We start from the raw sequence: 72089 nt of genomic DNA on the forward strand, positions 1-72089 counted from the left end.
TTAACTATAAGCTGTAGGCCCTATGCTAGGCCTATTACACAACACATAAATTGTCACACTAGTCTATGCTGGCGCACCAAATAAAATCTCCTTGGGGAACCAATGGCTTACAGTATCAAGGGACTTGCTTGCCACCTCTTGGCTAAAAGTTAATAGTTTTGCAAATCAGTAGTAATACATTTCACGCAGCTGTGTGAATCACGGGAAAGTTTACACTTCTAAATGGAACCCAACCCACTGTACAGTAGCTCAAGGTCTATGGCTAAAAGCAGCCATAATGAAAGCGTTATCATTGTTTGATACTTCACAATAACACCGCGCTTTTTTTAATCGATAGACTACTACTACCAAGCTGGAATCAAAGCACATCGACTCCCCTCACACACCATAAACACGCACTTCGAACAAACAAAAAACGTCCTCAGTCTCAGCGGTATAGCCATAGGCAAAACTGTATTGGACCGGGTGTAACGTTGGTACTAAATCATCCATCAGAAGAATGATTTTTTTGTAGCACGTGCAACAAATATATGTAGGTACAGCCCTGCCCTGGATACATCTCTCGCGGCGCCTAAAAACATTTGGTTTAAATGGAGATGTAGATCACGGGTGGTTAATAAATCTATTCATTGGCGAAGTTGACACAAATTATTCACTTTGGCTAATTTATGTATGTAGCCCTGTGCTATATTTTGGGTTCATTTCAATACATGGGATGTTTCAATTCATGTGCAGGTTTAATAATTAAAAAAGGTTAAAATGTTAAAAAATGGTTTTAATGCAATTTACAAGCTCTAGTAAAATTCCTATGACCTAATGCTTTTGTTTCTACAATTTTGTATTTAATTTCTGTTTGTAATATTTGTCGAATTATTTTACTAATTTCTGATTGGTCGAGGATACTGACCCCTGAACTGTTGCGAAATCGGAAGGAGAGCGAGAAAGTGTTCAGTTCGTCGGAGGATGATTAAGAAGACAGTCTACCCGATTGTTTCTCCCTGTTAGCATATGCAAAACCAAAACTTTTTCCAGGCTATGGGAAAGAATCTGCAGCCAAGTGTTAGGCTAGACACTTAATGAAGCAGCGGACTTTAGTGATGTGCTTCGGGACACTTTTCCTTTGTTTTATTTGAGAAGTTTAAAGTTAGACAGTCGTGAATAGGCCTACTGCCGCGACAAGCGCTGAGAGCACCTTCGGTTCCAAGACAGTGAGGAGGGTCGGCTACAGCGTTGGTGGGCTACCTGGTAACTGTGCTTGGGGAACTGTGTTAGAATCATCCCAACCGCCGGAGAAGTTGGGGTTTCGTTTGGACAAGACGGCGAGATCAACGACACGGTGGGGACCGGGAGATTGGTGCAGCAGGAGTCCATGCAGGATGAAAGTGCTGAGGGACGAGCCCGACAGGTCCACGCTTCAGCTCGCGATGATCATGCAGTGAGCCCGTGAACACTCTCCTTCACTTCTCTGCAGCATCAGGTACAGAGTCAGTTTCTTTTTATGTTGCTCTTCGAGTGTGAAGCGGCCAGTGTTTAATTTCCAGGCCCCAACGCACCCAAGCGACGTTCAGGCCTGCAACGGGGTACTTTTTTCTGGGTCATTTAGTTTAGATTTAAAGTCGGTATAGCTTAGGATATTTACTAGTGTCTTCGGTGACTTTGCATTTGAACTGAATGTTTGCTATTGCATGTACAGTGACATGAAGGGACACTGAAGTGGGTTTACATTTTCAACTTTAAAGGGTAATTTTGGAAGTTTAAAGGAGAACTTTGAATTTTAGGTTTTGTGCTAAAAAAAAAGACACATTCATTGTGAGTGTACATTGCTATAAGAGCATTGTGAGTTTAATTTAAGCTTTGTGCCCACTTTTGAGTGTGTATTTTGGTTTATTTAAAACAAAGACAACAAGGATATTTCATTTATTAATACATGTAATTTCATTTAACAATTATTTTCATAGTAAAAGGTAAAGACATTTTCTTGGAAATTCATTCTTTTCATTGTGATATTCTTACTGGGTTAAAAAAGATTAAAATGGTGTATTTACAGTATATTCACAAGGTAACTCATAACCAACCGATCAAAACTACTGCTGTTTTATCACCAAAACTGATAAGAACTCAGGGCGCCCCATATTTGAGTGTTTCACATGTTTCTAGGTGTCTTGCCAGTAATTTAGGCAAGGGGGCGCTACATGTAGTTTCAGTCCTAGTTACTTTACTTTGAGCCATGCTCTTCCTTACTTGAATCACCTTTGAAAATAGAGGATTGTAGTAGCCTATATGGGTGTTTGGGAATGAACGTTGACTCTTGCTTTTTGAGACTTTGAGCTAAATGTCCCAGCCTGGTGTTTAGGATGCATCATCAGGTTATCTTTCAGGTAGCCTATATTTTCCATTAGAAAACCATCACGTAGCGAACGTGTTGTGGCTAATTCACTTAGCTCTTGTTAGTAGCCTAGGTTATGGTTATAAGCAAATGAGATTACAGTCGAAAGATGCAATTAGTGCTGTTATCAATGTTCTTGGTAGCCTATAACCGCATTTATGGTTTTCTACAAATACATCAATAATCAAATTGGACTCTATCACTCAACCAATTATTGTACCTACTCTAGGCTATTGATATAACTTAAGATTAACGTAGCCTACCTGCAGTAAAAACCAAGCATGTCCGATTAACATTCGCAGATTTATTTCGGCTTCAAGAAGAAATGGGAATTACATGTCATGCAGAAATCATCCTACCCTTATTAGACGTTCTAAGCGGTAAACTATAGTCTTGTCGTTGTAGGAAGTGTAGTGTCTTTCCAACCCACTTTAGATTAACTTCCAACAAAATTACGTCTCACTGCAATAATGCGCCATCTGGTGGACAAACGACTACGTGACACCAATACTGGAAATGCAGCCAAATTATTATTATGATGAATATTTGGTTTTCCTTTAATCCTACTGAATTTGTAATTATGTATCGGCCGTTGTAATTGCCGATACTGATGGTATGTGCGTACCTGTGTGTGTGTGCGTGTGTATATGTGTGCACCACCCTACCATCTACAGGCCAATGAGTGTACAGTCGCTAAATGTACACAACTTATTTTTTTTAGACCCCCCCATGGATGAAATTCTACGAAACTTGGCATACCCCCAGAGAATGTCAGGTTAATCATACACATACTGTAAAATTTGGTGCAGTTCTGAATATCTTAACTGAAGAGAGGGGCGATTAAAGCAGAATGATATTGCATTTTCATTTTTTACCGGGGGGGTGCAAATCACAAATGAGTGATTATGGGCTAGGTTGATGTGGGCCCTTGAGACCAACATACCATAAACATTTCTTCATCCTCGGTGCCAGGGTTCAGGTAGTTATTTAGGAAAAACTGCATTTTTTGGGTTTCGGGGGGCCCAGCACGGTGGGGGAGTGGCCCCCGGGGACCAAACGAAATTTTTCCATAAAAGTCTAGTGGGGCTACATACCCACCAAATTTCATGTGCCTCGGTGGTTCGGTGTCCCGGGTATCGTTGACCAAAAATAAAAAATTCAGGAAGTAGATGACGGGAAAAGAAAAGAAAAAAAAAAACTTTGACAATCCCTATATGACCGCTTCGCTAGCGGCGGTCAAAATAAAACTTAAAGGACAAGTTCGGTATTTTACACTTAAAGCCCTGTTTTCAGATAGTTTATGATTAAATAGAACGTTTAAGATTGAACTTTCGGGACCAATCGGGGACGTCGTGAATGACGGCATAAGGTCCGGGGGACGTCCCGTGTTTGTCGGGCCGCTTCACTTTTTGGCCGGTCGAGGGAAAAATATTAACATTTGCCACGTTAATCTATCTTCTCTTAAAGTTGGCTACACACGTTCGCATCCTATGCCTAACACCGCAGCCTCTGCATGGGTTGTTTTCCCCTCCCAAGAAGAGTTAATTGGTTGGGTCCATATAGCCCGTCTTTTCTAGTTTTCTCAGATACCAGCTGGGCCGGCCCTACCGTAGTGATAAGCGTCAGGGAGGATGGATGGTAGAAAGAGGCCATGAGGGACTGGAAAGGCCAGGTAAAAAAGACTAAAAGTATTGGAGGAAAATGCTGCCAAATGTGCCAAGCTTCCAGATTTTTTTTGAAGAGGACAGAATAAGTGGCAACTGGTAAATTAGCCATGATTATAGCGCCGTAGCCTAATTATTGGGCGTTGTCAACCTATTCGCAAGCAACATATTAAATTAATTAAAAAAATTAGCCTTTTTGTATCATCCAATGACGATTGATACTTTGCAAATATTATGCAAATATTGATAACAAAACTCAAGCTTGATCTGTGTATGCAGTAGCCTAGGCCTAAAAACAAAAGTAGCCTCTGAGCAGCAGATCAGCCAGTCCCCCGCTGAAAATGATGAGCCTGAAATTAGCAATGACTACAGGGAGAAGTAGAAAGGATAAGAGTTAACCATATGAATTAAAATTATTTTATGTAAGAAAGAACAGTATATGACAGCAGTAGGCTACACGATCAACCTATATGCCTTGTTTGCTCAGAAGTGGGTGTAGTAAAGGAGCAAATCATCAAACAACAACATGATAGCTGACCCATGCAGAAAAAACATGTAAACAATAGTTCAATATGCCTCTTAGTGGAATTGTGGGATACATTTCAAATGTTTTATTTTTTCCTTCCTGTTTTTGTTAACTTATCAACTTATCCTTGTGGAATAGTAGAATATTGGTAGCCTATAATAAAAACTACAGGATAGTAAGAGCTGAAATGTTGCCTTATTCATCCAAGTTCCACCACCACTAAAAAAGTGGGACGGTCTTGGGCCTGAAACTCCCGGGCTGAAAAGTGGCCCCACTCCGGCCCTGCCAAGCAACATACTACTGAATTGGTTAACACTTCATTTGCATATCAATGTGGTGTGGTGATGGTGTTATTGCATAGACATTTTTCTGTATCCACCTATGGTGTCTCCCCTTAAGTGCAGTAAACTAGCCATGCATACCAGGGTAAATAACAATGAGTGTGAGAGAATGTTAGCTAACTTCGGTTATCACACATTCATCACCACTCACCTCCACACAAGCCAAGAAACACCATCACAACTGTGCTGGGGCGGGGGGGCTGCTAATATGTCTGACGTGACTAGCTGTGACTGTGCTGACCGTTGCACAGGAAACATAAAAGGAGGGAGGTAGAAAGGGCACCGGAACCCAACATCAACAAAGTCTAATCTCCCAACCTCATATTTAATTTTTTTATTCAATCATTTCTGACAGGGAAGCTGTGGGCTAACAGGAATATTCACTTATTATTATTATTTCTTTAAAAAAAGAAAAAACAGTCCAGAAAAAAGGGCACTTTCTCTTTTGGAAGAAAAGACCCTTTGATGTCTATGTGTGCATTGCACGTGCCTGCTGGAATACATATACTGGTTAATTGCATAGGTGTGGAATAAACTGTACACTGTACAGAGACTCATGGCACTTACGCTTCTATCTTTCCTTACACTAGCAATCTTGAGAGCTCCACTCTTCATAATTTGTGTTATACTGGGTTCAAGGCTTTAAAGAAATGTTCATACTGAATGTTGTCTCTCTACCTCCCCTCTTCTCTCTCTCTCTCTCTAGTCTCTCTTTGGAATGATCGCTTTTATCTTAGTGTTTGTTTCCTTTTCTTTCATTCGTCCAAAAGCATAAGTCCACTGCTGTTATTTTTAGTGATTGGACAAACAAAGACGATGAGAGCAGATCGAGGAGTAACACATGAGAATCAACACTCAAGTCAGAGAGGACCAGTCACCAATATGTTACCATTTGGGTACTTGCGGTAACACACACATTTATTGTTCTAAAGATCAGAGAACTCAACATAATGCATATGGATAGGATAAATAAAGGATAAAATAAAATAAAATGTGGATATATATACTATATACCTAATTCATATCCCCTATTGTGCATTTGCTAGCGTGTACAGTATAAGTAAATGCAGCAACCCCCCCCCCCCCCTGCTGGGTCCTGCAATTAAGAGCTGCCATGTTTATGACACAAATATAACTCACTCCAAGAACTTCCATTGCATATTTTTGGTGCATATTTATAAAATATGGACATTACACATGAGAGGTCAGAGCCACTGTCTGACTTACATAATTTTTGACAGGTGTGTTTTGCCTCGGAGGACTCCCAACGAAGGCACTCGTTCATAACTGCAGCTGTTCTCAGGAAAGGACGGCCATGTTGTTGGTGTTGCAGGCAGCACTTTACCTATTGACCGCAGGGGAAATACTGCTCCTCTAATAAACAGGCTAAAAACAGCTTGGTGTAATCATAGTAAATCAGGTGACTAATTACAGTGTAGCTATTAAAGCAATAGAAAGCACACTGGAGCACACTGATTTAACTTTATTTATTTAGTGCAGAAAACGACTAATGTTTCGAAGAGTCGAGTCTGAGGAAGACACAGTGGTGTCAAGATGTCGTCTTTTGCACTAAATAAACACTGCAAGGTAAATCAGTTAGCTCCAGTCTGTCTTCTTTGCTTCAGTAGTCCACCGTCCTACCACTGTGAAGCACCTGATTGTGCAGCTTCAACTGGATGACACATGGATTATTCCACTTTACAGTGTAGCTATGTTTCCAAATTCTCTAAAGAGAACAGTACCTAGCCTGGAAGCCAGAGGCATCGGGGAGCTGATATTTGGGTCTGGTTTCAGCCAGGCTAACTGAAAACAGCCATTGCATTTCACTTTATTAAGTTTAAAGTTTGCACATGATACAGAGTGTATATTATAGGGGTGCCCATGGAAACAACATAACTGTTTTTGAAGATGTTCAACACACACACTCCAATTATTCCAAAATGTGAATTTTCCTACCAAAGTTCTATGTCTCCCAATCAAGGAGGAGGAGGAGGATTATGATGATGCTGATGATGGGGATGTCATAAGAGGACAGCATATTACTTTGTTACAATATTGCTTTGTGCCTTACCAGCATTACCACATTTTTGCATTAGAAACAGCTTCATGTAATTATTTGCAGATTGACTTCCTGAAATAGCATCCATCATCTTAACATCCAGCAGTCAAAGATTTCAGACATAGCATTTACCTCAATGTACACTCGGCGCCATAGTCACATAACCCAATGCACACACGGTGCCATGGACACATACTACCCCAATGCACACAATGTAACATGGACACATACTACGCGAATGCACACAATGTAACATGGACAGACACACACACACACACACACACAAACACACACACAAACATACATCATAAGACATTCAGTACTTTTCCATGTCCAATTTATTTATCAAAATATTAAAGCACTGCTCAGTCATACCACATCTTCTGTTGTATGTTGTTTGTAAAACATGAAAAGCAATTTCATTTGCAGCAATAGGTCATAAAGCCTCCAGAACATTCATAGACATTCCCTGGCGGTCTTGTTGACTTTCTCATTCGTTCCGCTAACCTCTCTTTTAGTCTGGCATATTTTGAGTTCCAGTATTATAAAATAACTTTTTGGGAGACCTTTGGCTTCTCTCTGCTTGAAATACTAATTTGATCTCTATCTACACGATCCATTGTATCATTTTATTTTTACACTTTAGTTTATTTTTTTATCATTTTAGTTTTATCTATTACAGCCATCTTTTAAGGTTAAGGTTTTTTCTGTTATTTTACATGAAGTAACACACTGCCTCTCTGCCCGTTTTTCGTAACAAAGCACTTCTCTGCTCCTTGAGTGCATATTTTTGATGGGCAGTGCGTTGTGGACTGGACTAGAGGACTGTGGGAAACAGAGCTCTGGCCTAAAGTAGGCCAACCCATGCAGAGATGCTGAGTAAGATCTCATGGCGCTAAGCTGTTAGCCTTATACCGCCTCAAAGCCCCAGTTCTCCCATTCTAATTTCTGCTCTCGCTCCTAATATCCAAATGGATCCCATAGCATTACAGGCGGTTAGCTCAGCCGTGGGAGCACTAATCTGGCTGAAGCTGCTCAAATGGACATTTTCATTGCCGGGCTAAGCATATGTCTGCAACCCTCGGCATTGTAATGTTGGGCCAATGTTAGAAGTCTCAATAGTTGGGGCTGAATGGTTTGTCTTGTTCTGCTTTTTGCCACTGCAAAGACCCCTTTTTGCATACAGTTTATGGAGTCTGTTTAATATTCAGTGCTGTTTACTGTGAAATGGTAAAAAGTGAGTTGAAACCACATATTCAATGTTTTACAGAAACTGTATATTGAAGCCTTAGCATACCCTTTGTAGTATACCTTGAATGCAATATTTCTTCATCCCTTTTTCCTTTATGGTCTATTCTGGAAAGCTTTTAAAAAATAATGAAAAAAGTGATTGCTGAATAAAGCTGGAGCTTCCTGACATCTACTTATCTCCACCATGCTCTTGTCAAGAGGAAGTCAGTCTCACACTGCAGGCACTGCCAACATCAAAGCGTTTCATTAACATACCAGTGACAGCTGTTTCTTCTGCATTCAGTTCAATATCAAGGTGTCCAGGATTTGCCTCTCAGCACAAAGGCACACACACACACACACCCACACACACACACACACACACACACACATACAGTAATGTACACGTGGCTGCACACATACACACACAAACTCTCTCTCACTCTCTCTCACACACAACACAGATATTGTATAATGCATAAACTATGCATAACCTGGGGTCACATTAACATTTAAAGAGTAAGCTACTTTCATACAGACTTTAAAGGAGAATTCCGGTGTGATATTGACCTAAAGTGTATTGAAACATGATACCGAGTGTGAACGATGTCTCATAGCCCATCTCGACTTGTCCCCTGCACTCCAAAATCTGGGCTAGTTAGCCGATGCTACCAACAACTTTTTCAGTAGTGGTGCTTCGCATCGGCTAGCCATGCAAATAAATCACTGTTTTACACCCATTTACGAGGCTCAATGTATCTCCACACTTCATTGGTAGACTTCCTAGGGCCCTGACATTTAAAACGAGACATTGAGAACTTTGAAAAAGCACTGGTAGTTTACTTACAAGACGATTTATACAGACAGTATCTTCACGAAGTTTAACGTTTGCAGCCATCTTGAATTTAGTCCGCGATAAATAAGTCGAAAGCAACGAAAGTAAGAATGAACAGGTATGGAAAAGAAAATAATTCAGTGGAAATGCATGGATTCCAGTTTCTTCCAGTAGCAGCAACTGGAATCCATGCATTTCCACTGAATTATTTTTGGAATCTGATCTGTAAAAATCTGGGTGGTTGGTGGGAAACGCTGATTGGTTGGCAGTAAGCAATGTGTTGATTGGCTCTTCAGAAAGGCAGTAAAATTAGGGTCAAAAGTCCGTAAGCATTGCAAAATAGTTTCACAAGCTCGTACTTTCAGTGTTGCGCAGGAAAGCATCACGTAGCGTCGCATAGGAGATTCACACATGTACAAAGTATTTGTGCAGGTACATATTTTTTCCACAAGTGTACAAAATATTTTTACAGATCCACATTTCCCCCCCACATATGTACAAAACATTTCTACAAATACACATTTCTTTCACACAAGTACATACTATTTCTACAGGTACATATTTTTTTCACACATGTACAAAATATTTCTACAGGTACGAAATGTCTTTGCACATTCAGAACTCCTTTTGCACAGCTACAAAACTTTATTACACATGTGAACATCTTTACACAACCTCTCAATATTAATGACCCTATTTTGACTCCATAAGGAACAGGCACTGCACAGGCATCATAGGTCTCATATCTGCCACTACAGCAACAAAATGGAATAGACAAAAAGAGAGAGAGAGAGAGAGAGAGAGAGAGATTGTTTGTATGTTTAAGTCTATAAGTCTACCAATTTAGATTATTTTTCTTTCATTCCTTATCCTTTTTTGGCACTACAAATGCACTATTTGTCATACAAATAAATCACATTGAAGAGAGAGAAAGAGAGATTGAAAGAGAGAGAGAGATCCATATTCGCACATTGTCCTCATACAAACATACCCTGTGAGAAATTTGGAAATTGCATCACTGCATGTGATCATCTGATCCGCTATGTTTGTATGAATCTATGGTTTCATTGAACACTGACTCACTGACTATGCATGCATTTGTATTGTAAAAAAATAAGAGATAAATGCACTTCAAAATAAAGCTATCACATTATGAAAACATACTCCTAACAGAAGCTCTCAGAGTGGTTTTGACCATTTCCAACCATTCCCCGAAGATAGACCATACTGCATTTCTGCAATTAATAATACATGAATTCTCCAATTTGATTCTTTATGGTCGCCAATGGAAGGTTCTAGAATGGGAATGTAACCTATAATGCAGCTCCATAACTATATTTTATATAGTTGATCCATAATTCCTATCATGTGGAAATACTGTTGGAAGAAGCCACCATCCAAAGAAATAAAATGTTTTAAAAAAAATAATAAATAATGTTTCTTTTAAGTTGTTTTCCAGACAATGTGTTTGTGTGTTTGTTGTTTTCCCACCAAAGAACAGCAAGCCATACTTTCAACTTCAGCATGGAGCAGAGACCCATCCACACAGCAGTCTGGACACAGGTCAGCTGGGTGTTGTGTTTCCCTGGGTTGGATGTGTTGCATTAGCGGTGTGTGTAGGGGGCACTTTTCATCTTCTTATCTGCATTGAGGAGCTTCCCCCAGGGCAGGGCTCTCCTCCATGCCTGATCGATAGCAGATGATCCCTCTTTTAGATCAGAAAAATAATACGGATGCCCAGTAAGCCGCTGTGAGCCTGGGACAGGCCTGCACTCGGGAGGGGGATACGGTGCCCGTTTCTGTCTCTGCAAGCCCCAAGTCTCACTCGGCTGGGAACCCGATCTAGTTTACATTTTGTGTTTGTGTCACATTAAGTGTGAGGCTTAATTGTGGTTGTTTGGGCTCCCCGGGAATGTGCCAAAGGCGCGGGCGAAGCTGATCAATTATGCAGCTTCAATTTCAGTTTGCCTGATGACAAATGCGTGTGTGTGCACAGTGCCCGTCACATTCCCATCGTGGTTCAACACAGGGACCAGAAGCAGGGGAAATAAAACAGAGAGACGGATAATATTTCAGCTGAATGAATACAGCTGCTTAGAGAGCCCGAGGTGTGTTCAGAGCCACTTTGGACACACTTTTGAGTGTGAAACGTGAATTACTCTTACTAGTATGTACTTATTTTGGGCTATAATTCTGAAACTAGAGCATGTGTGTGTGTGTGTGTGTGTGTGTGTGTGTGTGTGTGTGTGTGTGTGTGTGTGTGTGTGTGTGTGTGTGTGTGTGTGTGTACGTGTACGTGCGTGTGTGTGTGAATGTTACATGTATGCATGTAATGGAGCTTCATACTTCCAGACGATCTGCAGAGGACACTGACACAGCTCAAGAGAAGTGAAGCTGAAGAGATAAACTGCCCCTCGCACCATGCCCTCGTAACCATTCAGACATCCTAGCAGTCCAGTTATGCCCATGTTATGGCAGTACATGTTTTCCGTGTTGGGTTTGTGCTCCCAGTTATGTTTGTCCCTTTTCCCCTCCGGTTCTCTCTGCCTCTGCCACAGGTGCGTGATGTACACCAAACAGATGTTGGGATTTAATGCAGAATCGCACGGTAGAAGTGGTCGGACGGAAGAGGGAAAAACAGGCGAGGTGCCAGGAAGTGTGTTTACAGGGCATGATCTGTTATTTGCGTGTAAGAGTGAGAAAAGCTGCCATGTTAAAAAGAAAATAACAACGAAAGACAAGTACCCTGAAACAAGGATCGATTTCACATGTTTGAATCCAGGGTCTCAAGAGGCACCACACATCATTGTATAACATCTCACAGCATGTCCTCTCTACATCGTAACATGGGCTATTTTTAGATGCTTACGTCTGCTCCATGTCTGCCTTCAGTCAGGAGGTAGGCTGATTAGAGCACTCCCGTGGGTCTGGTCCAGGAGTGGCTCTACCCGCGGGAATGACCACCTAAAGCCTGGCCCTACGATCCGAGCGTCTCCTGATGTGTAAGAGCCACAGCTCTTCCCTTTGTCAGTGGATGACCCTGGGCCCCTTCAGAGGCTCTGGGTCTCTCCCGGTGACATATCGTGTCTCCTTTATGCTGGCTTCATTTGACGACGGGCCCCCACGGAGGGCCCCCAGTGAGGTGAGCGTCTGTGAGCCGCAAGTGGCCCTCGTCTCAGCCGGACGCCCCCACAGGACACCAGGATGATGGAGAAGGAGAAGGGCAGAGGTCAACAGAGGAGGGAGAGGGGGAAGCAGGCGAGGGGATTGGGCAGAGCAAAAAATGACAGCATGAAGTGGGGCAGAGAAAGGCTAAGAGAGGGAGAGAGAAAGAGAGAGAGAGAGGGAGGGATGAAAGTGAGAGGCAAGGACAGAAAAAGAAAGGTGGCAGGGAGTCATGAGGATGGATGGTTGTCATGTCAACGACAAAGGAAGGCTGGGTTGAGTTGTTAAAAGCATGTACCTCATGTCAGAGAGACACAGAAAGAGAGAGAGTGTGTGAGAGAGAAAGAAAGAGGAGGGAGGGCATGAGAGAGAGAGAGAGTGAAAGAGAGTGAGCATGAGAAAGAGAGACAGACAGAGAGAGAGAATGTGAAAGATACAAAGAGAGAAAGAATGAGCTAGAGAGAGAGAAATGGAGAAAGAGAGAGAGAGAGAGAGCGTGAGAGCATGGCTTCCCTCCCCATCAGGCTGTGCTGGCTCACCTTGTGCACCTGCTCCCTCTGTGTCCATCCATTACCCTGCGGACGGCTAAGGAGCTAGGTCCAGGTGACAAGGACGGGGGGAGACCCCTGCCACGTTTGAGCTCCCGCTGTGCTCCGAGTCCTCTCAAAGAAGCTCATTAGCCCGGCGCTGATGAATGAGCCTGGACAGTCCATCCTCCAAACCCCGAGCAGTACGTGGACTTCCTGTCAGAGAGCTCTGTGGCTATCGAACAGGTCGCATCCTAACCAGCCAAAAGCCACCTAGACAGCTCCTGCACTGGACTGATGCAATGCATTTATGTCATCATAACCATACTCTACTGTAGTAGGAATATGAATAACACATGTCTCACCATATCCATAATCTTCTACAGTAGGAATATGAATAACACATGTCTCACCATATCCATAATCTTCTACAGTAGGAATATGAATAACACATATCTCACCATATCCTCAATCTTCTACAGTAGGAATATGAATGATACATATCTCACCATATCCATAATCTTCTACAGTAGGAATATGAATGATAATATAACAGTTTTGATTTGCAATAGTTTAAAGAAAATACAATTTATGTAGTATGTGTTTCATCTCTCTCTCTCTCTCTCTCTTTCTCTCTTCTCTCTATAAGGACATGATGTAATTATACAGTGCTCTGCTATGGTCATCTCTATCGATTCATTCAGGGAGCGTGCTTCAAATTTAGACCTAATTAGGTTGAAGTGTTCCAACCAACACCTTAATTATCAGGCTTCTCATGTCTGCCGTGGCTGATGAACAAGGACGTGACTTCAAAATCCTGCTTGTGAGGACAACCAAACAATTAAACAAGTATATAATAACAATATAACATGTTGTTGTTCTTCTTCTTCTTCCTTCTTCTTCTTCTTCTTATTATATTATCATTATTATTATCGTTATTCATAATAGCAAAGCCAATTATTAGATAAATTCTTCTAAATAAAAAACACTACACGCTGTACTAACATGATAAAAGGTAATGTGGTACATGATGACACACAATAGATAATGTTGCCTTATCATGCCAAGCAAGTTTATGTGTTTGTATATTCAGCAACTGAATTTTCGCCATGGTGCATTGGAGACCGATCTAGGAGCACCAACACAGCTTGTCTAAAGCCTTTGTTAGCTCAAGATGTTCTGCCCACACAGAGAGGAGTGGAGTCCCAGTGGGTTCAGAGCACTGGTCTCTTCTCAAGTTGCCTCTCAGACACAAATTCCTCACAGAGATCACTTCCATCCTACGGACAGGAGCAGAGCTGGTTCCCTCTAGCCTTGACGAACCCAGACGAACCTTTGGCAAATTTGAATTTGTTCTACTGTTCCATCTGGGAAAGAGGCCATTCACTCCTATTTCCAATGTTCCTAAAATTCGTTGAGGAGGTCTTAACATGATGACATCGAAGCAGTTTTAATGCTCGTTTGATGAGATGTTTTATTCTATTGCTCTGCATATGTCATCTCCTTCATTGCTCTGATTGGTTTTAGGTCTATCCAATTGCGTCCAGAAGCATTTTGATTAGCGTCTATTGGTGACACTGGAGTTGAATGAAACTTGAGATAAGGACTGGTGCTAACCAGGCTAGGTTTCCTCCCAATAGCCATAAATCCTGCTCCCATTGTAAAGCCTTTATCCAGGCACGGCCTAGCCTTTCTTCTTTTGCTCTTTGAATGGCATGTCGCAGATCACTAATGTTTATCGTTGATAGCAGATGTAGTTGAAAATCCAGTCATTATGGTGTCTTTCACTTGACTGATTCCTTTCTTTCTCACATATATTCAGAATTTAGCCTTACTATCTTTGAGCTTAACTATGTGGCACATCTCATGCATCAGGTCACAGCTAGTATAGAAGGCTATTTATTTCAAAAAGATTATGTTTGTAATGGCTCTATGTTGTGAGAGAGCTTGTGAAAGATTGCAGTCAAGACTTGAAAAGTTTCCAACACTACTTTGGCACTCATAGTCACAGCAGTACGTACTGTAGAGAGGCAACCTTCACCTGGCTCTGTTGTTAGTGTGCCAGTGATCTACAGCCTATATAGCAGACCTGCCCCATAGCTCAGCAAAGCTACGGTCCCTAACAAATTGCCTGGCTGGCTTTAAAGACATGTCTATTAGTGCTTTTATGTGCGTGCTGCTATTTATTTGAGAATCCTTCATGAAATGTGTCCATTTCTGGGCACTGCTTTTTTTTTCGTTGAGGAAGGAAATGGCTTTTCTGTGGGTACAGCCTTTTTTTCTTTTTTTTCATTTCTCTCTCTCTCTCTCTATCTCTCTCTATCTCAGGGAGAACTCTCTAAGTGCCCATTCCATCTCTCTCTCTCTCTCTCTCTCTCTCTCTCTCTCTCTCTCTCTCTCTCTCTCTCTCTCTCTCTCTCTCTCTCTCTCTCTCTCTCTCTCTCTCTCACACACACACACACACATACACACACACACAGACTGTATTCTCATTCTGGATGGCACGTTTCATTTCAGGAAATGCTGGCTGCTTTTGGGCGGTGAATAATGGTGGGTCTGTGATGCGGGGAAGGCTGAGGCAGAGCTGGCACACACACACACACACACACACACACACACACACACACACACACACGCACATGTGGAGCCTCTGAAGAGACCTGGGCCGGGCTGGTTCTCTGGGGCCGCTCATGGTGCTATCAGTGGGGTGCGGGGATTACACCGCCTCAACAGCAACAGACCTCACTTCTGCAGAAACATCAGCGTTTTTGCACTGGATTTTTCAATTATCCCACCACTAATTCTTGGCTGTAAATAAGACAGGGAATACAGGTAGCTTGTGGTTAAGGCCATGATGGAGTTGAATTAATGATAGAACAGGGTTCAAATGGAACGTTTTTACATTTTCTGGATTTAGCTTTTATGGCGGATGAGAAACACATCTACGGAGGTAGACATTTGTGCTCTGGGATATTCATTTGGATGAAATATGTTTGAGTTGGCTTTGTGTAATCATCATAGAAAGTATCATTGTCCCGATACTTGACTCACACAGTTAGGCCACACTTTGTACAATTGCTGTGCATTACTGAAAGCATTTCAAGGTTGCCAGAAAGTGTCTATAGTGCAGATTCTCTCCAGAATTGCTCTGCTGTTGTCAGTTATTTGAGGACATTGAGAACTGTCTTGTCCTCCACTTAACCTGTTGGTTCAGGGCTAACAGCTTTGAAAGTCAGATTTCTTGAATGTAATAGCATTAAGCTTGGTTGACTACACAGGTAAAGAGGTGCCCCAAGGTTAGGTTATTAAAACTAAAGGCTGTAGCCTAAAATCAGCTAGTCAACCACAAGTCAAACTGTAGATAAAAAGAACTGATACAAGGAAAGTACAGAAAAACAAAGTATATGTTTGTAAAATTGTATCTTAAAGGTATCAGTCAAAAATAATTCTAACGTTTTTTAGCCTTGCAAGATTGCATAAAGCACCACACATAAATTCAAGACGCATTTTGACAAACTATATATTGTCAACTTTCTCCTCAAATATCTAATTTTGATGAAATGACAAATAACTATTCTGTCCCACTCAACAACTCATAAGACTCAAAACAGAGGACACCCCTACAGTATCTCCAACAGTGAATAGACTTGACTCAGCTCTCCATATTACCACCGTGCTCTCTCTGAGAGGGATTATTTGTGAAACTGTGGAAATCACTGGGGTCAGTTCTAATAGGCTGTTTATTTTCCCCATCTGTTCATCCTTGTTTGTTTAGTATCCCATCCCACACAGTGGCTCAGATCCCGGCTCTGAGATGGGCCTCATCTGGGCCGGATCTCCGCCGGACTCCGCTGTTCCTATGGGTGCATCTCTCCCCATCTCTTCTCTCTTCTCTCTTTTGGCAGGTTGATTTTATTCCGGTCCCCAGTGACGTGATTTGCTACTTTGTTGTTTCGCGAGAGCTCCACTGCTGTGCTGTCTTCGGCAACAGATGTTTCTGGCGTGATCCGACGCCGGGAGGCTTTTAAAGGAATCTGCTCAAAGAAATGAGTCAGTGGAAGTAATTTGACCAGGGGACTAGGGCCTTGAGCTGCACTGCGCTGCGGCTGATGAATGTGGAGGATATGAAATGGATTCGGCTCCATCCCGCTGATTTCCACCGTAATGAAAGAGTACAGACGCCTCTCATACAACTCTACAGACATGACAGACACAGACACATACCCGGTTTTCATTGATAACCATGGCAACCTTTTACTTTTGCGGAGTGTACGTCTATGTGACACCTTCTATGTGACATGTCATGAACTTTACATGACTAGCGGCATTTACAATAGAGTATTAACAGTACATACAAAGAGGCTAGATTGGTGTCAACGGTTAAAAAAACAACAAATAAACAATTCAACTCTAATGTCAAGTAGCAGGTTTTTTTGGTTGATATCAGGATATGTTATGAAACCCACTAAGCTGAACTGACTGCAGTTGGCATGGCAGCAGACCCTTTGGATTGCCCCAAACTAGCAGGCAGCCCCAAATCTCCACTCCTGTCATCATTGCGCCTTTTCTCATTCGACCCCTTGTGATGGCTGCTCCAGCTCCGCCAAGTGGAGGGTGATAATCATGTCACCCTTGTGGGCCGCTGCCGTGAGGTAATCACACAGGGCCACGCTCGCTGATCCGATCTGTCTGCATCTGCGTGTGTGTGTAAGTATGCGTGTGTATCTGTGTGTGTGTGTGTGTGTGTGTGTGTGTGTGTGTGTGTGTGTGTGTGTGTATGTATATGTGAGCGTGTGCATGCGTATGTGTGTGTGTGCGTGTGTACGCATGTACGCATGTGTGCGTGTGTGTATGCGTGTACAGTATGTGTGTGTGTGTGTGTTAGCCAGTGCAGGGGAGGCTGACGTCCCCATCGCGGCCCATCAGGACTGTCAGTCTTATCAGACGAGTGGCCTCGCAGGAGACAGGCTTGCAGATAAGGCATCAATTATACATGAAAATAGGTACTCTACAACCCTCTGAGGGCCAATGTCTCCTTTCTCATCCCTGGTCTCTATTCCTCTGGCTGTGTAACACCTGAGAGAGAAAAGAAAAAGAGAACAAACTACTTTGTATATAGCTTTTTATATATCTATAATTGATCAAATTCATTAATTTATGAATACTGAAAAAAAAAAAAAACTCATTAAAAAGAATCCTATAGCGAAAAGCTGGCTGCCTAAAGAATACTTGCTTCTGAGGAGAAACAAAACACCAGAATATTGAATGATGATTGTAGTAATAGTAATTGAACCGATGGATAAAAAAAAGTATATAAAGAACAGGCCTAGCAGTGCAATTCTTAGGCGTTTTTTTTTCTCTCTCTCTCTCTCTCAGGTCAGACATCTCCATTAACCAGGGATGGACTCTTCCTCCCGCCTCCCTCTGTGCACTGTCCCCAGCACCATGTTCATAATGAGGTGCTGTCTCAGTGATAAGCCCTTAAATGTTTCATGAGGACAAATCTGATTTCTCTGCAGCTGTCGTGATGTCACTGGTGAGCTGCACATGAGCCTTGCTCTCAGATGAATACCTGATACCAAGTCTTAGATTCCCTGATAGCCAGTCTGTTCTGGGTGGGACGTGGCCCTGGTCTGGCCCTGATCTGGCTCTGTCGTGGCCCTGAATCGGCCACTAACGGGAACCTCTTAAATGGAGAGTCAGACAGAGAGACAGAGCTGGGAGTGGGGTGGGGGGGAGTGGACCCCTCATCATCAGATATCAGATGGGCTTTTACTTTCTCTCCAGTCGCCACTGGGGAGCTCTCACACAATATGACCTCCAAAGGGAGGGCAATGATGAGCTTTCTCCCCCGCAGGTGACATTAAAGTGGACCTGAAGGTCACGCCGGTGTCCTCTCTCTGCTAGGGTATTATCTCACCCCACAGGCACCGTTTGAGACATCCAGTTACAAATACTATCTCACATCTACACACGACACATTGTGATATGTCTTATTTTTAATGATGTCATTTATTATTTTGAGTGAAAAGTGTCCGCTAAATTCCACTCACATTATGGGCCGACAAATAATTGATCAGTCACTACCTGCTCATTCCATGGCTAAACTCTGCGTACCCATCACATTCAGGTTCTTTGGGATGTGGAGAGAACAATGCACATACTGCTATAGTGCTTGTTCCTGATATGAATTCTTGTGATGTAAAGGGAGCCTTCATGATGCAGAGCCATGGAGAAGTTTTACACAGAGAGAAGGAGAGAAGTTGTACCTGATCAGAAAAGGAAAGAAATGGCAACAGGCAATCTGTTGGGCTGTTTGTCAGTGTTGTATAGTTGTGGGAGAGATTTAATGGCTGAATCCCAATCTCTCCCCTCATGGCCTCACACTAGCATTAGCATTCCTGCTAATTTCTTAAGGGCTTAGGGCTGTCCCACTGTGAAACTGTGGCATGTGGGTGCATAAGGGCTTATTAACACCCTTTACATAAGTCAGCATCTATACAGACTTTACTCCAGGGAATTACCAACAATGCATAGCGTTGTGACGTGAAACACGGGGTTACCCAAAGCAAAACCAAAACATCAGTGAACAACTGCCATTAAACAGAACACATTTTTGGTGTTGTCAATTTAAGGTCACAGGTGCAGTCCCATTTCTGTTATTAGCATCTTGATCACTTCTTTAAGTGATAACTTGAAGCAGTGAGACTTGAATGGATTTGATTGATAAAACATCTCTTATCTCATCCAAACAGTGTATGTACGTTGAATTAAAGATACGTCTGATGTGAAATAATATAGGGAAGAAAAGGCAGACAGTTCTTCAGTTCTCACTCTTGGCAGCTGGATGCAGCTAATTTGGTTAATGGCAGCAGCAGTCACAGCCGCAATCAGAACAGAGGGAGGGAAGTTTGCTTACAGAGTTAGTGCTGCACCGCAGACACAGAGGGCGGTCAGCTGGGGACATGTCTTACGCAGCCACCTCTAGACGCGCTTTCATATGGCAGAGCAGCAGATTTATGGGGGCACTGTGAGTCAGCAACGGAACGGGATTATTTATTTACTCATCTATTTTTAAGGCTTCAGTGGGAGTTACAAACAAGAGCAGGTGGTTGAGGCATTTCTCCAAAACTCAAATGTTAAGGCTACAGAGTGGGTGGGTTTAAGTGAAAAAGCAAGTACATACACATTTAAGGACATTCAAATCTGTATGTAGGCCTTCCTAACACATAACAGATTTTACAGAACATTGTGGGCAGTAATGTTACTCAGTTAGCCTAATGTATGGAGTCAAAATAGGGTCTTTAATATTGAGAGCTTGTGAAAAGATGTTCACATGTGTAATAAAGTTTTGCAGCTGTGCAAAAGGAGTTCTGCATGTGAAAAGAAATTTCGTACCTGTAGAAATGTTTTGTACATATGTGGGGGGGAAATGCGGATCTGTAAAAATATTTTGTACACGTGTGGAAAAAAATATATACCTGCACAAATACTGTACGTGTGTGAATCTCCTACGAGACGCTACGCGATGCTTTCCTGAGCAACACTGAAAGTACGAGCTTGTGAAACTGATTTGCAATGCTTACGGACTTTTGACCCTAATTTTACTGCCTTTCTGAAGAGCCAATCAACACATTGCTTACTGCCAACCAATCAGCGTTTCCCACTGACCACCTAGATTTTGTTGCTAAACAGATTGGATGGCTTCATATCGAAGAGTATACTCAGAGCCCGTCTATAATGTCTTATTAGAAATGCTCTGGTATACTCTTTGATTGGGGTTGCAAAATTATAACTTAATTAAGAGTGACGTGGGAGCTCAATTTATACTGTGATTGCAAAAAGGGTTAAAGCGGAGCCGTAATGTTAACGTTAGCTATCCCATCCGTAATGTTGACGAAAAGTTGAATTATTCATTCCATTTCCGAAAGGGTGATTCAGTGGTGTCATTCATGATTAAACAGTAATACTGTACACACATTTATGTTTATCTGCTATTATTATTTGATATGAGAACACATTTATTTTATCACCCTTTGCAAGCCTATAATAATAGCCTAGTGGACGGCAAAAAGACAAATCAAATGAATGGGTTGTAATGGGACATCCACAGCTAGGAGATTTTAGTGAGATTTAACCGTAGTAATGCCCTTCCAGGACTGTTGGTTTATTGTTTGGAATACAACAACATCCCATTTTCTTACATAGGTACATTTTGTTTTGTTTTCTTTGTGTTTGGGGAGTATTTTAATCACACGGTTATCTTGTCAGTTTATGAAGCACAGCAGCGGTTGCTATAGCAACCATAGACTGAACAGGGGTGCGTTTCCCAAAAGCATCGTTGCTAACTACGGTAGCAACTAACATGGTTGCAACTATGTAAGTACGACACAACTGTTCCCCAAAACGATAGTGTGAACTATGGTGGTGGAACTTACCTAGTACGATGCATCGTGACACTGCGTCAGTGTTTCCCAAAACCATAGTAGCAACTAACGTTCGCAACCACTATCGTAAAGTTGTGTTGTTACAGCTACACCTCTCGACCTGTAGTATGTAGTAAGAACCATAGTTGCTGGAGACGACGTAACCCTGATGACGGAACACGCAGAGGACAGATGGATGACAGGTAGCCATTAAACGATCCCATAACATTGCTGTGGGATACCATACCATAGCATTGCTGGAGGCTACAATTGCACATTACTGGACAACGTTATGTGGTACAGTGGAAAGTGAAGTGTTGTGGAGTTAGCCTACAACAGAGCGGCCTTTGGTGAAGTGTTATGGTGACCGCAATCATCTGTGTTGTTATTATTCGTGAATTTACATGTAGCCTAATGCTAATGTGTCAGCACAGATTCTTTCGAACACCTGTTAAGTTATCTGGTGATAAAGCATTTGAATGCCAACGATATTGTTATGTGAGGCTAGCATTGTAATTGTTATAAAAGGATAACGTTACATTGTAGTCGTATGTTAAGTGTGTTTGGATGAAGCATCTGCTAATCATACACATAGCTAACGGTATATGGACTCTACAGCCCATTATGATGTTGTGAAGTGACTGTTCTGTGGCAGAGACTGTAGCGTGTGTGCTTTACATGATAGAGGTCAGGGGTTCAAGACTGAGTCGATGGGTGTGAGGTGAGTATGCCTGTGGAATGGGGTTTGTGTTGTATCTTGTCTGATCACAAGCTGTGTTTAGCGGGTGTGTAAGTTAGGCTACTCTTAGTTATTATATGATCTTGATATTTGAACACATAGCTGAATTTATGTTGGTACAATGACATTGGAGAATGCTGCTGTGAAGTTGAGTAGCCTCTCGCTTGGAGAACTTTAAGACCTCTGGGACTTAACTGAGCATGCAGATTGCTGTGGTCAGTGTCAAAATGTGACATGATTTTCACTGATTTAACCCTTTAGGCGCCAGAGGTTTTTTTTCGAAACATTCGATTTTGACATCTTCATTTCAAAAGGCTATATCTTAAAAGTGATAAGAGATAGAGACTTTCTGTAAATTAGAGAAATATTAAGGATGACCCAAAGTTTATGTAGAGATTAAATGTTTATATCTAATTTGCATATTATGACGTCATATGGTGGCGGCCATCTTGGATTATAGAATTTTCATGAAAAGTTGCATGTTTGAATGATAAAATGCACCACTTCTTTTCCCCCAAAATGTCCCTCACCTTCTGTATGCTATATTGCACAATACTGAATGCTCAGGTAAATAGTAAGTAGTAAACAAACTGTATAAATCATTACTAATAAATGGCAGAAACAAACCAAATGCATGTAGCGGTAGGCTGGCCTTTTGCTGTAGAGATTTTCCATTTACTACATACAGTAGGCACTCTGATTCCATGTATGGGGCACATATATATTATTCAGATGACACACAAACACAAGTAGACAAGACCTGTTTAGTTCAAAAGCTCACTTGCCATGGCAAGGCACAGATCAGGAGTGAGATGACGAGACAAGACAAGAGACAATGTTAGTATTTGTTTTCTTTTTGTTGTTTTTGTTGATGTTTTTTTTGTTATTTTTTTTTTAGCTGACAAAGACACACATCACAAGGACATGAACACACAAAAAAGAACACATGTCCTAAATGGTCAGGGAAATAGATAATCAACAGTGTAAATCATTACTAATAAATGGCTGACATTTTTTTTTTTTTTATGTAGCAGGCCTTTTGCTGTAGAGATAATGACTATCCATATCCATATCCTATCCATACAGGGCCGGCATTCCCATCATCTTGTGATAGACTATGCATGGCCTAATGGCTCTCCTGTCCCGTGTCACCACCTCTGCTCCTGTTGCGCAGCAGCATGGCCAGATCTGCCTCAAGGCGCAAGCGCCGAGTGGAGAGAATTTGCGCAGCTCGGACTAGGCCTACTGTCATTCTCATTGTGACTCCCCACACTGCCTCTACGTTCCCCCCTAACTGTCCTATGAGCACTTCGACCTCGTCTAACATACCCAGTGGCATTAGACAAAGGCTCCACCACGTTACTGTCGCGCGATTGACGGAGAGGCACACGCTCAGAAGACAGAAGCTAGCGCTATGGATATTAGGCTACCTCCAGCCTCGTTAAGCCACACCACTAACACCCTGCTAACTGCCTGATGAACACCGAACCCCGTGAAACATTATTCCCACCAGTGACATTGGGCAAACGATTCAACGTTTGTGCTTGGTGTAAGCTAAACTATGGAGTAAACTCTCACTTTGTCCAGCTGCATCATTGCAAGGCAGGGACGCATCTGAAGCCTCACTAAACGAATCACCGTCATTTTCTGAAGGCAGATATTCCCCTTCAGAATTAGGGTCCGCGAATAGAAGACCCCAAACTTCATTTCAGGTAAACTTTTTTGATGCCATTAGACGATAATCTAATGCAAATACTCGCTGACATTGACAATATCGCTCTGACAAAGTGGCTCACACACACACTAGCTCCGGTATTTCACGCACTGATTCAATGCGTTGTAGTTAGAAAGTTTTGTTTAAAGCATGTCGTTTTTTCGACTCGGGGATGACGTATGACTTGTCTGCCATCTAGTGGAGTGGAGGTCGAACGAAATATGACACCCTATTTGATTAAATCGGCCGTTTTATTCAGTACCGCATCTTGTCGAGTAAACTCGACCGTGGCGCCTAGAGGGTTAACTTGTCCTTCATGGCCCAGGTATGGGTAGGCCTGTCATGGGAGGCGGAAAAATGGTAAGTTGCCTTTGCTTTGTGACCTTTCAATCTGTGTATGTATTTTGATGTCATGGCTCATAGGGAACATGTGTGTGTGTTGTGTGTGTGTGGGAGGGATTAAGTCTGTAAGCATTGCAAATCAGTTTCACAAGCTCATACTTTCAGTGTTGCGCAGGAAAACATTGTGTAGGAGATTCACACACGTACAAAGTATTTGTGCAGGTACATATTTTTTCCACACGTGTACAAAATATTTTTACAGATCCGCATTTTCCCCCCACATATGTACAAAACATTTCTACAGATACACATTTCTTTCACACAAGTACATACTATTTCTACAGGTACATATTCTTTTCACACATGTACAAAATATTTCTACAGGTACAACTTTTCTTTGCACATGCAGAACTCCTTTTGCACAGCTGCAAAACTTTATTACACATGTGAACATCTTTTCACAAGCTCTCAATATTAAAGACCCTATTTTGACTCCATAGTATCACAAACACAGGTTGATGAGGAGCGCCTCAGGGTGTTAGAGAATGTCTTCACAGTCAGCACTGACATTTTATAAGTATAATTGGCATACTGTATTATGTACATTCCTTTAGGTCTTAAATGTTGAATTATTCATATGCTATAATGTTGAATTAGGCTTCATGCTTCTATATATAACTATGAAATTAATATAATCTTTTTTTAAAAGCCTGTGAGAAAAAATAATGCATTGCTTTATAAGGCTATTAATTATGACATTTCTTGTTTAGGAATATACCAGTAATCTGAAATATGATATACCAGTTATGTGAAATATGATTTACAAATTTTTCAGAATCTTGCAATAACCCTTACATCATGAATGTCCCACATGTCTGAAATCATAGTCTACTATCCATTCCCTTATTGATCCAATGCAGGCCACCAAATGGGGAAAAGTCTGTGAACTGGGCCCCTCTGCAGACATATGACTCCATTCTGTCTGAGACACTATGCATTAGTGCTGGTGACTCCAAAAAACACTATTTTCCATGTGAAACAAGATGCTGCTTCAGCATTGTGTTCGGTGCGTACGCTTAAGAACTTAAGAAACGTTCTAGAATGCTTGCCAGTTGCCACACATCAGCTGTTTCAGCACAGCAGCAGCAGAACATGATTTGGAAAAACCTCCTCAACTCCTTTCCTACAGCTTCTCCTATGCAGACGGACATTTTGGGGCCAGACATGGAGCTTGGGCAGCCGCAGCGTGTGGAAAAAAGATTTATGATGGTGAAGCCTGAGGCTGAGGAAAGCCGCAGGGCTGGCTGTCCGGCGGTGTCAGATAGGCCCACCTCTGGGACAGGAGCCTCCACTCAGCCAGTGGGCTCCGGGGACGCGCTCACACACAGGCACACCGGTAGATATGAAATGAGATCCAGCCGAGTGTGTGTGTGTGTGTGTGTGTGTGTGGTGGAGGGGGTTTTGAGAAAAGCCACAGAGACAGTATTTTGTTTCACTCACTGGTAGTGGTATGAAATATTTAAAATCCCTGAAATCTATTAGGTAGTAAATATGAGCCAAACATGGCGTAGTCTGGCAGTGCTGTTAAACATGGCTCTTAGTGCGGTGCTTCCTTCCATTCAATAGCACTGTGCAAATTTGCCTGAGTGACTGCACACTTGACTTTTTCCCTGCTCTAATTTGTATTCCCCAGACGTGTGCGTGGCATTTAGGGAAGCAATTTCACAACTACAGGTTCACTATGACTGAAACATATTGATTCTTTTTTTCCTATACAAAAGGTGTGCAGAGCATTGCAACTGTGGAGGGCATTTTGGTTTGACAGGAAACATGTATGCAAGCATTTTTCTGGAAATGAAGTAAATAAATGGATGGGGCTCCGTTCAAGATAAACCTGCGCTCCAAGGCTCGACAGCTGTCATGATAATAGCCAACATCGTCGGGTCCATGAGAGTTCAGTGGGAGGGTTATTGAAATCCATCAGGATTCTCATTTACCCCTCGGCCCAGGGGTGCTTCCTTATCCAAATCATTTGTTACAAGCAGAAAGTGCTGCAGGGCATGCGTTATGTATTAGCCCATGCTACTGCTGCTGCTGCAGATGCTGGTGCTGATGCTGATGCTGCTACTGCTACCATGGTGATGTTGGGGTAGCCCCCACGATGCTGCTGAAATGCTGATACGTACCGCAAGAGGAGGTGAAGAGATAACACTGTTAGATGGAATGGTGGTGCAACACACTGGTGGTGATGGGTGGGGGAACTGGTTAGGGGTGGTGTTGGTGTATGCACCATGGAAGGGATGTTAATGGTAAAGGTGGTGGTGTATTTGGCATGGTTAAAAGGTGGAGGTGGTCTAGTTTAGGTTGTGTGAAGTTTCTTGTCTCATCTCGGCTAGTAGCCATATAATAAGCAGGACAATGTATTGTCCGCCGGTCATTATCATAAGATGACCCGTTTAACCTATTTTCTGATCATGACCGGCAGGCAGTACATTATACCTTACTTACAGCATTTTAGCAGTTACAGAGCCTTTTCGGCCGCTTTCTGTAAGTATCTTCTGTGCATGTACAGTATTAGCATATTCTGTGGACATGAAAGCACAGTTTTGTGAGAGACAAAAACATATCTGAGCATCTCCCTCTCTGGTTCTTCACTGCGGGGCGTCTCACCCCTGAACTTGAGGAAAGCTGATGCTCAGCATGTGTTCACTGTTCGCCCTGTTTGTTAAAAGCATTGCAAACACGTACTGTAGCCCTCCACCATATGCATAGGGAAGGGGGAAATGTATATAAATGGCACATCAAAAAGTAAAACTTTTCCCTAATCAAAATAAATAACTCAAGCGGCACAGAGATGAATCGAGGCGGATCAAAGATAAAATACCCTGAGCTGGAAAGCTGGCCTTGACAAAAATTCACAGGGAGAAACTCCCAGGTGGAGATAAATGTGCAGCAGTAAGTATTTTCATCTCCAGGTGAAGGTAGTTTTAATTTTAAAGAACAGCTCCACCTTCACTCACACCTTCATTCAACCATCGACAAATATATTTCTTGACAGAAGAATGATTTTCTATCAATAAATCGTCAAATTTCTTGTTACTGTACATTTATTTTATGAAATCTTGCCAGGTTCAGTATATGTAGTAACCGTTTTAGAAAAGCAAGGGTACCAGAACACACATAGTATGCTACATTCTGAGCCGGTAGCATAAAAAACAGACAAGATGCGACTGTGTGACCCCTTTGTGAACCCTGTTTTGTTACTGAAAGAAGGTACTGTTCCAGTTTTATGGAGTCTTTCAGAAAAGTTTGTTTTGGACAGAAAGGGCCTGAGCTCCAATCTCTTCCAAAAAGACCAAAAAGTACCACAGGTTTAATGTCCACCCTGCATGACTATTAACATTTTAAACAGGAAAATATACTAGTCATGTCCCCTTCATCATGGCTGATAAATTATTGGGAGCGCCTTTGTCATTATGATAATCAGTATGGTACTCCAGAGCCATATTCGTCTTTATCCACTAGCTCCTTTTTGTCCTTTTTCCATGGCTACAACTACAAGTGGTGTGTGTTTCCGCTTATGATGAGCAGTGATTGTAACACGGTGTTATTTCATGGTTTCGTGGCACCGCTTTAATCTTCCACTTAACCAAACTCAAAGGCATAATGGAATTTAAAGAAATACAATTTATTTCTCCTTTAAATTATTTATATGCACCAAGTCTCAACATGTAATGGCTGGCTCCATAATAAAACACATTTACGTGTGTGTGTGTGTGTGTGTTTGTGTGTGTGCATATTTGAAATACATACCGAGTATAATTTTTAATGGGTATTTGTCTGCACCATAATCCCTGTGTTTTTGAAAACCTCTCCCAAAGACCACTGCATAAATACTTAATGTGGAAGAAAGTTCCATTTATTGATGGGCCATGCTAGAGCATTACTGAATACAGTAGTAGCTGAGAGGGTGATTGTCTGATCAGGGGTAATGAAACTGATATGTAAATAAACCATTTGTGTCACACTCACATATTATTTTCAGTCTGACATGGCTCTGGCAGAGAGAGACTAAAAGCACAGGGGCACGGGGGTCACGACCCCCCAGTGATCTTAAAAAGGTACAGTAAATGTTGTCAGTGGCCTGTGAATAATGGCTAAGTATTAGGCATTATATGATCTGCATAATGTTATTCAATTTAATTTATTCACCATTCAGATGTTGTAGGAGGCCGTGTTTTCAGGTACATTTGTTGTAATATTGCAAGGAACCGATATTCCTGTATTTGGATTCATATTATCTGAACAAATATACAGATCGATGAAGGGCTTATCTGCGAAATTGTGTGATTATTGTTTTTTGTTTTCTTTTTTAATACAGATGTCTTTTTAGTATAGTTAAAGATGATTGCTGTAATTTTACAAATAGCCTTACAGTGGTAATTTTAAAGTCAAATTATCCCTCAAGAATTGATTGACATAGCTGGTTGAGGTCCATTCTTCAGATGCCACCAGAACAGCCTGGTAGAACCTGGAGGAACCGAGTTGCACTGAAACTCATCTACGTGGCTTTTGTGGTGGGTGTGAACTCTAAATTGACCTATCAAAAATCTACAGTAGCTAACTCAAAAAAGCTAGTCAAAATGATGGCCACCAAATCACCAAAGTCCTCTTCCAGCCACCCATGACTGTACAGTAGAAGGCAGATACTTGTCTGCATACATTCACAAGGATTAAGGTAATACACTGACAACCCATTCATCACTACTCAAAAGGAAAGTACTCTTCCCAGACACACATACACAGAGAGACCAACGACTAATGAACCTGAATAGCTCATACTCACAGCGGCTGCAAATGGAAATAAACCTAAGGTTAGCTTGGACCTGATAGAAACCTGATTCATCAGATAACTATCACACTAAATCCACTGATGCATCTAAACAGTGGGAGAGAACAAACATCACGGAGAGCCTCACCAAAACATGACAGTGACTTCCATCGGCTCATCTTCCTCATTTGTACTTCTCTGTTTCACACCTCAAGGTCTATTTTGAGCTGGGCAAAAGGAAGTAGACATTTTTCTTACCCATGATATACCACTACTTGGTTGAATTTCCCATTGTCATGCGTTCTTTAGAACATATGTATGTAACTGTATGTTATTTGCACACCTATGAAGTAGCTCCAGTTTTTTGGCTGTATCACACGCCAAACTCATTGTGAAGTTTAAATGAACTGTCTCGTTGCATCTGAGCAGTAAAATACAGACGTTCAGAACATAGAGACATTGTAGCATATGAGCTCGATGGTGTTTTATGCTCCCAACGTCGTCTTCCAGGCAGCGCTGCCACCGCTGACTTAAAGGTACCTAATCCTAAACCTAACCCCAACCCTAACCTTAATCCATGGCTAACCCTAGTGCCTTCCAGGCAGCACTGCCTTGAAGACAACGTTGGGGGCATAAAATGTCTATAAAACTATAAAATAAGAAGTTCTTAGACAAAAGCCTTGCCTCACAATGACTCACAGTACTGACTCCACCAGGTGGTAATAAATCCATGCAGTACTGGCTCCAGTAGGTGGTAATGAATTCATGCTGCACTGACCCCACTAGGTGGTAATGAATCCATGCAGCACTGATCCCACTAGGTGATAATGAATCCATGCAGCACTTACCCCACTTAATGAATCCATGCAGCACTGACTCCAGTAGGTGGTAATGAATCCATGCAGCACTGACCCCACTAGGTGATAATGAATCTATGCAGCACTGACCCCACTTAAAGGACAAGTTCGGTATTTTACACTTAAAGCCCTGTTTTCAGATAGTTTATGATTAAATAGAATGTTTAAGATTGAAATTTGGACACATGCTGCTGTCCTGAGAATTTTCGGTTTCTGTGGTAGCCCCCTCCACAACGCTGCATAGGTGCACTGGAACAATCCTTCCTAAAACGCATTAATCTTTTGTTTACAAAGACGTGAAACTCACCGAGTGGTCGGGTGTTCGCCGATATGCTCACACAAAAATTGCTGCAAAAGATGCTTTCCAACAGGTGTTTTACCATGCGCTGTAAAACTGTGGAGCTATTTTTCCAAAAGCCTCACACCCGTACATTCTTCCGTTGAGAGCTTGAATAATAGACACTCCAGCCCAGTTGGTGCCGATAATGCACCTTACACCGTCTTGCCAATTACAAGCAAACCACTGGCATTTCATTGAATACACAGAAGAAGCAGAAGATCGCTATCTTGAAGTATTTTGCAACAGACAGCTAAAAATGAGGCGATTTTGTGCAGTTCCGAATTGCGGGAAAATTCGTAGCAAAAAAAGTTGTCACAGACTTCCTTTCAATGATCCAGAAAGGCTAAAGTTGTGGCTGGAATTTCTGGGGTTGGATGTGAGCACACCTGTTGAGAATCTGCAGAAAGCTGATCACCATGTCTCTGCAGTCTGCATTTTACTGAACTTCGCTGGAGGTCGAAAGAAATCGGCCAAAAAGCTCTTTCGCCTGAGAAATACAGCGGTTCCCACATTACCTCCTGGGATGACTCCTGGGACGACGAGTTGGAAGAACTTGGGGTAAGGTTGACATTTTGTAACGTAACGTTTGTAACAGGCGGAAAATGAACTTATTTGTTATGTCCATAACCTGTCATGTTCACATCATAAGCCTAACACTAACCCTAGCCTACATGAATAATTTGGCTACATGATTTTGTACGTTTACTATTTTTTTGGCTGTGGAACTTTCATGATGAAAACGTAATGATTCACATAGGCTATCATTCACATCGTGCAAGTTCCAAGACATTTTAGCATTAGCCATGGTTGGACGTGACAATAATTTGGGTAGCGTAGTAGCCTACGATACCTCGACTGCATAAGACTACAGAAAGAATACAAACAACCCCATATCCGCTTCCGCAGCGGAGTAATACCGCACCTCACAGCACATCCAATACAAGTCAATGGAGTTGGACAAAACCACTGATAAAACCTGTTGGAAAAGAATCTTTTGCAGCGATTTTTTTGTGTGAGCATATCAGTGAACACCCCTGACCACTCGGTGAGTTTCACGTCTTTGTAAACGAAAGTTTAATGCGTTTTAGGAAGGATTGTTCCAGTGCACCTATGCAGCGATGTGGAAGAGGGGGGGTGCTACCACAGAAACCGAAAATTCTCAGGACAGCAGCATGTGTCCAAATTTCAATCTTAAACGTTCTATTTAATCATAAACTATCTGGAAACAGGGCTTTAAGTGTAAAATACCGAACTTGTCCTTTAATGAATTCAGATTCAGAGTTATGATACATGGAAAAATGAATTTAATAAGGGTTGAGAAAGGGTGAACACATATCAACCATCACAGGACATACTGTACTCAGACACAAATGCACAATACTCTTCAGTGTGTTAAACAGCAGATTGAATAAGGAACATAATAATATCCTAGCTGCATCTGACCAAGTGCTATCCCAGTGTTCACACAGACATTTTCTTTATACATTATAAAATATATAGGCCTATAAAGAAAATGTATATAAATGTATATGTGTTTAAGTTTTGCCTTTAATTAGATAGGAGAGTGAGGAACAACAGTATAAGTATAAATACTCTTTTGATCCCGTGAGGGAAATTTGGTCAGTGAGCTGCCTGCAACCACAGCAGCGCTCGGGGAGCAGTGAGTGGTTAGGTGCCTTGCTCAAGGGCACTTCAGCTGTGGCCCACTGGTCGGGGCTCGAACCGGCAACCCTCCGGTTACAAGTCCAGAGTGCTAACCAGTGGGCCACGGCTGCCCACATACAATTCTTAAGCATTCTTAAGTCTGAGCCCAGAGGATTTTCAGTGGAGGTGACTAGGAGGTGACTAGGAGAGAGATATGGGGTGGGATCGGGAAATGACTGCAGGTCAGATTTGAACTTGGGTCCCCGTGGGCACTTGGATCTGTACATGGTACAGTATGGAGGCTAGCTCAGTTCGCCTCCGTTACACTACAACCTGTTGCCCAAAGCCCTCATGAAGCACAATATTTCTACAACTCCTGAGTTCAGTCTATGGTTGTTTATAGTTTTTCTCAGTCGCTTTAGTGCTTTTCTCACATCACTATTAACATTTGCACAGCAGTTAGTGCATTTCTCAAAACAATTAGTGCAAACTGCAAAACCTACAGTAGTGGATAACCTGCAAAAACACGTCACTTGCTCAAAATGGATAGTCCATTCCTCAAAGGCAAGTATTTATGTCAATGAAACTGCCAGTGTCATCAAAATGAGAAGTCTTGACACCATCATTTATGAACAAGATAGTCAAATGGCTTTGTCATGTTTTCATTACGAGTTTATGCTCTCAGTGTTTTCCCATGCAAAAAAAGGTCAGAACTCGGTGACACTACCTGAAAATGCTCAAGACAGCACTATTCAGTACTTGTACAGCCATTTAAAAACTACAGTAAAGTTACAAATTGCTGTAGTTAGGGGAGTAAGTGAGTAGAAGACACTGAATATGTACGTTTCACAGTTTTACTGTATATGCTCTTTGCAATTCTACAGCATTGTGACAGAATTTGATAACTAGTTCACCAATTTTGTATGTAATGACTCAAGCAATGAAATGAAGACTATTAGTTTTATTGGAAATGACTATTCAGTATCCATAAGTATAGTTAATTTTGACTGACATGACAAAGCAACTGATATATGTTCAAAAGCATTTGCAATTTGTTCAGAGGAAGGAGAAATTGCTACTATGATGTGCACAAATGACTTAATGTTGTGGAGGCTGAACTAATATGAGAATTTTCATTCTAATTTGAGAAAAGCACCAAAGCGACTGAGAAAAACTGTATTATGAGCTGCCAAGAAGTGCTCATAGTGTTTCACACTGATAGTTTTGATTAAAGTCTAGGCCTATGCTGTGCAAATTGGGGATATGGATTGGTTAAAATAGTTATTGTGTGTTAGGTTCTTGTCCACTGTGACCTTTGGGCTAATAGAACTGTTAAACTAGCAGATGCTATTACACTGTACAACGTATGTTGTTGTTTTGTGTGTGTGTGGTAAATTCTTATGTGTGTCTTAATGGAATCTGGTTATGTTAGTTGCTACACTTCTCGCCCTTGTCTGTTGATTTGTTGATACTAATGAATACTAATGTGTATGCTCAATAATGTGTAAATGAAATATAGTCAGATTTGAGCCGTTTAAATACTGTGTTATAAAATATGTGTTCTCGTCGGCTTTTGGGACAGCAAATCCTCTTCCCACGGCAGCCCTGACCGTCCTCTCCTTGCACTTGCATTAAACTCTGCTGTTGGTCTGATCGTCTGATCGTCCTCTCCTCTCCAGTCATCTCCTTTTTGTCCGTTGCTGACCAGAGGCTCCTACTGATGCTGGTCCCTCTGAGTCGATTCACTCTCGTCCTGCTGCTCCTGGTCTCTCTCAGTCGATCCACTTTGCGCTTTAAAAAAGTAAATTCTAACAGGGCGGACATTTTCAGGAGAGGAATCACATCACTTTTTCCAACCTGAAAGGGACACAGAGCCTTAAATCAACCCATTGGTCATCCAGGTGACATTCATTTTCATTCTGTGGACAAACACCAACCGGTTTAAACAGACAACACTTTTGCCACCACGTTACATCCAGGTCTACATAAGGAACAATCTCTTTTAAAGTTTTTCTAATTGTGTACGTTTCATTACCATTCTTAGAAAACAAATGCAACAAGGACTTTATTATAACTGAAGCTGAAACAGTTACACTTGCAATGCAGTAAGCACAAGTAATTCCCTCCAGGGCTTAAAAAAGATCCAAGCTGTGTTGTAAGCAGAAAGATTAGCGACTCACGTTTTCTCATGCCCCAGACCAAAACCAAAACAATGACGATCAACACTAGCAAAGCAACAGCCACTGCAGTCAATGTAGTGTTTCCAGCTCCGCCATCATGCGATCGATTCACTAAAAAAAATAAACCATGTCACTTTAGTGTTTTTTTTAACAATTGCAGTGCATGTATGAGGTATCATTAGCTCACTCAACCAGACTTGTAAACACAGAGCAGGATAAGGTGAAGTGACACATTAACTCTCTCTCTCATCGCCACCCCCTCTTCCGTGTGTGTAGGGTAGTCTGGTTCAGAGTCGTACCTCCCCGTCGGTCATAACACACTGAAAGTCCCTAACATCGGTATGATAACACCTCATCTGTAGGCTACACTCGAACACATTTTAAATAAGGTGTCACCAGACCAGCTAAGCTGGTAGGTAAATCATCCATAGGACAAACTGATTTTTTGTAATATTTATGTAGCACTATACAGCCGTGTTTGTACACAAATGTCTACGCTGATTGAGGAGCATATTGATGTTATAAGTGGGGCCTATCAAAAGCCTATTACTTTGGTAGAAATTGCTTTGTTACATTTTGTAAACCTTCGTTTGAATACGCTGATTGAGGAGTACTGCTAGCAATACAGCTTGATTATCCTTACCGTCTTCTGTCAACACCAGTAGGCAATAAAACAATACAGCTTGATTATCCTTACCGTCTTCCTTCAACACCAGTAAGGTAGTAGTGTTCTGGTACTTAGGCCTTCCGCTTCCATCGTAAAAGGCAATACATTGAAAGGTGGTGAGGTTGTCTTGCTCAGAGACGTTGCATAACTCCAGACTGAAGTTGCCAAACTGTAGCTGACTGGTGTTGAGCTGGGTCCTGTTGCAGTAGTTGGAGGACTGATGTCCAAACTCCTCCTGGCCTTTGTTGAAGACGTGAACCACCAGGTCTGTTTTGTCTGTTTGCCAGTACACTCGGATGTTACCCAGAGAGGGACGTGGGAGTGGGAGCAGACAGGGTAGAAGAGCACGTTGTCCCACAGTCACCTGCTGCATGCTCTCATGCTGTTCCTGCACTACCGCTCCTGAAAGAGAGAGGAGGACTCACTTTACTGTCAAACATAATACATTCCTTGGGATAGACTAGTCAGAAGACACACACACATGCACATTGTGGCAACCTCTGCAGGTACTGTATATCTGCTTCCCCTGCCGGGCGTATTGTGCTTTCCTTTTCCCACAGACGCTGATCTCCCTAACTGCTTGTAATTAGGTACCTGTTGGAGGCGTGTCATAGCTGAACAAAAGGCCTCTCTTCTGCGGTCTTTGAAGTCAAATAAAGTCAAGTCAAGTTTATTTATATAGCACATTTCATACACAGAGGTCATTCAATGTGCTTACATAAACAGCAGACTGTAATTACAAATAAAAGCATAGAAGGGCAATATAGTCAAAGAATAGATCAAAAGGTAAAGATCATAATAAAAAGAAAACGCACAAGGTAAAATCATTTGGTCTTTGGAGAGAGATTACTTTGAGTGGCATTACATGACTTCTTGAGAATTGTAATAGCCTAATAAACTCAGTGTTTTTGATCTTGAAATGTCCGGTGTCTGTCAAACTTTATTGCAGTATCAAAGCATATTGATGTTATAAGTGGGGCCTATCAAAAGCCTATTACTTTGGTAGAAATTGCTTTGTTACATTTTGTAAACCTTCGTTTGAATAGTCCATTAGTTGTAAAGAGATTTTGTCTTGCCCAACAATGTTTTGAGAACTTTCTCTATGCGTTGTCGTGTTTGCATTTGAGCAGTCACGGGGTACGTGGTTGGAGTGGTTGTCTCGGGGGCACATCCAAGATTACGGCCTATATGAATTCCAAAATATATCGATTCTATATTTTGGGGACAGACTGTAGGATCGCCAGTCATGTGAATGATCAAGCCATGACAATATTCAATATTATTGGTGGTGCCAGGGTGGTGGGGCCCCCAAATGAAACTCTGAATACCACAGTTCTACAGCGTACAGAGGTACAGTGAACACAGAACAGAGTTCTCTTGAAGACACACAGTTATCTAAGTTCATACATTTACAGTAACTGTATTCTACTCTATCTCTCTCTCTTTCTCTCTCTCTCTCACACACACACACACACTCAGAGCAACTCGTGACATTACCAACATGTGCAATATGGGTGTCGCCATTTTGGATCCACATGGTATAAATGTGGTTTACAATTATAAACATGTCCTATCATAGATTATAGGCCTCCACCAATGACTGAATATGAACATAAAGTATATAATTTTACATATAAAAGTTAATGTATTACCACAGATTGCACAAACAAAAATGGTGTTGTACAAACACACCATCTCACTCGTAAGCAGTGTACACAAGGCTACACAAGGCTACACACACTAAAGCCACAGTCTCATTCTAAATTATCATCATCTGTGTGGATTGTAAACATACCATATATTTTCCCCTCAAGCAGAATGCATATTACAATCCAGTTAAACAGGTATTGTCCAGCCATCCTCATCTCAAGAGAAAACCAGCCGTGACTTTTTGCAGCCCGATAAATAAGGAAGTGGTTTCCATGCAATATTCGAGAGTGAGTCTGAAAGTATGAAGTTTAGATAGATTCTGAAAAGTCTTGATCTCCACCCACTGCTCGATAGCATTGATGGTTGAAGTTTATTCTCTGTATTGGAGACGTGTTTCAGGGTATTGAGTTGTTGGTTTCCTGGTTCTAGTCTGATGTTGGGCTCTTCCGACTTCCTGTACTTTCCCACAAGGCCATGCAAAAGTATCAGCCAAAAGGAAATAAGGAACATAAACAGTAAACATGTTGAAGTTCCTTAAAAGGCCTCATGAGATGAACATCTATGAAATGGCTAATAACTCCACTAACCTTGTCTCTAGTTTTTACTTCAGATATATGATCAGATATCAAATTATAGGCCCAAAAATGAACACACACACACAATAATAATAATAATAATAATAATAATAATAATAATAATAATAGCAATAACAATCATAATAATGATAATTATTAGTATTATTAGTAGTAGTAGTATTATCATTGTTTTGTTGTTATTATTATTATTATTATTATTATTATTATTATTATTATTATTATTATGGTAACACTTTACTTGACGGGTGAGTTCATAACACATTCATAGCAGCTGTCATAAACTGCACATAAAGCATTCATGACTGTTTCATGAGACATGACTCAACATTCATACCAAACCTTTCATGAATGTGGAAGACAGAACGATGACAACTTGTCAAAATAAAAGTCCAAAGTCGCAAAGCAGCATTGCCGTTTTTGGTCCAACCCTCTTACCTGATCCGTCACATCTGAGTCAATGGGCTACTCCAGTGCCAAAAAGACAGAACATGGTCAAGCAAATAATTTTTGTTTCATAAAAATGTATTTGTTTTATGATGTAACCTTTGCAGATAATTTCTCATCTTTTGCTACTTGGAATTTCCAACCGTTCCAGGTTACACAAATACGGGTCAGCTGAATGTAGGCTAGTTTACCTCCCAGCGTTAAACTCAGCGATTACGAATACTTCACAACTTGTATAGTAAAGCGACATTCGATGTAGACTTCATAAGATATTCATGAAATATTTACAAAGGCTGGAGAGATTAAATGAATGATATCCAGGTTACACAAATACGATGTTGGACTTTTATTTTGACAAGTTGTCATTGTTCTGTCTTCCACATTCATGAAAGGTTTGGTATGAATGTTGAGTCATGTCTCATGAAACAGTCATGAATGCTTTATGTGCAGTTTATGACAGCTGCTATGAATGTGTTATGTACTCACCTGTCAAGTAAAGTGTTACCATTATTATTCATTTTAAACAAAGCAATCCCTGTCAGTTCCATGCAGTTTTCAACAGCTATCAAGAAGAGAGGTCATGCCATGGATTTTTTTGTTAAGAATGAAGGCCTGCTCCTGGTAGTCTCATCTCATAGACCGAGTCCAAAACCTTCCACAAGGTAATGCAATCATATGTATGTAACAAAATCAGACTTATTGCAATGTATCAATATGTCTGTTTCAGTCTAAGTACAATTGCAGAGTTGCATGTCATTTTTAAAAAACAAATTACAAGCATATCTCTGAGTTTTCTGCTTTTCTGTAGCAGCAGGGCTGCCATCTTTTTACAACTCACCATCAGGGATGGAGAATGTGGTTAACACACATTGACCATGAATACTTCTAAAGTATTCTGAAAACATACTTCCAAGCAAAACTGTGTATACTGTACTTTGAAATCTCTCTCTCTCTCTCTCTCTCTTCAGGTCTCTCACTCACTCACACACGCACGCACACACACTAACACATGATCTGTACTTATCTGTAGTGTTATTCCTGACTAGTGGTGCCAGATAGACCCAGATCATATCAGATCCCACATGGTCTCTGTGAGAGGGTCCTACACAGCTCCCCCATCAATGCTAATTTGGAATAACTCTGAATAACTCACAGCACCACCATCAGTGCTAATTTGGAATAACTCTGAATAACTCACAGCTCCACCATCAGTGCTAATTTGGAATAACTCTGAATAACTCACAGCACCACCATCAGTGCTAATTTGGAATAACTCTGAATAACTCACAGCACCACCATCAGTGCTAATTTGGAATAACTCTGAATAACTCACAGCTCCCCCATCAGTGCTAATTTGGAATAACTCTGAATAACTCACAGCTCCACCATCAGTGCTAATTTGGAATAACTCTGAATAACTCACAGCTCCACCATCAGTGCTAATTTGGAATAACTCTGAATAACTCACAGCTCCACCATCAGTGCTAGAAGGGCAAAGAAAGCCAAGTGACTACAGTCATTCTTAATGTATTTTCATTTTCATTCTTCAAGCAGATTCATCTGTTGAAATGTCAGAAGGCAATTCATTACTTAATTTGGTGTCCTGATTTGACTGAAATGTCAGAAGGCAATTCATTACTTAATTTGGTGTCCTGATTTGACTGCACTTCACTTAACTTGGACCAAGACCTTACATCACTTCACTGATAACTGATGTGAAACACATTTGCATGTGTATGAATTCAACATAATATATTCAGCACTTTGTGAGTGGTCATGTCTATGTTACTAATCCATCTTGTTCTTTTCATCATATTCCTCAGAGGGTCTCTGAAAGATTGATCATAACAAAATCAGAATATTCTCTATATCTAGAATTCTATTATAGCCTACCACATAGATTCACTGTAGAATTGTAACCAGGGAAACTCTCTGTCTCTCTCACTCTCTGTCTGTCTGTCTCTCTCTCTCATACTCACTCACTCACACACACACACACACACACTCTTACATTGAGGAAAGCTATACATTTCGACGACCATCTGCTCATGCATGAAAAGAGTGAGAGAGATTTTAAAAATACTGTTCATTCAATCTTAGATACCGAACAGTTCAGATTGGAGGAAGGTTGCCTAAGTAATGTACCTCTAACAGCTTTGTAGGAGGCTGGTGACATTAGTAGAGCACTTTACAGACACAGGATGGAAGCAGGTGTTTTTCCTTCCTCCTGCTGGAGTTGGGCCCTTTTAACCCACGAGTACAGGATGTGGGTCAAATTGACCTGCAGACACAACTACTTTTGCTGTACTTTACAGCAGAATACACACCACATGATATGGCATGTAATCCTCAATAAATATGTCTGGAATATGTGTAGTTTAATCATTGTTCACAAATACATTACTTTGTTCTGGAGAAAAGTATATCATAATGATATATACTGTATCATCATAATGATATATATGACGGGGTCATAACATAATGGTTAAGCCAGATAGGATAGGTGATAGCCAGATAGGTGTGTGTGTGTGTGTGTGTGTGTGTGTGTGTGATTGAGTGTACTCACAAGCACAAACACAAAGCACAATGGATTTAGCTTAACCCCCTCCAAATAAATAAAAATAAATAAATAAATAGGCAGCGCTCAATCAGGTAATTAGACGAATACTGACAACAAGAATGAAGAATAATTATAAGCAAATCTGCCCTAAAACCAATATCAACCTGGTCTAATCCCTTATGATAGTGTTGACTCAGATTAGATGTACAGGATGCTACAATCACATGTTCAAGGAAATTGCTGTAATCAATATTGCTGTGCTCAATCCCTAACAATATTGCAATATTCCCTTGTTTCAAAGAAGTCTGTTATTGAAAAACTTCACTTTTAATAGCATATCTGTGTCTTGGAAGGGTGTTTTTAGCACAGTAATTGCACTTCAATGAGATGGATTCATTTCATTGCAATATCATGTAGACTGCCAACCTAATATGAGATTTTGCCAGTGGTTATTGCTGGAGCACTATTTAATCTATTATTTACTATTTCATTTCAGGCAACATTTTCCATCTAATGTCCATAATCACTACAATAGCTGTGAGAGATGAATTGATATGTGACTATTCCAGTCTTATGCCAAGGGCAAGAGTCTCTGGTCCTGGTATACCATGATATGGTAATTGCATGGGAACATGTGGTAACATGTTACTAAGTAACAATATGTATGCCAGTTGTATAATAGGCACAAGGTAAATTGGTTGATGGAAAGATGAGTATTGCTCTCCTCATGGGCTTCATACTTAAACAAACATGTCACCTTTTGGAGAGATTTGCTTATTTGCCATCTACCCCAAAGTTAGATGATACAGTATAGCTCCCTTACCCTCCCTTAGAGTAACAAGGTTGTAGCAGCACAGCTGTTACATGTACACTGAAGACAATGAGGCCTTGACTGGAGCTAAGCATGCTTTGTATATCAAATCTATCATGACCCGATTTACCCCATCCAGCAGGTCTCAGGTCAGCTCTTTGCCTCTGATGAAAATTTAGGCAAATTGGCTAAAGTTTTGTAAAAGCACTCAGTATTACAATGTAACAACTATATGTAGGTACCCACAAATACATAATGCAAGTACAATGATAGTACCTGATAGTACATGTTGTTACACAGGTTGTACCACTGTACCTAATTAGGTAAGTACACTGTAACAGCGACACATTAAAATAAAGTGTTACCCTATTTTGTAATTGAAACACTTGAAGCGAAAACTATCATTAACTTGTTCAGAAAATTTAAATACAGGTTGGCACATTCCTGTATTAGACCTGTTCCAAGACATCGAAGACACAACATACATGTCATATGTACATGTAAGTAATTAACTGGTACACTTAATAGGTTTATTCCACTGTATCAAAGAGTAACAAGGTTGTAGCAGCACAGCTGTTACATGTACACTGAAGACAATGAGGCCTTGACTGGAGCTAAGAATGATTTGTATATCAAATCTATCATGACCAGATTTCCAGGAGGTCTCAGGTCAGCTCTTTGCCTCTGATGAAAATTTAGGCAAATTGGCAAAGTTTTGTAAAAGCACTCAGTATTACAATGTAACAACTATATGTAGGTACCCACAAATACATAATGCAAGTACAACTAGATGTACCGCAGAGTGGTACAAAATATGACCGCCGCCCAGTCCAGCACATTTTTTCCACAAAAATAAGTCACGCTGAAAGGCATATATGATTCTAACTGTCTCACTGAATTGCATTATGCACACTCAATTCCCACTGGTATCTGATAGACAACAAATACCAAAACATGATTAGTTCATAGATTTCACATGTAATATACATTTTATACAACCCCACCCCCATCTTGCCTGTTCATAATTCTGAGAAATTCTTGAATTGTGTGCATGTGTGCGTGTACATGTTTATGTTTATGTGTGTGTGTGCGTGCATGTGTGTGTTTGCCTGTTTATGTGCCTGTGTGTGTGTGCATGTGCATGCATGCGTATATATGTCTACTGTGTGAGTATGTGTCATACGTACTGTAGGATTACTGTGAATGTATGTGTGTGTGTGTGTATCTGTTTATGCACATGTGTGCATATGGAATGGGTTTACATGACCCCTGGAGGCAAACATACGCAACAAATTGGTCATCCTAGGCCCTACAGTTCTTAAGATATTCACAGAAAACTGTGTCTGCCCTACCCTCCTTTCGGGGGGTCCAGTCCAGCAGGGGGGGGGCTACAGATCAAAACGAAAAGCGATGGTTCCATGCTATCCATGTGGGGTTACATGCCCACCAAGTTTCGGCGGTACCCAGGTCTTTCAGTGTCCCGAATCATTGTTGGTGTACAGTCACTAAATGTACACATACATTATTTTATTGTAAGGCCCCCCATGAACTTAAAAAAAGTCCTAAACTTGGCATGCATTCGAGGGTGTCATAATGATCCTACACTTTCAATTTCATGCAGTTTTCTACGGTTCTTAAGATATTCACAGAAAACTGTGTCTGCCCTACCCTCCTTTCGGGGGGTCCAGTCCAGCGGGGGGGCTACAGATCAAAACGAAAAGCGATGGTTCCATGCTATCCATGTGGGGTTACATGCCCACCAAGTTTCGTGTACCCAGGTCTTTCAGTGTCCCGGGAATCATTGTTGGTGTACAGTCACTAAATGTACACATACATTATTTTATTGTAAGGCCCCCCATGAACGAAAGTCCACGAAACTTGGCATGCATTCGGAGGGTGTCATAATGATCCTACACTTTCAATTTCGTGCAGTTTTGACCATGTCAGCCAGAGATCTTGTGATGAAAACACCTAATGTTTTGCTTTTTAATTTTTAACTAGGTGGCGCTATACATGAAATAAGTGGTAATGGGATAGGTTGACATGCCCTCTTAAGACCAACATACAAAAAAAAGGTGGACCTCCTAGGCTCTACGGTTCTCGAGATATTTACAGAAAACTGTCTCCGGCCACCTACAGGCCAGTTGGTGTATAGTAACATAAATTAATTTATTGTGTGGCCCCCATGAACGGAATTCCACCTAAAACTTGGCGTGCATTCAGAGGGTGTCATAATGATCCTACAATTCCAATTTCGTGCAGTTTTGACTATGTTAGGTCACAGATACCTGCGATTACAACACCTCATTTTTACTTTTTTGTGTTTAACTAGGTGGCGCTATACATGAAATGAGTGGTTATGGAATGGGTTGACATGGCCCTTTGAGATCAACATACAAAAAAAATGGTACTCCTAAACCCTACGGTTCTCGAGATATTCACAGAAAACTGTGTCTGCCCTACCCTCCTTTCGGGGGGTCCAGTCCAGCGGGGGGGCTACAGATCAAAACGAAAACAGGAGGTTCCATGCTATCCATGTGGGGTTACATGCCCACCAAGTTTCGTGTACCCCGGTCTTACAGTGTCCCGGGAATCCTTGACGGAAATTTGGACATAATTTGGACAAAAAAGAAAAAAAGAACTGAAAAAAAAAGCTGCGCGGCGGTCATAATAATAGTACCTGATAGTACATGTTGTTACACAGGTTGTACCACTGTACCTAATTAGGTAGGTACACTGTAACAGCGACACATTAAAATGAAGTGTTACTGAAAACTCCTAGCTAAAAGCTTCTAGTGCGATTTAGGTGTACTCCTAGTGGTAAGATAAAAGGCTTTGTGAATATGGCCCATGATCAACATTTTTTTTTTTTTAAAAACCCCGGCTTCTTCAACAAGGTGCGCTATCGTCATTGTGTAAAGCCCGCCTCAAGGGTTCTGATTGGTACCTAGATCTAGGAAAATTGGAAATGGGCCCATTGGCCCATGATCAACATTTCTCAAACAGACTTGAACAATAGCACCGCTGGGTTGGCAACCACCATATTGTCTTTTATACTGCAGTTTAGACTGCACTCACTCCATTCAGACAGTTTCACTACAGATAATGTTGGCCAACTGTATGAATGAGTCAATTCCTTTAAAGGTACACAATGAGGTGGCATTGAATGTCACATTGAGGATGAAGTTGAATGGTGAAATGAACTGTAAATGTAATTTTTCTTGAATGGTAGTATTAGAAAGATGTTGCAGGTAAACATGCTTTGTTATGAGATATAATGACACTCTGACAGACTCTGGCAGACGCTAGAGCTGAACTTTAATTAGTGACAGTTAAAACAACAAGCGTTAAGAAATGCATGTAAGCATGCAGACCTGTTATACACAGACACAAGTGCGGAACAGAAAGACACATCTGCACCTCATTCCTTATCATACATCTATGTTTTATTCATCTTTTGAGGGTTGAGTAAAAGGAGCCTTTCTTTTATTAATTTACCTTGGGCCATCTGCACAGTTGCATGATGAGAACATGCACTTTGTTCAACTTTATCCTCACAGTTATATGCAACAGTAAAAAAAAAGTGCTTCTTAATCAACCTGTAATACCAGTCAAATACAGCCTGGTATTTAAAATGAAATAAATGATTAAACTATTTAAAAAAACAGTGTATTTTGTGCTGAGGTTTGCTGATAATTCTCTTGATAAATTTCCCCATGGGGATCAATAAAGTCTATCTCTATCTCTATCAACTATCTCTATCATCTAATTCAGGTTTTGTCTAAGTTCTATTATCTTATTGTTTGTCTGAGCAGCCCTTAATTGACGAGTATGTCTACAAATAGCACATCAAGGAAAGATGGATTGTTTGGGATAAGGGAGCTCATCCACCCAGCACACATTGCCCGTTGGCCTTGCTAGACTAACATTCATCCAAGCAGCTCTGCAATCCTTTTTCAAATCCTTCCCCATCTCATTGGTTTCGGCCTCTGATTACCTGTATTAGTAGGTTTTATCATGCAGAGTCAGAGACACACTCTGTCACTCTGCTGGTGTAGGGATGGGTCAACAAGCATTCAGTATTGTATGAACAACTGTCAAAATATTATATCTTCAATATACAATAGTAATTATGCCCCCTTTCATATACATCTCAAACATCATATATGATCTACATTGCATGTTGAAGGGTATTATAATTGCATTGTACATGGTAAGTGTGCTTTTTATGTTTTTAACAGACATATTCTATATGGCAGATTTAGTTTCTGTGGTGTTTCATAATATGAGTATTAGGGTAATATATTTTTCAAACACATCATGATTGGCATTATAATTTCTGTGCTGGGACAAATGGAGAAGCACTCAAATAATGAGCTCAATAGCAAACCATACATAATTTAATCCCATTCTTGTGTCACGATGTAATAACTGCTCAATGCACTATATATAATATGATGGGATTTCTATTGATTTTGCTACTACAATATCAATCAAACATACTATTATACCTGTATTTTGTATTAGTATTAAAAATGTGATGTTATTTTTTCTAGGATTGATTTGTTAATTGACTGACTAATTGATCAATCAATAGGTTGATTCTTTAATTCATTCACTTAAAAATATTAACACACCTTTGATTGCAATAAAGCCATTAACTTCATCAACTACTTTCAAGTCACTGCCTCAAACATTATTTTTTCTGGATCACAGTGTTCTCTTCATTACTGAAAAAGAGGTAGAATTGACATTTCAATGTATCATTCTCATGACTTCCTTTTAATAGAAAGTAGCTTTTATGACCAGGTAAGAGGAACTCTGTAAGTTTGAATTCTCTCTCCCCGGGCATATCAACGAGCTATTAGAACTGAATGAACAATCAATAGACAATCTTTTATCCTGCTGTGGTGCTGCATTGTGAGTGATTGGCTGTAACTGCGACTGTCTGCCCTCTCACAGTCTCTCTTTCCCTCTCTCAGATTTGTCTTGTCTACATAATGGTTGGGATTTATGTAAATTAACTGTGCCTTTGCTTCTTTTGAAGCCAGTTTCTCTGTGTTTATTTGAAAGACGTTGAAGTTAGTCTTTTTTGTCAACAGTTTACTCCCACACACAAAAGATTGTGTCTATAACACCAAACCTCTTCCAGCATTTGTCTTTAACATCTTGTCTTGAGGCTTCTTCATGTTCCTCAGAAAACAGAGAACTGTACTGACAGACACAATACACTTGTCTGCTTCACTTCAACTAGAGATATTTCCTCTATCAGCGAAAGAGGGAACATAATGGGAGAATGACACTGAGGATGAATGAGTCTAGAATCTTTCTCCCTTAAAAGTGGAATTCAACGAAATACTGCATTCAAGAGTGAATGTATATACAGTATGGTGAATGATGCATGTGCCAACAAACACACACACACACACATACACATGAACACACATACACATGAACACATACACATGAACACACATACACATGAACGCACATACACATGAACACATACACATGAACACACATGAACACATGAACACACATACACATGAATACACATGAACGCACATACACATGAACGCACACACACACACACACACACACACCAGTGTGTCTGAAACAACAAGAGAGGATCATGTGTGTGTGTGTCAGGGGTGAGGGGTCACTGATATGTTAACTAAAAGAGACTGGCGAAAAGGCAACAGTGCAAGGCACATTTCCTGAGCTATAATTACGCCTCCTAGTCAGTTATAGCTCGTTCCTGGCCAATGGTCCTTTGGCTGCCTACTGGCCTGCAAGAGGTTCTCACTGGTTAATGGTTAACATTGCCTCCCCTTCCCACCCCTTTCTTACTGTAATAGGCTTCTTGGTATATGCACCGCTGGAGATGTTCTTAACACCATCTGATATGACATGCAGACATTGCAGAGGGTTGGTCTCCGTGATAACGAGACACCAGCACTCAACTCCTCTACTTCGGCGATTTTGTATATTGTTGTTCTATTATCATTATAAGATTAAATTGTAAAATTAATTGTAAACAATATTACATAGTTTTCAGGTGTGCTGGACCCAAATCTGGGGTTTTTAGAACAGTGAAACCATAATTGCTGTATGGAGAATATTTGACCTGAGGCCAAATAACATTCATCAATAGTGGCACCTTTCAGTCTCCCACAAAAGCATTGTAGTTTCATGAAGTATGCTCAGAAAGAGAAACTCATAAACTCACGCTTGAAACATTGCTGAAGCTGTGTTTTTGTATAGTATGTTCATACACTATCTGTTGTTATCATGTTTAATACATTCACTTTTCTAGGTCTATGTACTGGGAGTTTGGTATACATAAAATACATTTTTAAACATGTTCTTCCAAAAAAAAAGACCAAGGCCTGAGAGTCTCCCGTTGAAAATATATTTCTTTGATCCATTTTCTTGTGGTGAACATGGAAAACGTGTCTCATGGACCAGAGCACCACAGGGATGTAAAGTGTAAGAAATGTAACAGGTTGTGTGAAGAACCATTGATTGAAAAGTCCTGTGGTCAGGTAAAAAGCCAGGAAGATGGCATGTGGCTTCAGTGGTTGCTGCTCCTACATGCTGCCGTTACAGGTCTTACCCATTGACTGTATATAAGCAGTGGTGTAGTCTACGTGATACGCAGGACTACGCAGTATACCCACTTACAAAGCATCACCATCTCAGTATACCCACTTAAAATAGGCAAGGATAGGTTGGGGTTGATCACAGTATACCCACTACAGCTAACTATACTACAACTCAGTATACCCACTACTACATGTCAGTATACTAGACTACACCACTGTACAATATATATAAGGGTCTTACCCCTCCTACCTCCTCTCTTCCATACTGCAATATTGCAAAAAACAACCAGGCAAATAGTCTTAACATCAGACCCTCTGAGAATGGTTTAACTGCAGAGCTGCAGTTTGATACAAGCAGATTCACCACAGTGGTTTTACCACATGTAGATCTGCCATTTTGTGCAAACCTACACTCTAACCTAAACCTAAAACAGTTTGACCACCTCATTGATGAAGTTAATGGTATCTTTTCCATAGTAAAGAATTGTGAAATGATCACAGTATCCCTCTTCACATCTATTACACAACATGGGGTGAAAGTATTGTGCGTCATGTGAGTCACAAAAATTCCAAGTGAACATGGGTTCAGCCTGAAAGAGTATAGGCCAATTTGGCGTCATAATTACATTCTCGGTTACATCACTGGAAGCTGCGCACGCAAACTGGCTGCAGAAAAGGACATATACATCAAAGACCTTAGAGCGGAGGTCAGTCACTTTTTGTTGTACCTTAGCTAAATCTGACACACTGCAAGAAGATTCACTGGCAACGATGGTGCAAACCAAATGATTCAGGGACAATGGAACAGACAGGATCTGGACAGAGTTCAGTCTGATTCACCACTCAATGCAAAGGTCAGAGCCCTACCCTTTCAGGACGTTCACAGCTTTTCTAGCAGACAGGAATGCAAAGATCCGTGTGGAGCTTTAACCCTTGTAAGGTGTTTGGGTCTGTGGGACCCGTTTTCAATGTTTGCTAAAATAAAAAAATATGCTATCTATTATTTCTTCAAACTCAAACTAATTTTCTTTGAAGAACATAACTAACTTATTGTCAATGACTGCACATGGCACACCCCCCTAATTATTACATAGTGGTGTTCGGGTCTACTGGACCCAAGAGTAATAATTGTAGGTGCTACAGTATGTACCTTAACCGTGTCCTCCTCCTAACTGGGGCTGCCGTGTGTGTGTGTGTGTATGTGTCTGAGTGTGTGTCTGTGTGTGTTTGTGTCTGAGTGTAGGTGTCTGTGCGGAAATGTTGTGAAATGTTGTCTTTCTGCACATGCTACTCCTACACAAAGTAACACAATTGTTACATTTCAAGCACTTGCACCTGTTCTGATTAAGTTCTAAGAAATAAGCATCAATAATGATCAAAATCTTGTTTCTATTTTTTTACCTTGTTTATAGGGGTAAATGGCAAATTTGAACCATAAACTACAGTATGTCTATATCATTGGTATTTGAGCTAAAGTACACATCTGATAAGTATTTTGACATTAATTGTTATGGCTGTATGGGTCCACCAAACCCTGGAACATTGGTTGAGTAACAAAAATATGAAAACTTTACAAGGGTTAAGTTGAACTCTGAACCCTGCCTGTGGCATGCTGTGGCAACTATTTTGCACTGAATGTGGCTAGCCAGCAGAGCACAAATCTCATTGTATCTGCAAGTGCATTATTAAAGTGGACACGGACCTGTGAGTACATCTGCACCTGTGATTCGAAAGACATTCATCTCCAGCATCGGACATCTGGACAAGCTTGTTCAAGTGTGTCACGGAGTGGAGAACTCCACTTTATTAACACAAACAAAGAGGGGCAGTCCAAGTGAGCTCAGCGTTTGCAATCCATTGCTGTCGTGTGGCGGCCCTGCTGCTTGGAGCAGATGGCACAGACAGCGTATTAACTGCTCTGCACAGAGTCTTCTCCAACGCCTCAGGGCTGAGCTGAAGGCTAAAGATAATGCTTACTTTGCTCACTCAGATTTTCACGCAAATAATAAAAGCATAATGTTGTGTCTGGACCTGAGAAAGATGAAATAGCCATGGCTTCCCCAGTAATGGGATAAATCAGCAATGACTTTGGTGAGAAACAGCATATGGTGTGGAAATGGAGTTTTAAGGAAGGAAGTTTGAGGGAAGTACTTCTACATCTCTGAACTGCAACATGTAGCATTTACACGGTATCTTTCATGGGGTTTTCACTCTGCTGTTAGTTGAATAAAGAATAATGTTGCCGTTTATCAGCTGTTGATGTAGTGAACTGAAGTTAGTATGGGCTACATGCTTCTGTGGCATGCTTATTAACTACATGCTTATTATACCAGAGACACAGTTCCACAAAGCATCAATGGGTTTCATTTCAACCATTGGCTGACAACCTTAACTCATTGATTCATTTAATCTCTACACAACTCCCTATTCAAATCATATCCATTGTCATGCAACTGATATAGTCTAGTTGACAGAAAGGTGAACCCGGAAATGTTGAGTACACCAACGTTTTATGATAGAAATATATATTTAATTTGTGTAATTAAGCTAATTAGCATAAATTAGCATAATTGCCTATATTGATCATATTAGCTGCTTGGCCAAAATGGACAATGTTAGTATGTTTTTAGGGGTTACTGGAGATGCTGAGTCCGTATCTGACATTTTCAAGACTCAAAAGCTCTATTTAAACATGGTTTGGTCACGTTCTAACTCTCATTAAGCTGATTTTGCTGAGTTTTTGGGGGCGATTTAGACAGATTTTTGGAGGATAAAAATGTTCAGTGTTCAGGAATAATTTCAAGTTATTTCTGAATTCCACAATAATTTTGGAAATAGCTATTCACTGGCCCTCTGCTGTGACTCACAATTGAGTAACAAAGGGAAGAGCTAGCCTCTACTACTCCTGTCCTCATCCGTTGTCCTGTCGCCATCTTCTCCAGACTCTTCATCCCTGTCCTTCTGCTCTTTTAGCTGTGTATATATATATATATTGCAACATGTAACATCACTGCCTTTGCATAAACAATAATTAGTACAGGCCAGGCCTGCAGCTGCACAGCTGCACTTTCCAGATACATTAACCCAGCTTTGCAGTTACTGCTGATAACATCTAACAAATCAGCAGGAGCAACAGGACTTGAATCGAGGGTGGGCGAGTTCCTCTCCTTTCTTCATACCTGTCTTCTTACTCCATCCAAACACAGTGATATCCACAGCCGGTGGATCAGGGCGGTCTGCTGCTTTCCAAAGCAGCACCTGTAGATGGGCACATTTTCCATGGAGGAGTAAATTGCGTTCTGTAGGAGACAGTGTCTTCAGTGCTGGAGGAGCCGGGAGTGGGAGGCCTCACCACCAGGGATGGATTACTGCACGGGCCTACCGGGCCCAGGGTCAGGGGGCCCTGAAGACCAAGCCTTTGCATGAATTCATTGCCTCAATATCAACACATCAGAATGGATGGTGTATGAATCTGATTGAATTTAGTCCATCCCCAAAATGCACCAGTATACAGGAAATCACATCAAACAAATTAAAACATTTCTGAGGAAGGACCCCTAAACCCCCCTTCCACATGCGACAATTAGTGGGGAGCCCGAATACATCTGGGCCCAGGGGCCCGAAAGTTCATAATCCGTCCATGCTCACCGCTAGGTGGAGGCCCAAGCAAAAGGATCCGAAGAGAGACCTTGTAAGGGGTACTAAGAAGCTTACAAAGGCCTTCAGTAGAAGCAGCGGGGGGGAGACCAGCCGTTGCCTGGGCCTGGCTACGGGAGGAGTGCTAGCCTGAAGAGGATCTCGATGCAGTGGACACGGGCGGAGAAGGGCTTCACGCGACCAGGAGGCGGCCTTGGAAGATAAGGTGGTGGCGCCGACCTGAAGCTGACTTCACCATGAGAAGACCTTCAGCCCTGGCCCCGCCAGGCAGCTAGGTTAGGTTGGCGGTGGCCCTGTCTGCGGAGCAGAGCAGAGGTGGAGCGGCAAGGAGGTGGTGCCTTGAGGATGGACGGTTGGTGGAGCCGTTTGAGGCACGACGGTTGGGCAGCTCCGGCGGAAGGGCCCTCTGAAAAACGGAACTCTAAGCCTTTGGGTGCGTGTGGGAGGCACCATGCTATGCGGGTGCCTGTTCTTGTTGGCCTGTTCGCCTGCACTCTTTAGAAAAATAAGGGGGAAAAAAAGTTTGCTGTGTGAAATCCGATGGCACGAGCCAGAGAGAAGGTCTAGGCCTTGGCGCAACCGTGGCGGAGTGGAGAGGCCGGGAGCAGCGGAGGACCGCTATGCGACGAGGCAGCAGAGGTGGGATGCCAACGTCGGTAGCTGTAGCCCGATTGCGCAGCGTGGTCCGGCTACAATGGAGCTGGAGTCTGCTGCCTCGACTGGCGAGACGACGGAGCAGAGCATTGGAGGTGCGGTGCCAGTTATGGTGTTCAGTGGTGGGGAGTCTGTGCCAGTGGAGGCTAGGCCCCGCCAGGTGTTGGAGGAATGTTGTGGTGGTGCACACTGCGAAAGTGCGACCTGAGGGCGTTCTCTGAAGGGAGCTGGGGACGAGCGGCGACAGGCCAGGTGACTGCCAGCATACCCGCATTGGGCTGCTGGTGGTTGTGGTTCCCTTGGGTGAGTAGGGCTCTTGCGGTGTGTGCACCCCACCTGCTGTGTGGCAGGGCCAGAGACTGCTGGACTGAATGTGCCGAGGACGGCAATGGCTTGTTGGGGGAGCTGTGTAACGTCAGCGTGCTGGACTGTGCTTGAGATTCCCACAATGTTTCGCACTGGGGATTCTGGGAGAACTTTGGGGTTGTTATTATGTGTGCTTGTGCCTGTATGGTGCGGCTGCGTCCAACCCTATGTGTGTAAGGTGCGAGTGTTCTTGACTTCCCTGGTGTGTGCTATGTTCTGTGCCGATGTCCCTGCTCCCGACCTTTAATAAAGCTTTTGATTAGACAACGCTGTCTCATCAATTATTACACTATTAAATCTGCTTAGCATCATTAGCATGCTGCACATATTTGTTAAAGCTCTTGCATTCAAGTTGAGTGATCATCTCAATACCAATGTTTCCCAAAAGGGCTTGTCCCTACGAGAAGAGTATTACCTTAAACACACATGAGGAAACTTAACAGTCCAATCAGTAGACTATGATAAGCTAGCCAACTATGCTTCTTTGTGTACAATATTTCCAGGCTTCAACCAGACAGCTGAATGCGGTAGAGTTGTAATAGAAATAGTAGGCCTAAGCTATAGGCTAATCTGCATAAAGTGTGCTGTCATAAATATCAGACATTCAGTATTCTCTCTTTTAATATCAGGATATAAAATAATACAGAAATATTATATTGTAATCCTCTGGTGTTCTAAGGTAGGCTATTGAAATGTCTAGCCCGACCCCTCCAAAAAAATTGAGGTTCGTATCAAACCGTGGGTCAAAAATTGTGATACTAATCGAATTGTTAGGTTGGTGTATCGTTACAGCCCTACTGTATATCGCTACAGCCCTATCCTCCAAAAATCTGTCTAAATTGGACCAAAAAAGTAAAATCGTGACCAAACCAAGTTAAAATAGTGATTTTGAATCTTGAAAATGTCAGATATGGACTCAGCATCTCCAGTAACCCCTAAAAACATACTATCATTGACCATTTTGGCCAAGCAGCTCTTATAATATGATCAATATAGGTGATTATGCTAATTTATGCTAATTGGCTCAATTACACAAATTGCCCAACATATGCAAATTAGCATCCGGCAGTTTCTGCATGCTGGGAACCCATACTATATATTTCCATCATAAAACTTTGGTGTACTCAACATTTCCGGGTCCACAATGGGGCTCTATGGGCTGTCCACTGCTATGTGGCATAAGGAATCAGAAAATCTGGAGTTATGTGCCCTGACAGCTCACCCGTGCGACGGACATAAGGCGACGTGGCTATGTGCCCAGTGTCTGCACCTCCCGTCTGTCTAGGCAGCATGGCAAGCTCTCTGACCGGTCGGCTTCTCTTCACACACATCACATCACACAACCTCTGATCGCTCAAACACACTGACTGCATGTCACAGTACTCCTGTGGAATCTGATGAAATCGTGGAGTAACACAATCTTCTGTAGTCTCATTATTTCAGACATCGGGAATACAACCGGGAATGCATGTGTATACTGCTTGTAAAAACATACTTTCACATGCAGAGTCCATCATAAAGGTATGTTTGCCAACCAGACTTTCATCAAGAACGCAACCTTAAATGCTATTAAAAGATTTTTTATCAAGTGTTTTTTGTTGTTGTTGTTGTTCCACAAATCTTCATGGATGGACTGTCAGCTTCTATCGACTGTTGATCTATCCATACTGTCCACAGCTCGACATGGCCTTGAGGCACAAACCTAGCTCCTCTGAAGCCCCTCAGCAAAATTTGCAGCCAAGAGCTAGGGAACGTTTTTATATTATTATTTTGCAGATAAAATAGTTACATGGGTATCATCCATATAGAATAAACCACTACAGCCTGCATCATACCTCATTTATGTCTTTACAGTATATGATTTGAAAGGAGCTTAAATATTCTTTTTTGTAGTGAGTGAAAGATGAATTACATGTAGGTTAAAAAAATCTAAAAACTCATCTGATAATTAAATTTATTTTCCCCTTGGGAGACTTGACTTGGTTTTTGTAGTCTGTGGTCCCTATCTGTGTCATACCAGAAAAAAAAAAAACATTTTACTCTGGACTGACCGGTTAAAGTGTGGTGCCTGGGCCTAGGCTTAGTCAGAGAAAAAATACCTTTTTGATCAGAATGATTTATGAAATCCCAAAGCTGAAAGAGCAACAGCACCTCAGTGACACTCCATCCTCCAAAACAAGTCTGTGCACACATCTGACCTGCTCATCTGAAAAAAGTCCCAGCGGTAGATTTCTTCTGTCAGTAGTAATCAAAAGTCACATCCTCCTTTTTTCTCTTGTAAAAATACATGTCATAATTAGGCTACATTACAGAAGAATATGAGAAAAACACAATATGTCCTTTCTAAAGTGTGTGGTTATTGTACACCATCACCATGAGAACACTGAATATGAAAGGGTTGTGAGACGTATCAAATGTATAAAGGCGTTAAGAGTGTTCAGCTAAATTACAGTTAGCAGTTATAGTATTCTATGTAAGGCTGTGTTTAAGAACACACTGTGTTATTCATGCAAAGCAGCATTCAGTGCTCCAAAGAGCCATATAATCTATATTTATGTTTTCATCAGAGGGGGGGAAATACAGCTCCCGTAACAGAACAAAAGGAGAATATTTATGAGCAGGGTTTCCAGCAGTATATCTCATTCACAAAATAAAAAAATAAATCACGTTGTAAATGGGAAACATAAGCAGCCAGTTATATTTCTGTCTGCCCCTATTGAAAGGCTTAAATCACACCAACACATGATCAGCCCATGCTATGCCTATGCTATAATCATCAAACGACATATTACCTCCTTAGATATGCAAAGCCTATTATCACAAAGCTATTTTTTTATTAATTCATATGTCATCTTACCACCTTCTTTTCTTACTATTATGAATGGCACGGCTAAAAGTGGGCTTTACCCAGTGGTTTAAAAGCAGCCAGCTATTTAGGACATTGCACCTTTTTTTGTAAAACACATAGATATCAAACTGCTTTCACTGCTGAAATTTCCTTGACTGGCAAAAGCACAACAGCCACATATGTTTCCAGGAGTCAGATAAATCGCTTATGTAGGGTTTGGCTTGCAGACACAGCTGACTTGTCACATCACCGTGTTAGTCATTCGCTGGGTAGAGGGGGGCAGATGTTCGTGCAGAGGCAGCAGCCAGGAGATGAGAAAGCTTGGCATGAGAAAAGTCTATCAGACCACGCTTTGCTCTGTTGCCCCCGGAATTTATGGACATGCTAATTTCATTTCATGTTCCATTGAGTCCTTTAGCTAGCGACTCAGCGCTTGCTGCTGTGGCATCCAACATTCAGGGTCCTGGCTCTCCATACAAAGAGTGTTTACTCACCATCATCTCTCTCTCTCTCTCTCCCCACCCACTCTCTCTCTCCTCTTCTCGGCCAGCTCCACTCATGTCTGGCCGCACTGTGGCGTGAACGATCAGTAATAGGATGACAGGCCCCAACTGTTTCTCTGCTGCTTCTTGAAACAGTCCAGACATGCCGTGAGAGGAGAGACTAGAGGCTAGCCCGACCTCTAACGCAACGCTAACCAGGAAGCTGAGTGTGTGGAGACTGAGAGAAATTATTTTTTACATCCCCTGGTGTTCTCTCTTCCCTCTCCTGTTAAGTCCTTTAAAGTCGGCGAGGTGTATAGGCTGTGCTACCCAGCCAGCCAAAGGACCACTTACCGACTGAGAACTGAGAAAGGGCTAAAAGGCTGTCATTACCGGAGCCAGACAGGAATCACCAAAGGCGACAGAATGCGTTTGAGAAAATACTTCCAAGTTGGTAGGCAGCTCCTGACAGTAGAAGCATGAAACCTCGAAGACTGACTTATTTCGTTACAATTTATTTCACCATGATTATCTCCATAACGCTCGTTTTTATTTTATTTTAAAACGAGAGCATCTTGTTGACCACATTTAGCCTACTGTTGGCCTTGAACATACGTAGATGGTAAACTGATATTTTTTCCTGAGAATAATTTCTTTCACACATACATGCAAACACAGCCTTAGAAGGTCAATAACATGTCAATAAAAAGAGTGTGACATTAGCTAATCAGAAACCTGGAAAAAAAACTCCTTTTTTCCTAACATGCAAAATCTGAAATCAGAGGTTTCTAAAATCTTAGCCAGAGGTTTTCAAAACAACCGCTTAAAACATAACTGGATTGGGTGGCCAAGGATGGATGGATGAAAGGCCAAAACGCATAGAAAAAATCCCTATTTAACAATGCCCTGGTTTGTGTGGATAAGGCTTTCATTAACAAGAGACTACTGAACTTATTAATGTGTTTCATATCACAAGCTTGACATTGTGTGAAATATTCCTCTGTTCATTAGAGTATATTTTTGAAGGGGTTTGAAAGCTTGTATTTGCCCTGTTCTCTAAGCCAGCAGTCTTGCTGATTTGAATGAGTGGCGCCGTAGGAGGCCCTTATGGGGACCACCGTGTGAAGAATCATCTCTGGTCGCGAAGACCCCCTAGGTGCTTTCAGATTATCATTGATTGTACAGTCAGACATAAAGGACACTCCAAACCTCATGTTTGCAGACGGCGGGCAGAGAGAGAGGGGCTAGGTGAGTGTGGGCATTATCAGATAATTCATGCTGTTCCCATTGCTGCTCGGAGAGCAGAGATGTCAATTTGATGTATTTAGGAAAGATGAGAAGAGCAGTCAGAAGAGCTGTGTATTTTAATTTTTTAAGTAGTTTATAAAATCCATGCACATAGCAGAAAGGGAGAGAGAAAAATGGCCTGAGAGGGTGTGATATCCGCAGCCCTCACACCTAGCCAAGGCGACCAGCCTCTGGGCTGATTAAACTATTAGCACTGGCCTGACGGATCTGTTAGCTCTTAGCTAAGACTGCTAGCTCCATTGCTGCTCGGAGAGCAGAGATGTCAATTTGATGTATTTAGGAAAGATGAGAAGAGCAGTCATTGTAACCAGTTTCGCCCATGCACACATAGCGGGCCTTCACACCTAGCCATTAAGCCGACCAGCCTCTGGGCTGATTAAACTATTAGTTTGCTTAGTTTGACAGATTGCATTAAGCAGCAGCATACGCTGCTAGCAGCTATCCCAACACAGGGATAAGTTACCATTCCCCACAAAAATGTATTTTTTAGTGGGAATGTTGAAGCACAAACCAGAGCACTGCGGTCTACCTGAAGTCCTTTGAGTTGCTCCTTGCTACTGCAAAACATGAAGCATTGGCAGAACTGAAAAGAGAACCTCATTTTGTTACAAGATTAAAACTGATGGTATGGATGGAGACAGCAGCATAGAGAGTTTGTGTTTGTAATCAGTGTCTGCTTGCATATGGCCCTTTCAAACCTTGCTGACAGAACAAATGAGAGACAGAGAGAGAGAGAGCAGAGAAACAGGAGAGGTGAGAACAAAACCCATTACGGCACGTGGCAAATGCGGAAGAGGTCCAGAAATGTCATGCCAACCTGCAGTGCCACCCTCCCCCCTCACCCGCACGCCCCTCAGCTTCCGTCCTGGAAGAATGATTGTTGTAATCTAGGCCATAATGAAATTCCCTGCAGAGAGACATTAAGATGTGCAGAAGTGGTGAGCTACACAGGGGCTGTAGAGTAAAGCAGGGCGTTTGTGTCTGTGTGTGTGTGTGTGTGTGTGTGTGTGTGTGTGTGTGTGTGTGTGTGTGTGTGTGTGTGTGTGTGTGTGTGTGTGTGCGTGTGTGTGTGTGTGTGTGTGTGTGTGTGTGCATGTGTGTGTGTGTGTGTGCATGTGTGTGTTTGTGTGTGTGCATGTGTGTGTGTGTGTGTGTGTGTATAGGGGGTGGGGTGGGGGTGGGTTAAAGAATTTATGTGAAGATGGCACACAAGGCTGCGATGTTCCCTGCTCTCGGCTTCGTCTCATTACAGCAGAGAGGCTTCAGAGCCGAGCGGCGAGGCAGGCACACCGTGCAGGGACCAAGTGGGCAGCACAGTGGAGACTGAAATGGTTTTCACTTCTCCGTTAGCTGCCATCCGGCCTTCTGCATGAACCCCCTCAAGAGAGTCTCGGAAATGCTATCACAGACCAGCAAATCTGAAGTCTTGCTGCTTGAACATCATCCCAAGACATGTTCCCTGACACTCATCTCATACAGCATATGGAAGCTAGCCATCGGCCAGGCTACTTCACCAGTAGCCTTTCCGATTTCAACCCACCCAACTGTGCTAATTTAAGCGCGGGCCAGCTGGACAAACAGCAAACTTGTTATCTTTTGACCAGCACCTTGGGAGCTAGTGTTTTTTTGCATTCACACTCAATCCCAGTTGAGCCTCAGTCGTTTGAGATGGGCTGTGAAAGAGTTTGAGTGCATTAAGAGTCTTCAGGCTCCATAGGTCCGTTTAATCAGCCATTTAATGCTCTCTGTCTGGGACCTCTTCATTGATCCACAGCAGTTCTGGGTCACTGGTCCATACATGGAGATAAGGAGATCTCTGAGAGCTCCATTTCAGCCATCCTAATGGCTCCAGATTGTACTTATACTGCTGAGACAGACCTGGTATCAGTCATGACTCTTATTAAACACAACGGTAGCATACACACACTATGAGTAAAGTGCCTGGCTGGCAGGCCTTATGGTTAACAATCTCAATGTACTGTATAGCATACAGTGATGAAGAGACACCACAGTTAAGATGAAGAGATTAAATGCACTGTAAGCCTTTTAAATCATATACAATTCTCTGATGGTGATGTGATTTTGTCTCACTTCAATGCCTATCACCGCCAGCTAATACGAAGCCCTGAAGTTTCATCCAGCCAGTAATAAAGGATATTAATCTATTTTGACTAGAACTACTCACCTGTGATCTTTGGAATAAGAAACACTAATGAATTAATGCCACTAAAGCTCTGCATAACCGTATTAATAGAGTACCCACTCTTTCCGTGTATTCGTAAGGGGCCACTTCGCCCCTACTGTACCTCCTCTGATCCTCCTGAGCCAAACTCTGCTTAATTATATACCATGCATTTGCACATTTGGAAAGCAGCCTGGGGTAACCAGAGGGCAGAGTATGATTTCCTCCCTCCATGAACACGGAAAAAAGTGGTCAATTATCCACTACAGGCAGATTTGACACCGGTAATGTGCTGTAGATGGCCTTTTATGTGTGCTATCTGCAGTCGCTGCAGAGGCGCCCTGAGCCAAAGGTAAAGTTTAAAGGAGGAGAACAGGAGAGAGAGAGAGAGAGAGAGAGAGAGCAGTAGGAAGCTCCCATTGGGTGGAGATGGTGAAGTGACGAGGGCAGACTGGCTCTCTTATCACTTGACCAAAGGGGTTGGGGGGTCGGGAAGCACTTTTCCCCCATTTTCAAACGTCTTTATAGTGTTACGAGAAAGAAAGAAAACTGACAGTTTGGATCAAATTCACTGAGGAAACAATTTCCGTTTACAATTGTAGTTTCAAGCAAAGTGAGCATTAACTTTGCTTTTATGTTCAGTATTTAAAACTCAATTAGTCTGCTGCCAGCTGTGGCAGCAGCGAGTTGCAGTAATTGTGTTTTCTCCTTTCACTCACCACCTCTTCACTGGCACCATCTGTCCACAACTGAGTTACTAGGTATACAGGTGTTTTTGCCATTGTTCTATTCACTTTGAGCAAAAAAGGATATTGTTTACCTGTTTACCTGCTTGTTGTTTGTCAATATTTACAACTGCAGCAGCAGGTGACTTAGTTGAGCTAAATTGACACCCACCACCATGCTCTGACTATGAATACGTCTGAAAAGTTATAACAGTTCTTATGCCTGAAAGGCTGCTATGTATCAGTGACTGAAGGTCATCTACCAAGTGAATGCTCTGATTCTTTTGAACTGATTCTTATGATCAGATGTGTGCGACTCAGCGAGCGAGGTAGAGCACCGTTTACTGTCTGTATCATTATTGTGTCTGTCCAAACATATAACCAGCAGTGAACAAGCAATGTGTTGCATTACATTTACCAGCCTGTGGGACCAATGTAAACAATCAGCTACATATATATATATATATATATATATATATATATATATACAGCTGTATATGATGCAACTTCACAGTATGTGCTAAACAGACCCATTTAGATACCAATCAGTGTTGATAAAATAGAAAATAATTGAAAACACTGCAGAGAATAAATCTGCCTCATTTTCCTGTTTTACACAAGATAGCATCTTGGCCATAACCCACCCCCCTATACTTTGTTTTGCACATGGTATGTATGCTACAGAAATCCATTGTTTGAAGTAGAAACCATCTGTATATATGCACTACAAGCAACAGTCTATCTTGAGAGATTCTAGATAATGATAAAAAGACTGAGAGTAAGCTTAACCAGCCACCACTGACATACTGTATGATCAAGCGAATAAAAAAGAGCACAAATTAAATACCTGATGGGTCTGAGATGAACTTTGGGATGAGAACATGACTAGATATGTCAATGGAGTTGGACTTGTAATTGAAATTGCTATTTAATAGCATTACATTAAAGGAAGACATACAAACATGTGGAGCACTCATTGATTTAGGATTACTACTTAAATGTGAAACACACACACACACACACACACACACACACACACACACACACACACACACACCAAGCCACTCAAAGACAGTCAGTACAATCACATGTGTAGCCGTGTAGTAGTTAAGCAGTGATGGACATGCAGCTGGATTCTCTCAGGACTGTGTGTGTGTGTGTGTGTGTGTGTGTGTGAGACGTTGGCTCTAACGAGAAGAGATGTCTCAACCACATGAATCCCGCTCGCTGGAAACGCCCCTGATGCGACTGAGAGTGCTGCGTCCATCAGACCAGAGTGATTGTTCTGCTGGCACCAGCAAGGACAGACAGTGGAGCACATCTGATAAACAAGAGGTGCAGAAATAGGACGGCCGCATGCGAGGGGCTTGTACAGCTGTCCCCACTGATTAGCATGACAAGCTACCTGCCACTCTCTCTCTCTCTTGCTTGCTCTCTTTGTCCCCCCTCCCCTCCCCCCTCTCTCTCTCTCTCTCTCTCTCTCTCTCTCTCTGCTTGCTCTCTTTGTCCCCCCTCCCCTCCTCTCTCTCTCTCTCTCATTTACACACCAATGCTCTTTCTCTTTCTTCCTCTCAAATGATTTTAATTTGTCATTGATATTTCTGAGAGCACCAAAGAAAAAAAGAAAAGGCACAGAGCTGCAATTATGTTTTGGGAAAAGGTTTATAAATGACTGCACGGCACACTGGCTAGACTACCCACAGATATTTGTTTGCCATCCATATTTATGGGGTTCCAGGGCCTGACAAAATGCTCTGGCCTCTGTGCAGCTATCCTTCACTGCCTTCCATTCATGCTCATAGTCGTGAGACTTGCTGCATGAAACAAACCCCACAGGTGTGAGTGTGTGTGTGTGTGTGTCATTCTTAATGGGCTTCAAAAAGCTTTCTGTTCTTCTCCACCATCGTGTGTATTATACGATTACTGATGTCCGACTCCTCTGGACTTCCCAGTGTGTGTGTGTGTCAGACAGCAATAGAGAGGAACCCTCATTAGGAGAGGCAGCCGTGTGTACTGCCAGTCTCTCTTGTAGCATGTCAATGAGGACCAGCTTACCTCTCTCTGTCTCTCTCTGTCTCCCTCGCTCTCAGGTGCGCCACGTCCCAACACCTCACTCTAATTAGACAATCCATCGGTAAAAGGGGCTGGAGATTACAGGCCGGGATGCCGACGCTGTGGCGCTCAGGGAGGAAGTCTTGCCTGTGCGCTCGGAGGTCACCCGCAAGGTCATTAAGTGTACCAACATCAGGCCCGCCCGCCGCACATCAGAGACGGTCAGATGAGTGTGTAGATTCCCTAATATCTGGGGGGAGCGAACAACGGCAGACGAACTTGTGCAATTTGGCTGTCTTTCCATTTTCTATTCTATCTTCCTCACTCTGTCATTCAATCACTTTCACTCACTCTGCGGCTAACCTTTGCAGACCTTTACCTGGGGGAATGGTTGTGGGTGTGGAGCTTGGTAGACTAGTGTGGTGTGGAGAGTAGGCTAGGCCACAATATGATAATAGTTGTTAATTTGACTCAGTAGTCACTCATTTCCAGCCTTATTGACCACCACTATCGTAACGCCTCCAATTATTACCACTTTCGTTCGAAAATTCTAAAACAACGATGTTTTTCAATACTTCAAAATAACATTTGATAAATGAACCTTACATTTTTCAGTAGCCATAGGTGTGTAGATTTAAACAAAATCTGTTTTGGTTCTTAACGGGAGCATTAGTGCTGGAGGTTAGTTCTGGCCTGGTGGGTCGCCTATTTACGCCGTTTCAACAGCACATGAATGGTTAGACTGAGAATTCTCGCCATGAAATTAAAATTCCACTGGAGCTCCAAGCGGATGTGTAGACGCAGCCTTACAACACTGTTTACAGCTCTTCGGGTCACGTTAAAATGTCATTTTTGGTACATAGCTAATTTAGATACACCTATGGTGTGGGTGCTTGCGTTTATTTAGGAATCCGCCATCTTGGTTTGTATAGAAATGGATATTAAGTGACACAAACACGCAAGTCGGTGGAAATACGGGACCGACGGTAATAGGGGGAGTTCCGATATGTATGTTGTTATTTCTCTACATAACTCTTCATAGCAGCAGACAGTGTCTACATTCTAGTGTTGTAGTGTATTGTGTGTGTGTTTGCCTGTGTGTGTGTGTGTGTGTGTGTGTGTGTGTGTGTGTGTGTGTGTTTGTGTGTGTTTGAGGTGTTACAGGATTTCTAATGTTCTTCTCTTTCCCCAACACCACTGACCCAAGACAGGCCAACCCAATCATAATACACAGTGAAACAGAGAAACTCAATTCTGTTTTTTATTGCTGTGCAAAAATGGCTTTTTGAGGGACAACAGTTTTCTCTTCCGTGGAAGGACTGGACAGAAAAGGACTGAAAACATTATTCACATACAATCAAGGGCACTGGTTCCATGGTAGCTGACGCCAAAACTGTTTTCAAGTCCTGAAACCTGCCACAGAGTAAATCAGGTACAGAGTGGAGCTTACCTCCATTGAAACAAACAGCTTTGAGCCAGAAACTGTTACAGGAATAATATTATGCAAACTGAATTTAACATTCCTTTGGATATGTGTATTTGTTCCAAATTGTCCTATTTGGGCAATGATGCCATAATCCTAATGCAGTAAAATGTAGTGTAATACGTATTGTACTATACAATACAGTGTAATGACTGGATCTACCACTTCAGGATACAAGTTAAGTGCTATAGTTTTTAACAACTGCTCACTGTGAACACAAAAGAACACCTGTTTTTTTTTGCCTCTTTAACAAAATGCCTTACAAAAAAGTATTGTTTAAAATGCAGCTTATATAATGTAAACATAATTCCATACAATACTACACTTTATGATATGGCATGGTATGGTTATGATGCCCAGTTTCATGTCCTATGATGACCTGTGCGTTTTTTTCTATAATAGTATGATTCATTTTGCACATCTACGTTTAAGTTACATGTTGTTATAGATGCATGTACCAATAAATAACCACAATGATTTATGTCTGCACAGTGTTTATGTATAGGTTATCAAACTCTATCTAAGACAAGATATTTTATACACAACATATTTTAGTCTTCAGCAACTGTCTTGGGGAATCTTATCTCAGACCGTCTAAGACGCTCATAATTGTGTTCAATACAAAATTGTGTGTTGCATTTGTCATGCTGATGCTACTCGCTAATTGCAAACCACTAGATATTACTCAAATTTCCAGTGACACATCCAGTTAGCAAGCACAGGGACTACATTATGTCATATGCCTGAACATCACCATGTCGGCCAAATCAATGCTGGGTGTAAATTGGTGTAAAATAACCCGCTTTCTTGAGTAGAACATTTTACATGGAGAATCTTCAACTTCTTTAAAGGAAACTTACAGAACCTACACAGAATCCTTAAAGGTTCTAGAATTCACCATTTTGTTTTTGTTTTGTTTGGTTTTGTTTCTAAGAAAGTAGGGGGTGACTCAATTCACAACTGGACAACTGGTGCCTGTCATCGCTGTAGATGTTGCTACTGCACATGCTCAGTCCATCCTACAGTGACTCCAGGGAGTCTGGGCGACACAGGTGGGGGTAGAGGCGGGACTTGAGGTCGTTCCCATGGCAACGCGGCATCTGCTTGTCGCCGTCCTTGTCCATATTGTCGTTCTCCGGGCTGGACATGTTGGCGTTGACCTCTGAATCCAAGTCATTGCCAGGGAGGTCAGAGGTGACGTGGGAATGGTACTCAATCTCCTCCACACAAGGGGGCTCATCATCAACAAAACAGCTAGAGAGGAAAAAGACACGAAAAAAATCAGTTTCTTTAAGGGAAAACACTTAGTTTCTTTAAGACACACACACACACACACGCACCACGACACACACGCACGCACATACGACGCGACACACGCACATACGCGCGTACGCACACATACACACATACATGCACGCACACACACGCCGCGCGCGCATGCGCCGCATCGCACACGCACACACCTGCGCCGCACACACACACACACACACACAATTGAAAGTTTACACCTATACACTATGCAGGTTAGGAACTTCAGAGGCTTAACTCTGTACCTAGATCCAATTTTCAAACGTGCATATCTCTTTTACTGGATTTAAGGACATATGTTTACTAAAGTTGTCTATGGTAAGCATAGGTGTGTGTGTGTGTCTGTATGTATGTGTGTGTGTGTGTGTGTGTGTGTGTGTGTGTGTGTGTGTGTGTGTGTGTGTGTGTGTGTGTATTCCAGCCTGACTACATGGTAAATATAATGTAATCAGAGTTTGATTCATTTCTCAGAGTTAAACTTTATTATAATTACTACCAATTTCGCTTGGTTTCAAAAAGCTTGACTCTGCCCAAGTCTACATCTTTACCAAATTAATCCTGAGTGGATATTCTCCTTCCAGGCTCTGACACCTCATTATCCAGATCCTCCAGTTCATCTCGAGGGAGGTAAGTGCCTTTCCACCTCCTCCCGGGCATAACGTGCCGACAGGTCATGACTTTTCAGTGGCTGCAGTGACAATCGCTATAAGGAGGAGAGACACTGCAGCTAAATGTGTCTTTCTTTTCCATGTGAGCGTTGCAATTAGCAGTGTGCGAGTTAAAGTTGTTAAGCCATGATTGTTTCCACTTTGTTTAAAGACAATGAACACAACCTCTGAGAAAACAAACAATTTACATGAAAAAGCTGAAACTGATAGTAAGACGGTGATCTTTGATGGAGGAGCCTAAACAATTAGGCACGTTCATTGTCAACTTCCTGAAGAAGGCCGAATGAAGTGGCCGAATGAAGTGGCCATTTCAAAGTAATGCCCACTGTAGATGCTGAAATGCGTTGAAGGACTGTTTTTAACATGTATCTGCCCTAGTTAAATAAAGGCATTTTAACTTTTTTGGCCTTTAGATGAGTGCCTTGGTTTTGAAGTTTCTTTAATTTACATTGTATATCAGTGTGGAAATGCGGCGTTTTAAAAGAAACCTCATTCACTGCATTCACTGAGCATAAAGATCATTTAAATGATTATTTTAAATCTCCAGAGGTTTGATAAAGGACAGCTGGCCTTACACGCCTGATACCTCAGCTCATTTTCATCTCACTGAGACACTAGTCTGGCTACTCTCAATGCACTAATGCTTCCGTCAGCCATCAGCCATCAGGAATCAGCGACCACAGAGATGACAGAAAATGGTATAGGATATGGTAGTGGTAAACGGTAGTAGCAATGCCTTGCAGCAGAGCTGTAGTCAAGACCACCTTTGACAAGTCCAAAATAAGTCCAAGATGAGGACTAGTCTATACCAAGTCAAGACAGAGTCAAAAGACGTTTGAGACCAAGTCAAGACCAAGTTAAAAGTCGCTCGAGTCCAAGTCAAGACCAAGTCCAAAATGAGAGAGACAGAGGCATGATCGACAGAAAGATAAAAAAGAATTCTGTGCACCACTTACTTACTGTACCTATGTGCAATTCTTCTGTAATGTTAGAAACCCTGTATATCCACATCTACATAGTTCATACGGTATAGTAGGAGGTAACGTTAGGAATCCCGGATTAATGTGATTGGCTAAGGTAGACCAATTACTTCAAAGTTTACACCCATTACAATGGATTGGAAATATTTCCTAATGGAGAATACCCAGACCATCTTCACAAAATGAATGGTCTGGTGATGCCAGGTTAGGTACATAATAAGGCGAGAGGTAAATAAAGATTACTATATACATTCAGTTGGTCTGTGTCTGTGCCCTGTACTAAAAATCATATCAAGTCCAATCAGTGTGGAGATGTCTGAAGTGTACTTAGTCCATAATTCACATAATTTATGACTCCTCCATTAATAAGACAATAAAAAGGTGATTTATTCAGACGAGATATGTTTTTCAATATTTGATGTGGGTTCTTTAATTTTGCAGCAGAAAGAGTTCAAATGGAAGTCCACTTAATAGATAAATGAATATGACGAAGCTCATTAAAGGAGTCCAGCACCTTGGAGAGCTACAGTGCTTCATCATCAGGAGTTTGAATGCACAATGGCAACAGAACCAAACTTACAGGTACTACACATCTGTCAAAGGTCAGTACAAACTCAGTACAAAGACAAGGGCAGTCTTGAACAAGGCAAGGGTAGTCTTTCGTATAAATCTAATCAATCATATAAAGCTGTGTGTGTGTGTGTGTGTGTGTGTGAGAGAGAGAGAAAGAGAGAGAGACAGGGGAAAGGGGCTAGGTTGAAAACACTGTTTCGGGTCTTGTCCACCTATTACATTATAATTAAGTGTGTATAGCATATGCAATGAGTGAAAATTAATTTGTTTATAATATGCTAGCCAGTGCTCTTTCTGTCTGGTGTCCAATTAATACTTTATGTCATTTCCCACATTTTCCATAAAAGCTATAGTGTAGATTAGCTCATTACACAGTTTCTATATTCCTTAATGTTTTATCTCCTCTGAAAAGTGAATGATTAGAAGGGATCACACACCTACAGTTCATTAATCTTAATGATACTAAATAAAATCCACTTACAGAAGTTATAGTATACTTTAAGACACAATAGATAATGGCAGTTGAGGTTTCAAAAAATACATTAAAACAATACAAAAACCTCCATGATACATACGAGTGTAGCATTCCCTCTGTGCAATCCATTATTTTTGCATATTAGGACACTGCTGTCATCTTTCTAATGCCACAATTACCGCAGACACGAGGTCCTCTAGAGCCCTTACTTTTACCATTCCCATTCAATCTGCACTTGCTTCTAATTTCCCTACATTAGCGTAGCATCAAGTCATCGCGCCCTCTCATCGTCATGGTTACAGCAATCAAAAGAGCTGATTAAACAGTGTCAATCAGAAATGATAACATTTCCGTGGCCATGTCAACAATCAGCTCCGCAAGCAAACGACAGATGCACCACGGCACGTTCTGTAGTCCCAGGGTGTCTGTGGGTGGGTGAGTGGGTGAGAAAACACACTCTGTGGGAGGCCGCCTTGGCAAGCACTGCCCCGGCCTGCCCCATCAGCAGCCTCCCTCCTAAAGTTAGGGTCTCCGGGTGCTAGGACAGTTTGATAGCCCCTAGACTAGTGTAGCCCATAGTTAAACCCTTTCCTGTGTACCTAGCATCTACGAGACCGTAACACATACTCTACAGAATGAGGACTCTCATATTGCCAAGTCTCGGAAGATGTTCCCAAAACTTTGTGATTTTTTTAAAGACATATCAAAGATTGTATAAAAACAGAGATAGATACAGAGAGAGAGAGAGAGAGAGAGAGAGAGAGAGAGAGAGAGAGAGAGAGAGAGCTTCTGTAAAATAATTCTGGTATTGTAGTCTCCATTTATGCCCTGCACATGTTATAGTCAGGTAATTAATATATAACATATAACTTTTCTCTTATCCCTGATCACAAAATAAAGTCCAAAGCATCCACCACCAGCCCCTTCAGCATTCAGCATTCATAATTAATGCACTGCAATGCCCTTCCCTTTGTGTCTCCTATTAATTAACCTCTTTTGCCAACTAATTAACTTACAGAAAATGCTGACTGAGGATCAAGTTGTAAAACGAAGAGGGAAAAAAAGAATGCATGTCACCAACAAAGCCTATAAGAAGAGTGAGCCATGTAGGTAGGGAGCCATTTATGTACGTGCATGGATCTGTTGAAATGAATATGCGATGCATGTGTGAATGGAATAAGATGAGTATGCATGTTTGACTCAACACAGCAGTGTTTGGTTGTTTTATTTGGTATTGTTTTTCCACATGTAAGACCTGTGACACCCATGGCAGTGTAACAAGGGTGATGCAGAGCTGGCAACCCTCACACATTTGATTGGTCTAAGAGCGTGTGGAGCCAATCAAATGAATGAATCTCACTCTCAATGTGTGAGAGTTGGCAGCTCTGGTGAAGTCCTTTCATTGGCTCTTATAATTGTGACTAAATGCAATCTTTTCTTGATTCCTTATGCGAGCGCCCTCTCGAGTTTTAACGTTTAGATGGGAGCCGATAACTAGCGCAGTCGTTATGGTGCGCACAATGGGCAAGGAGGGGCGGCTGACAATCTACTTCCCCATCGTCCATGACCTACAATCAGGCCAAGGACTTTCTTTCTTTGGGTCAAATAATGAATGGACAATTTTAAAAAGCCTCATTTCTCTACCCACTGAGGAGGGATTTAAACGTGTTTTAGTTTGGCCATGCAATGCCTTTTTTCCTCCCTCTCTCAGAATTAAATGACCATTGAAAGAACACTAAATGAGAAGAGTCAGTGTGTGTGTGTGTGTGTGTGTGTGTGTGTGTGTGTGTGTGGGGAAGCCAAGGTTATTACCACTTTCGAGTTTCTTTGGGTCAAATAATGAATGGAAGCTCTTTTCCTTTCTCTGAATTTTAAAAGCCCCTCTTGCAAAATGAATTCTCTACAATAATGACAAAAAAAAGAAACTGAGGGAGGGATTTAAACTTGGGAGATGAACACCATGGCTCAGAAGAAGGCCATGCACAAGTGTGTGTGTGTGTGTGTGTGTGTTTGTGTGTGTGTGTGTGTATGTGTGTGTGTTGCGCTGTGTACTCTCACAAACCATTACAGTCACCTCATGAAGGAACTCCGACCAACACACCTCAGCATGGTGCCTATATTAACATGGCTGGCACTCTGCGTGGCATTTCACTTAATGCAAAGATGCAGAAAAAAACAGAGATAAAAACCACACCGCATGGAAGCCTAATGTATATATGCACAGTGAGTGGGGGAAACATATGAATATGTTAATCAAATGACACCGATCAACTGCTGGACCGATCGCGCTCCTGGAAGGCTTCGGTGTGCTAGTTTATCAGGACATGGTCTCAGCGAGGAAGAATGCTGTCATGTTGTCATATCTATGGAGATACGCCAGGGCTGTATGTGGTTTGGGTTGGTTGTTTAACAAGGCTACATCTCACATCACGATCGATGCTAGTGACACGCATCTCTTTTGAAAGTCTAATGCATTCACACACTCGCTTGAATTCCCTCTCTCTGCACTTCCCTCTCCCTTTCTGTTAGTACTGTCAATCAAACGCCACACAGTAGGATTCAAATCAGTTTGATCTGAACATAGCCCCCTCTCTGACCCCTGCTTCGTGATTATATATTATACAATTGGATCTACAGAAAAGCCTGTGAATTAGGGGCTGGATTAAAAATGTATCTAATTTACATACTCTGTGATTAATTAATCTAAATTAATCACATATATGATTTTTGCTGTGAAAGTATTTTAAATATTTAAATTCAAATGAATCACTGAATAATCAGCATTAGTGACATTAAAACAACACCAAAGAGTTTTTGTACCTTAAAATAATGTTTCCAAAATCGTTTCAGTGGTTCATCAACTCGAAACAGGGTGAAGGGCAATTCTGCATTCACTTCGCGGCCCTCTATTGGCTATAACCGCACTATGTAAGTTTGCCAGATCGGGTAGCGGATTTGTAGTTCGATGGAATGAGACATAAGAAACTACAAATTTGACTTGCATCTGATGTCGCAATACATCGTACTTTTATAAGTCATGCAAAATATTCTACCTTGTCTGTGGACATCGTTATTTGCAAAGCCGGTGCTGGATAAACAAATAGCGTGCGTGTGACAGAGGGAAAGTTCTTTGGTGTTGCTTTAAAGTTCAAAACCTCTTTTATTATTATGACCGCCGCGCAGGGAAGCGGCGGTCATATAGGTTTAGTCAGATTTTTTCTTTTTTTTTCTTTTTCACATGCCCAAATTTCCATCAATGATTCCCGGGACACTGTAAGACTGGGGTACACAAAACTTGGTGGGCATGTAACCCCACATGGATAGCATGGAACCATCGTTTTTCGTTTTGATCTGTAGCCCCCCCGCTGGACTGGACCCCAGAAAGGAGGGTAGGGCAGACACAGTTTTCTGTGAATATCTCGAAAACCGTAGGGTTTAGGAGGACCATTTTTTTTTTGTATGTTGATCTCAAGAGGCCATGTCAACCCATTCCATAACCACTCATTTCATGTATAGCCACCTAGTTAAACACAAAAAAGTAAAAATGAGGTGTTGTAATTGAAGGTATCTGTGACCTAACATAGTCAAACTGCACGAAATTGGAAGTGTAGGATCATTATGACACCCTCTGTATGTACGCCAAGTTGCTGACTGAGGATCAAGTTGTAAAAGCGAAGAGGGAAAAAAAAAAAAAAAAAAGAATGCATGTCATAAACAAAGCCTATAAGAAGAGTGAGCCATGTAGGTAAGGGAGCCATTTATGTAATGCATGGATCTGTTGAAATGAATATCACGATGCATGTGTGAATGGAATAAGATGAGTATGCATGTTTGACTCCAACACAGCAGTGTTTGGTTCATTTTTATTTGGTATTGTTTTTCCACATGTAAGACCTGTGACACCCATGGCAGTGTAACAAGGGTGATGCAGAGCTGGCAACCCTCACACATTTGATTGGTCTAAGAGCGTGTGGAGCCAATCAAATGAATGAATCTCACTCTCAATGTGTGAGAGTTGGCAGCTCTGGTGAAGTCCTTTCATTGGCTCTTATAATTGTGACTAAATGCAATCTTTTCTTGATTCCTTATCAAACCCTCTCGAGTTTTAACGTTTAGATGGGAGCCGATAACTAAGCTTACTTGTCGTTATAGTGCTTCAATGGGCAAGGAGGGGCGGCTGACAATCTACTTCCCCATCGTCCATGACCTACAGAGTCAGCAAGCCAAGGTTATTACCACTTTCTTTCTTTGGGTCAAATAATGAATGGAAGCTCTCTGAATTTTAAAAGCCTCATTTCTCTACACACAAAAAAAAAGAAACTGAGGAGGGGATTTAAACGTGTTTTAGTTTGGCCATGCAATGCCTTTTTCCTCCCTCTCTCAGAATTAAACACCCTCTGTATGTACGCCAAGTTTTGTGGAATTCCGTTCATGGGGGGCCACACAATAAATTAATTTATGTTACTATACCCCAACTGGCCTGTAGGTGGCGGAGACAGTTTTCTGTGAATATCTCGAGAACCGTGGGGCCTAGGAGGGTCCACCTTTTTTATGTATGTTGGTCTTAAGGGGCATGTCAGCCCATCCCATTACCACTTATTTCATGTATAGCGCCACCAAGTTAAAAATTAAAAAGCAAAAAATAATAATAATAAGTTGTCTTTCAAATTCCCTCTGCATGCAATAGGACAGCGGCGGCGCTAGGAGTCCCATGTGTTTCCCAGCAGCGGAGCTAGTTGGCTAAGGTTCAAGCGTTTGCCAACTTAATAACAACTTAACTTCGTGTCACACTGTTGCCAACAGCAACATCCATCTTATTTGTTTTCAAGTAGCAGGGAATTCAAGCCAAACCGTTGCAACTCTGCCATCAATCATTATGTTAAAGCCCACCTAAATTGACTCTATACGATTTCATTGGCCTGATTGGTTTCGATTTCTGGAGCTCACAAGCCAATGGAGAGTTGCTAGACTAGCCCTGGCAGCAAATGTAATTTGCTGCCGCTAGAGGCGCGTCTAGATTTCTAGGCTAATAACCTAGGGGACACAATGAAAATAAAGTATCATTCCCCTCAATGACAACACTACAGTATTTCTTTGCAATGATGTGCGACTTTAGAGTTGATGAACTCCGGTGATATACAAATTCTTTGCTGCAGACATTGTAGAGGACTTTATTTTAATCAACACTT

General features: G+C 41.7%; 2 protein-coding genes across 2 annotated transcripts in view; both read right to left on the minus strand.

Annotated features, from left to right (window-relative positions):
- Positions 1-32651: 32651 nt before the first annotated feature.
- Positions 32652-36556, minus strand: LOC125303745 (ICOS ligand-like). Its single transcript, XM_048257641.1, has 4 exons — positions 36269-36556; positions 34504-34875; positions 33807-33917; positions 32652-33483 (listed from the first exon to the last, which is right to left on the minus strand). Exons 1-4 carry the CDS (start codon positions 36336-36338, stop codon positions 33470-33472), a joined length of 567 nt encoding a protein of 188 aa, XP_048113598.1. The 5' UTR covers positions 36339-36556; the 3' UTR covers positions 32652-33469.
- Positions 36557-62660: 26104 nt separating this feature from the next.
- LOC125302820 (cytosolic carboxypeptidase 4) overlaps positions 62661-72089 on the minus strand; it is a 137782-nt gene continuing 128353 nt past the window's right edge. Inside the window, exon 27 of the mRNA XM_048256140.1 lies at positions 62661-64150. Coding sequence (XP_048112097.1) covers positions 63916-64150 — 235 coding nt within the window. The 3' untranslated portion in view covers positions 62661-63915. The remainder of the gene's footprint in view (positions 64151-72089) is intronic.

This window comes from Alosa alosa, chromosome 11, assembly GCF_017589495.1.
Source record: "Alosa alosa isolate M-15738 ecotype Scorff River chromosome 11, AALO_Geno_1.1, whole genome shotgun sequence".
Taxonomy (NCBI): domain Eukaryota; kingdom Metazoa; phylum Chordata; class Actinopteri; order Clupeiformes; family Clupeidae; genus Alosa; species Alosa alosa.

Bases quoted from the DNA above. Each gene is read 5' to 3' on its own strand.
- LOC125303745 (XM_048257641.1), bottom strand. From the start codon at position 36,338: ATGAGGATGGCTGGACAATACCTGTTTAACTGGATTGTAATATGCATT. The intron at 34,876-36,268 runs GTATGTTTACAA...TCTCTCTTTCAG, and splicing joins GCTTGAGGGGAAAATATATG to GAGCGGTAGTGCAGGAACAG. The intron at 33,918-34,503 runs GTAAGGATAATC...TATTTTTTTTAG, and splicing joins ACTGGTGTTGAAGGAAGACG to TGAATCGATCGCATGATGGC.